Consider the following 71,016-nt stretch of genomic DNA (forward strand, 5'->3'; position numbering starts at 1 on the left):
AGAGCACAAAACTTGTTCGGCATGAGGAGACGCATATGTGTATCAAAGTTTCATTGCCGACGGTCAAACGGTTCATGAGCTGTTCGTGGTCAAAGTTTGCATTTTCAATTTAGTGCAATAGCACCACCCTTTGGCCAATGGTTGTGGGCTTCGCATCCTGCCCGTTTGGCATGGGCAGCATTCTTGAAGACTCATACGCTGAGTTGTCTGTACTCAGATTTGAACCCATGACCTTGTGTCCCGAAGGCGAGAACCCTACCTACTGAACTAGAGCTATCCGGACACAATCAGTTGTTGTATTGTTAACAGCAAAATCATTCAAGAAGGCAATAAGCAAATATACTTTGAGTACCAACACATAAGTACTCAAACAGATCTACATGTGTAACACCGGGGATTCGAACTCGGGCCTCCCGCGTGACAGTCCAAGTCTTAACCAATAAACCAAAGGGATATCCCTCTGGACTGGGGGAGATATAGACTTTTGAGGCCATCAGGCAGAGGCTCTGCTACACTCACCTCCCTTTTGATCTCCTCCCACGGGGAAACCCGATGCGGGTCACGGCACCAATGTAACGCCCGGGATTCGAACTCGGGCCTCCCACGTGAAAGTCCAACATCTTAACCACTAGTCCAAAGGGAGGCTACACATGCTCATAACACGTCACATCACAGATCAGCTTTGTAACCATTTTTGTATTAACAATGAAATCTGCATGAACGATTAGGCTACTAAAGCTATCAAATGCTGTAATTGTAGTGGGGTATAATAAATGAACACCACACCTACCATCAGTTCCCAGGACTTCCAGCAAACTTGCAGCACCAAACCTAGCTAATCGTCATACACTGAGTTGGCAGTGCCCAGATAGGCGGTAGCTCTACCTCTCTCTCTCTCTCTCTCTCTCCACCTGCACTGTGCGCAAGGCAGCCTTATTTTACATAATTACATAAAAACTGAATCTCTCCATTCCAGATGGCAGACATAAAGCAAGAATAACGGGCGAGACAGATGTGCATACGATACGATACAACTTTATTGTCAGCTTGCACTGAAATTTGTTTTGCGTCCATTCAAGATACAGACAAGACATACACAATACATTACAAAAGATACATTACAGGACACAAATCACAGAGGCAGACAGGAACAAGAACAATAGAACATATCCTCTTGGTTTACCGATTTTGGTTTAAAAGCAGAACAGACTGGTGTACAAAAGAGTTCTTTAGCCTGTTTTTCTTATATTTAGGGACTCTAAACCGCCTCATGGAGGGCAACAGTTGATATTCATAATTTAAAACACGTAAGGTAGTCAGAGGAGATACTCTTTGCCAGTCTAAGCATGCTCTTGGTCTGGGCTTGAATGTAACACGACCTCAACAGGCCTACCAACAATTTTAGCGCATATCTTAATTTGGCTATAGAGTTTGTTCTTATATACTATAGAGGCTGTTAAACCAGGCCGTGCTACAGTACAACATCACAGTTTGAACAGCAGACGTATAGAAAAGAGACAAGATCAGACTACTAGCACCAAACGATCTAAGTTGGCGTAAGGAGTACATACGCTGCTGTATCCTCTTACAGATATTCATATTCATATGAGAGGACCATGATAAGGTGGCGTCTATCATCACCCCCAGATATTTGTAAGATGGACTTGTTCGATAGTTGAACAATGGATCGGAGTGCCTGTGTGTAACCCACAGTACATACAGTATACAGTATGGGCTTGCAACTGTCCTTTGGCTTTCCATGTTCATCGGATTCAAATTCAAAGTATTTCCAAACTAGCCTGGTTTCCAGCCTGATTCGCTGCGTTCCGTTAATTAGTTTTGTTGTCACTTCTAGGGAAAAATAAATAAATAAATAATAGTTTACTAGTCGACTAGTTGCTTAATGCCCTAGTCACTTCAAGTTCTAAGTGACAAAACAAATTCACAGAACCAGGCTGGAAACCAGGCTATTTCCATCTGTTACCAAGTGGGATCGTAGATCGGCTGTTTGTCAGTAATAAAACCATAAAAATGACATAGGACATGAGGCAGACGTGCAGGTGAAAGATAAGTTTAATTAAATCCAGGCCTGGACAACATAAGTGAAATAAAGAACTCAAAGAACATAACAACTTAACAGAGAGGTACTGGAGTCAACCTCTCCCCATGGCAGCCCACTCTCTACTGAGCCATTTCCCCTTTATATAGACTCCTGACTCCACCCCTGGCTAAGCAGTCAGCAAATCACAACGCATTTAGTAACACACAAGACGCTCCCCCTAAAGCAATCAATCACAGCTCTTCAGGCAATCAAGGCAGCGTCCCAATTACAGCATCTGCATAGATAAACACAAGTATATTAGATTCACATGTCACAGCAGAGTGTGCACCTTCTGTGGGACTGAGAATCAACTTGTTACAAATACAATACAGAAACAATACAATGAATGTGTATTGTTGAACAACATTACTCTGACAGAGGCTGCTCTGTCACACCATCTATCAGAACGAAGAATAAATAAACTAAGGAATATCTTTGAAACAACACAAATCCTGCCTAAACCCTAAACACACCAAGTCACCAAACACAGTTTAATTGATCAGGGGTGCCGTTAATCCTGTAAAATCACAGTACAGTACAGTACAGTACAGTACAGTACAGTACAGTACAATCTACAGTACAATCTGCGACAGGACATTACGGTACAGTACAGTACAGTACAATCTGCGACAGGACATTACAGTACAGTACAGTACAGTACAGTACAGTACAGTACAGTACAGTACAGTACAGTACAGTACAGTACAGTCTGCGACAGGACATTACAGTACAGTACAGTACAGTATGGAACAATACAGTACAGTACAGTATGGAACAATACAGTACAGCACGGTACAGTATGGTACAGAACACTGGCCACCTGGATGGCGAGGCTCGGCGCTAGAGTGAGACCGGCCGAAGGCCGGTCGAATTCTAGTATGTCTAATGGTGGACATTGACTAGTACTGCACCTGTCACCACACTTACGTGCCATAGTCTTCATATTCGGCCCACTGTTTATGTAGGGTGCAGGCCTGCATCCACCCCACCTCAATGCGGTCCACATCCTGCAAACCGACACCTACGGCAACCTTTGCTGTGACAGTCAACTTCGGCATGTCATAAACAAGTCCCTCCGTTGTTTCGATGGACTTGAACTTCCCAATTTCTGGTAATGTCGCCGTTCAGCAAATTTGCAGGTTGGCTCTGCAAAGAAGATAAAAGAAACAAATGATACAAGATGCTATGAACCGAGAAAATGTTATTATTCATTTAGTATTCATCTTACTCCAGTTATATTCAAATATGACTGTATGCCGTCTTTGTCTTAGCAAGGAAAGTAAATGAGTCTGATCATTTGTCTCATGAGTTTAGTAGACCCCTTGTGTAGTTAAGCAGCTATCCCTTAGCTTAATAATAAAAAATAAAAATAAATCCTTTATTTGTATACAAGCAGCAGGCTCATTTAAGGTTACGTTAATTTACACACACACAGTTAATTTACACACACACACACACACACACACACACACACACACACACACACACACGGCTATGTTGTGGATATGATGATGGGGAATAATCCTTTAAAATAGTGTATTTGTTTTTCCACAGATGGGCAAAGGTCACTTTTTGAAGATGTTGCAAAATGATGCTAAGAACACACACACACCAGACATTAAGAAAATGAAATGAAATCAAGCTACTATACTGCTTAGAATTCAATTAGTTCATAAATGATAACCGTGATTACAGTAAGTAGGTATGTCCTTCAGCCCCACTCTCACACCAAATCTCCACTAGATGGTGTCGTAAAGCAGCCAGTCTATTGAGATTGATAGTAGAACGCTATAGCGGGCTCTAGTGGCGCTCGGAGCAGCTGCTTTCACTTCACTTGGTGACGACTCTTTGGGACTGCAGTGCAAAGTGTCTCTTCTCCTGTCAGCGTTCACTGCGGATCAGCAGACTGGACTCAGCGCTATTCAGTACAGCACTCAGAATGTCTCATTTCAAGGACCTCCAAATTGATATTTATTTGACCAAAGAGCCCCATCTGAAAAGGTTTTGTGCCAGGGATGCCCAGAAGAGAAGATCTATGTAAATACAATGCTAAATTGTTCAAAGGTCGAGGGGTGAAGATTGTGTTTATTTTTGTAATCACATTTTGGGCATATTTGTTTGACAGAAAATGTCATATCATGAACGCAACATGCACCCTCAAAGTGAAAGTGCATGTTTAGGGGCCTCTATACCGGGTTACGTCCAAAAGCGCATTCAATTCTGACATTGGGGGGTGCCATAAAACGTCCTAGGGTACTGATGGCTGCAACCCACGACTCACACAGTCCTGGGTAGGCCACCTGGCCTGGCCGATATATGCGCTCCATGGTGCACCCCTTTCTAATTGAGTTTTTTGTTTTTGTTCATCTTTTTGAACGTGAAGCATCATAATTCGCTCATTGCCTCCCTACCCTCACTTATTAGTTAAATGTTTGCTTTGTTGGGTTTTTGCGTTGCGTATTATTTCCAGCAGTTGTATGTAAAAGTCAACATGGCTCTGAATATGCAGATTGCAGAATAGAGACTTTAAATTAGTTTCAGCACATGTCCTATATAGAACAATGGAATCTCCAAGCAGGATATGAGCGTACATACTTTGGTAGGTTGTTCATCCCTCACTTCTCCATATTATTAAGCCTTGGTTTCCATTTGCGTCGGTCTGTCACACACCGGAAATAGCAGGTCTACAATCTCGCAATGCATTGTGGCACGACGTGCTGTGAGCTTATAGATCGGCTATTTTCTATTGCAGGTAGGACATGTAATAATAATTAATAATAATTAAAAAACAAACAAAATGTATGAAACAAAAAAATAAAGGGACCCATAACAATGTGTCCGCAACCCACAAATCGGACCGTAAACAAGGAACAGTGCTTGGGAACCAGTGGTTTCAATAAGCCCCATTGAACTTTGTAACTGCCTGTGGGACAGCTTTTGGGTCCTATTCTGTTTGGTGCCGGACACGAGTTGCTGTTGCCATCTTCCGAGTTAAATGGTAAATGGTGCATTTATATAGCACCTTTATCCAAGGCGCTTTACATAGATTGTGCATTACATTCACACATTCATACACTGATGGCGGTGGAAACCATGCAAGGCACCAATCTGCACATCGGGAGCAATTAGGGGTTCAAGGACACTTCGACACTAACTCTGGGGGAGCCCGGGTTCGAACTGGGAACCTTGTGGAGCAAATTCATGAAAAGAAAGTCACACCCGTGTGAAGTGAGGGGCACTCTTGTCGTTGTACATCATCCAATAAAAATGAATATACTTCTTCATGAATTAAGTTGTCAACTTATGTTATTATCTTTTAACCATGATACAATGTTTGTTTAAAAAAAACAGTGTATCATTCGCCATGATCATGTAAGATGACGACTGAATTTATGTGATTGATATCACATAAATGTATATAAGTCGGGACTTGATCACCCCGGCTGGGTCACCTGAATGAGGGGTATGATGTTCCAGAGACCCGAAACCCCGATGACCTCATCACTGAGGATATCCATGCGATGTTTTTTAGTTATAGTTATATGTGACAACGAGGTATAGAGCGTCGCAGTCCCGCCCCCTTTCATGACGACGCCAGGCCCAGGAAATAATTCCCAATGCATTTTTCCCATAGACATTTCAAAAAGTATTTATTTAAAGACCTTTTAAGCGTCGTACAAAGAAAAAAGGGTTGTAACCTGCCGTTTTCTTCTTCTTTCTAATTATTTGTTCGGCCCCGAAAAATTGTGTTTGTTGTCATGATTTCTCACAACTCGAGTTGGCTTTGTACGACGCTTAAAAGGTCTTTAAATAAATACTTTTTGAAATGTCTATGAGGAAAATGAACGGGGAATCATTTCCTGGGCCCTGGTAGGGGCGGGACTGCGACGCTCTATAGTCTAGTGACCACCGGAGAGACGGGTGACAGCCAGAATGTAGACGTCACCCGGGTGACTGTGACAATGCATTGTGCTCGAAACTTCACAGTCACCTATTTGTGCAAATAAAAGGCACTTATCACTAGCATCTTTGTATACTACTCACCGTTCGGCACCTGCCCAAGTTTGGGTTGGATGTGCATGTCTTTGTACTTTTTTCAATGTGATTTATGATAATAATGTATGATGAATATGTATGATGATAAGAGCGCCCCTCACTTCACACGAGTGTGATTTCTTTGAGAACCGCTGATCCGAACAACGCCGGGCACCACACTCGGTTGCTTTGTCCCAACACAAACATTTAAATGCCCTTGACAATGAATGGACACATACATTGAAGACGAAAGGGAGGACGCAAATTCTGATTGGCCGGAATGCGATGATGTATGATGATTACTTCACTTCATACGGGTGTGATTTCTATACACTATGGTGGCTATTCCATTGGTTCTGTGCTGTTAAATATATGAGAGCATGTTTTGCATATCGTACAAAGATATGCACTGTATGCATGTTTCTGACATGGAAGTCTAGTCTCATGAATAACGTGTGATGAGATGAACAGCTTTGTTGTATCTTTAGGCCTATAGACTCTCCAAAAACTTCATTTGAAAGCCTCAAAGTACAAAGTAGCCCCAAGGAGATGTGGGTATTTCACTGTGAATCATGGTGCCAGAGACTCTCTCCTCCATAGAGTTCAAAGAGTTCATCAACTGAACTTTGTCTTCTTAATTAGTGTTTTTTGTGCTTTTTGAGTTAAACAAGAACTGGAGAGAAAGAGAAAATGGTAATAAATAATGTGTGTTTTCCCCTGAAACATAATCTTGAATCAGTTCAATCAACCAGACTTTTCATTGTATGATCCACTTACTCGTGTCCATGTATTCACGTTAGAATCCAGAAGGTACAGTAGTGCAATCGTCACAAAAACAAAAGACAAGCAAAAAGGGGGAAATAAAAGGGGTCACACTGCTCCTCCTGCCGCCGTGCGACACGCTTTGAGCTTGTAGATCGGCTATTTTTGCTACTTGTGTGTGACATTTACGAAAGACATAATTTACGAAAGATACGAGATTTCTGTCTGGCAGTATATGTAATGTGGCCCTCACCATTGTCAAAGTTGCCCACCCCTGGTTTAGAGTGTAAGATGCCAGGACCGATACGGAAATGAAAGGGAGAGAATCAACACCTGCCTATCAGAGCTTGAGGCTTCATACGGCTACATGGCACGTTTAGGAGAGGGTCTGTGTGCGTGCGTTAGGGCATTAAACAACTAGTCGACTAGTTTACTAGTTTTTTTTTTTTTTTCCCCGATTTGGTAGGCCTCAAGATCAGGTAGATTATAGTTATAGTCACCATGTACACAGTTTTTCAATGTACAAAAATGTATTTCCCAAAAACAAAAAAAAAAGTTTATTTTTTTTATTTTTTACATAATAGGTAGTTAAACAACTAGTCGACTAGTCGAATAGTAAACTAGGCAACTAGTCAACTAGTAAAAATGACTAGAAGTGAATGCCCTAGCGTGCGTGGACCGATCTGTGCCACATTTCTTGTGCACGGCACATTGACACAAAACTAATGAAGTAAATACTCAAATATTTCCAAAGAACTGTTGAACAGTGAGCCGGTGTAAGTAGGCCTAAGGGATGTGTGCTGTTAAGCAGCGGTGGAAAGTGGGCTACATTTATTGAGTAAAAAAAAAAAAAAAGCCGATATACAAGCTCACAATGCGCCGCGATGCGACACATTGTGAGCTTGTAGATCTGCTATTTTATAAAAGATTTTTATACATTTGAATAACTTGAAATATTCTGCACAATGAGAACCTTTACTTTTGGTACTTTAAGTATACATTTTGATGCCAATACTTTTGTACTTTTACTCCAGTACATTTTTTATTCCGGACGTTTACTTGTAACGGAGTAGTTCTACATTGCAGCATTGATACTTTTGAGTACTTTTTACACAGCTGCTGTTAAGACAGCAACCATGTGTCAGCGGTGGTTTACAAGGGAAAATAGAGCAGAGATGCTTCTCCTACTTGCTTGTCTCCGTCTCCCAACGGCCTCCTGGTCCTCCCTCTGCGCCTCCTCCTCCTCCTCCCTAGGGTTGTCACAATTATTACAAAATCGCAATTAGGCCTATTTGAGATAATCGCAATTATTTTGTCATAAATCATTTCCATGTTGGAAGATGTTCATACTGTACGTCAAAAATCACATCATCCCATTCTGGCCAAATCACAATTTGCGTCGATTTCCGTCATCATGGTTTATTTACTTTACATTCATCGATTAAAACAAATAGACCAAGGACTCAGAGCAAGGACCATATTATTTTGAACGTAATGGCCAATAAAGTTTTCTTTATCCTTAAAGGACCACTTCACCACTTTTTAATCTTATCTTCATATAATAGGTACTCACTCCTCACTAATACTCATGATAAAATGGCACAATTTTTTTCTACTCAGTCTGTGTCTCATAGGAGCTGTGGGCAGTTCAGAAACCCGTCCACCAGTGACATCATCGTTAGGCAGATTTGTTTTTTTAATCAATATATTTTTATTTATATTTTCGCATTGCAACTTTTCACTTTCAGGAATAGAAAGCCTGCAGTTTCTATTAGCTTGGATTCCCCATCATGATGATATCACTGGTGGACGGGTTTGAACTGCCCACAGCCCACCTATGAGACACAGACTGAGTAGGAAAAACATTGTGCCATTTTATCATGATTATTACTGAGGACCTACTATATGAAGATAGGTTGAAAAGTGGTCCTTTAAAGATAAAGCGAACTAAAAAACATTGCTAGGATGCAACTGGGACGAATAAAGAAAGAAAACTTTATTGGCCATTACATTAAAAATAATAAGGTCCTTATAATTGCTCCTTGGTCTATTTGTTTTAATCGTGAATGTAATAAACCACGATTTGTTGATTCTCCCCCATGTGTATTATATGTCTGAAGGCTAAAATCACGCAACTTCAATACTTTGATTTGTTTTTTGTCCCCACTGTGACATGATATCCATGCAGTGCACTCTCCAGTGACTGCCAGTGAGTGTGTCCAGTCCAGTCAGACAGACAGTCAGTCAGTGTATAGTAGGCTAGTGTACACTACAGTATAGTAGCCTAGTCCACGGCTCGGCTCGGCTCGGCTCCACTCCACGCACACACCCATAAAACTCTATTACACACACACACACACACACACACAGCTGTGCGGAAGGAAGGAAGGAGGGAGGGAAGGAAGTGACACAGCAGGCGCGCGCAGCACCGTCACGTCACGCGAGAAGGCACAGCCGAGGGAGAAAAAAAAAAAAAAAAACACACACACACACACACACACACACACACAGACAGCTAGACAGCAACAACAAACTGTTATATCTGTGTAATAAAGGCCCAGGCCAGGACATTCTACCTGCAGACAGACATGTCTACCGCCTCCCCCCCGGTTACCAGACTGACGCGCAGCAGCAGGGCTCGGATCGACGGAGTCGTGAGAAGGTGAGGCTCGAACCGCACACGCAACGCGTCTATTAAAAAAAAACAACAATATATAAAACGTCCACGCAAACATTGCCTAGTAGTAGCCTATACCTATACCCCGCGTCATTAAACACGCACTAAAAATGTGTTTCGTTATTCTGGTATTTAATATTCGGCTATTATTATAGGGGGTTGTTTGTTGGCTGTTCTGTGAGACTTTTTTTTTGGAGTGTTTATGAAAGTATCAGCTGTTTGTCACGGTTTGTTTGTTTCTCTCTCCTGGGGCAGGCAGGCTCGTTGTGTTTTGGTTCGTGGGGATCTCTCTCTCTCTCTCTCTGCGTGGAAGAATGAGGAAGTGAGGGAGCCCTGCGAGCCTTGTTTGGGGGGGGGGGGGGGGGGGGGGGAGAGAACAGCTCTACAAGCAACCAACGCGTCCCCAAGCGACGCGTTGGTACTAGGTAGCTTGTAGATCTTTATCTCTCTCTGTCTCTCTCTCTCTGACCCGAGGGAGAGTACAGCACAAGAAGAGAGCCACACAACACAAGACAACTCTCTCTGGCTGCATAATATCCTCATACTGGGTCTGGGAGTCGGTCACAAAACAAGCCTTCTTTATCAGGAGCGACATGACATCTATTTGGATCAATCACAACTATTGTTTTTCAAGAGACACGCATATAATGTGCCAACACAAGAGATACCATGCAGTCATTTACAGGCATCTCTTATTTACTTGGTTTCTGGTAGCACATGTCTAGCTTTTTAGGCTATCTCAGTGATTGTCAACCCCTTTTTTCTTCTTCTTTACAGTCAAGGAAACCCCAATTTAATATACATTAGTCCATGGACCCCTATCTCTGGGATGACCCAAACATTATTATACTGTTTAATAGACTTGATTTGGTCTGATGTCTGTCGTTGGTCCAGAATTCCTATACTGTCTAGTCTATGTAATCAACAGTGAAACTCTGATCAAAATACTTATAATTAATCATTTTTCAAGATAAACTGTAAGTCGTTTATAGCTGCGGACCCCTTGGAACCCCCTCAAGGACCCCTGGGGGTCCCCCAGAGAGCCAAATGTGGTCTGTCAGTGAATCAATAGGATACAGCATTTATTGTATCTTGTCCCAATGTAGCATGTTATGTCCCCTTTTGGTACGACTTTTGAGGACAGACCACTGTCCTTGGCAAACTATGTTGATTTTGTTTAGTTTACAATGACACTGTTGGGCTATGTTTGTTTTGCATAGGTTTGTCCTATACCTATGTTGTATTTATAGGGGTTTAAATTAATATTCATGTGGGACGTGTTGACCTTGTAACGGTTGCCCTGAAACTCGTACGTCTTATATTAGCGACACACAAATGTTAATTTATTCTATTGACTTGAATTGTTTTTGATTGTAGGATATGAATTCCTGTGAGTATGGGGAAAATCGAGACGGAGCGATGCTCGAAAAAGGCAAGTCTTTCAAATGAGTATTTATCACCTGGTTAAAATATAATTCCTATGGCATGCATTTCTTTCTTTTTGGGCATGGACAGATTCGTGCAAACAGAGTGGTTTTGTAGACGAACAGATAAACTGGCTACTCCTTTGCTCCCCGTTTCAATTAGGGTAGAAGGATAGTATGGAATAATATTAATACAGCATGTAAGAGGTCTGTGTTGTATATTGTAAAAGGGAAATAAACCACTGACTGGTTGTAAAACAATTAAACAATATATATACTGTAATTTAATTGCAATACTTACAATACGTTTACTGTACCTCAGCTTTCTAGCCATGCGAGGGGGCATCCGGCATCTTTATTATGTGAGGATTGAATCACTACATAGTCAGACACCGAGGAGGATGAGAATAAGATGAAAAAAGTGTCATAATAAACATATTATAACATAATTCCATACTGTCAAACTAAGTATAATGTTTAGTATCTTTGTTAGTAACGTAATCAAAGTCTTCGGCATGCTGGCTTGTGGTGGACATTTTTGTCAAAATTCTATTTTTGCCATGGACATACAAAATTAATACACAAAACACATAGGCCCTAAATGACCATTACAGGTCTGTAACTCTGTGAGTGTAGAGTGTCTAGAGTTATTGGGGTCCTTGACAATAAAACATTTGAGAACCGAATACATATCGGCCTCATGTCCACCAAAAGAACCTTGGTTCTAGAACTGGTTCCGTTTCTAGATTCCTCAGGAACCGGTGCTTTCGCGGAACCGGCATCCGGTTGTTGGTTCCAGTTTCGAACCAACTCTCTGAACTGGTTCAACATTAGGTGGGGGGGGGGGGGGGGGACCTGAACTAGCCCATTTAGACCTGACGTCGAAATTTTTAAAATATTTCATGTCAAGGACCCCAAAAACTATATGTAATATGCCTCCGCCCCCCATCTGAAAATATGTTGTTCCAGCGACCTCCCCAGAAGCAAAGATGTGAGTTAAAATGTAATAATATATATTCAAAGATTTGAATTTTCACGATTTTCTTCCAAAAATAGCAGACCTACAAGTTCATAGCGCGGCACTCGGTGCCGCGCTATGAGCTTGTAGATCTGCTATTTTTCAATAGCTAAAGTATAACATAATGCTTTAAATAAAACACCAAAAGGGGTTCCCGCCCAAAATGGGCTAGTTCAACCCCGTTGGAAAAGGGGCCATTGTGTCACAGTGAACTGGAGACTGACATTTAGTAATTGGGTCTCATGATCAAAATGAGGACATTATAATGGTGTATAAAAAAACTATAGCTTTTTGCCACGGACGAGGCCAAGTCTTGCCGTGTGCGTACGTACATACTGTACGTACATGTTGATGACCCCTGCAACACAGTGACGACTCATGCTTTTGTTTTTGTTCTTTACAGAGGAAATACTCATCATCCCAGACATCAAGGAGGAGAAGCCGGTCGTGGAACTCGATGGAGGATCTCCGTGTGTCACAGAGGCTGCTAAACGGACATCTGCGGAGATGGGCTCCGACACTAACCAGTCCACCAGCACCAAGAGAGTCAAAGCCTCAGGCCAGGTACAAACGCCGTGCTCTGTGTCCTAGTAAACTGTTGACATTAAAAGGAGAATTCCATGCTAGAAGGCTTTTTTACCTTTCTCACCTTTCTTTGTAGTCATTACATCCCCACCAAAGAGGTCCAGGTCTTTTTTTGTGCAAAAACTCCTTATTGGCTATTTCCCCTACCATAAGCCTTCAATGAATTGCATTGAATTGAATGGGAATTGAATGGGGCTATGGGGTAGTAGTAAAGTGTGCCGCTTGGGATATTATTTACATTATGAAGAGAGGATATATACAAAAAAAATATAATTAGCACAACACCCCATAGCCCCATTCAATGCTCATTCAATTCAATGCAATTCATTTAGGGCTTATGGTAGGGGAAATAGCCAATAAGGAGCTTTTGCACAAAATAACACCTGGACCTCTTTGGTGGGGACGTAACAACTACAAAGAAAGGTAAGAAAGCATTTTAGTATGGAATTCTCCTTTAAGACCTGGGGCCGATTCTACAAATGTCTTCTAAAAACTAACGGCTGTTCTGAAAAACCTATGTTGCTATATATGGTGGCTGTCGCGCAGAAACCTCTTATCTCCATGGTTTTTTTTTACTTGCTGTGTTTTTTTGTTGCTGTAAATTAGTGCCTTATTTGATCATACTAACCACAGTGTCACACAAAAGCATCAAATGTAGCAGATCCACATGCTCGAAACGTGGCACAAAGATCATAGATCTGCTACTCTTGCTAGTTTTGCATTTGAATTCTGAAGAGTAACAGTTTTGGACATACAGTAGGCCTACAGTTGGGTGCCACCGATATTGTCCCTTATCATTTGACCCATTTAGGCCTGACCTCAAATTTTTAAAAAATCCTTCTAAATCCTCCAGTTTTCTGAAATAAATATTTTCACGATTTTTCAAAAATAGCAGACCTACAAGCTCGTAGCGCGCCACTCGCTATGAGCTATGAGCTTGTAGATCTGCTATTTTTCAATAGCTAAATTATAACATAATGTTTAAAACACCAAAAGGGGTTCCCGCCCAAAATGGGTTAACTGTCCTTTTGCGCAGATCACGCAAACCTCAGCAAAAAGAAAAGGACAATATCGATGGCCTCCAACTGTACAGTAGGCCTATGTGGTTTCCACCCGACAGATATATAGTGTAAAATATACTATGGGCTATATCTTGCGCCACCCCTTAACCCTTATCCCTAAACCGATTTTGCCATTTTTTACTATTTAAAAAAACCTTTTAAAATAGTTCAAATAGCCGATCTACAAGCTCACAATGTCTCGATGTAGATCGGCTAGTTGAACTATTTTAAAATGTTTTTTTAAAATAGTAAAACATGGCAAATTAGTTTAGGGATAAGGGATAAGGGTAGCGCAAGATGGAGCCCTATGTATTACTCGGACCACTTGTACTTCCACTATTCTTTATTTGGTAACAGTTTAGATTAGGTTTACATCACATATATTTAGCCCATTAAAACCGGAGGAAGCATCAGTGTCATTTTAGGTTTTTGAATTGGCTATTCAAAAATTGCACATCTACAAGCTTTGTGCCGCGCTTCGTGCTTGTACCTCTGTTATTTTTTTAAAAATCTTGAAAGTTTGATAACTACTGATTTGGAAGGCATTTTGTAGAATCGGCCTCAGGGTCTTAATGGTTTAAATGGTGTGGCCCTTCTTTGATCAACCACAATGCGTGTGTCATTCCTCCCGTCCAGACCTTCCAGCAGTTGGTCGAGGAGAGCAGCCGGCATGAGCCTTTATGCCTGACCACGGGCGGAGACGTGAAAGACTGCGACCAAGAGAGATCCCGAGCGTCCTACCGAAAGCCTCTGTTCAGCATCTCTCACAGGATCACGGAGAAGAAGGCCACGGCCAGCATGGAGCAGCAGCATGGCGGTCTGGGGACAGGGCAGCGAGTCGCCTCCAGCGGCATCCTCTCGCCCACACTCCTCCACACCGGGGAGAATGGCCTCTTGGAGGCGTTCCCCGCCGCGGGCACTCCGGGCCACGATTCGCCGACGGACTCCTCTGGCCTTTATCCGCTGATCGAGAAGATGTTCTTCATCCTCAACACGCTGAACTCCAGCATGACGCAGCTGCACAGCAAGGTGGACCTGCTGTCCCTCGAGGTCCTGCGGATAAAGAAGCAGATCAAGCCGACGGAGATGGCGACGGAGTTCCAGCCTCCCCCGGAGTACCTGTTGACGAGCGACGAACTCGGCCAGCTGATGGAGCAGACCTCCAACGCCGGGGAGCTGGGCTGCCGCCTGCTGGTGCACCTATTCCCGGAGCTGTTCAAAGCCAAGGAGTGCGCGGACGGCTGCGTGGCCGGCAAGAGAACGCTGGACTCTCTGCATCTACAGCTGATCCGCAACTACGTCGAGGTGTGTTTCCCCTTGGTCAGGAACCACAGCGTCTGGCAGGAGGAATGCCTCCTGCAGATAAATGACTTCTTTAATCGCTTTTGGGCCCAGAGGGACATGGAGGGCGCGCGGCTGTGCAGGAAACAGGCGGCCGCTTGTGTCGCGATAAAGCCCGAGCAAGAGGACCAGCTCTCCGTGGACGGACAGCAGCACAGCCTGGCTGTGCCTGACTTTACCGTCGACGCGCAGGTCACGGAGGACCTGGACGAGTTCTCTTCCCCGGAGGACTTTGTGATTTTCCTCCTGCACCGACTCTTCCCCGAGGTTTTTGAGGAGGGGAAAATGCCAGAGGGCGGTTTTAGTAGTGTAGGGCAGCTGATTTTGGACTCGGACAGGATGGAAGTAATAAGGAAGTATATGGAGGCAAATTTCCCCGACGTGCCAGAGGATAGCTGGCTCCAGGTCTGTATTCAGCGTATGGAAGATGCACTCGAGGGACCCCATAGTAATGGCAACGGGAGCGAACCGGACAATATCAACGATGAGAGCTATGACCTGGCCAGCCATCCTGAAGATGTTTCTATTATCAGGGTCTCCGACCTGTGTGACTATGACAGGCCCAGTCGGAGGTCCAAAAAGTCCCTGCTTGCGCCAGTGGATTTTGACAATCTGGAGATCCCTCCACCAGACTTCAGTGCTCCTCAGCAATATCTGCTGTCCAGGGAACAGCTGAAGAGCAATTATGACTGTAGCTTGTCCATCGGGAACTTTGCCTCTCGCCTGTTGGTGCTGATGTTCCCCGAGCTCTTTACGCAGGAGAACGCGCGGAAGCACTACAACTGTAGCGGCTCCCTGGGGAAGAAGCAGCTGGATCCCGTTCGCGTGAACCTGATCCGTCACTACGTGCAGTTACTGTACCCACGAGCCAACAACGACAGAGTGTGGATGTTGGAGTTTGTGGGCAAGCTCGACGAGCGCTGCAGGAGACGGGACACGGAACAGAGGCGGTCGTATCAGCAGCAGCGCAAAGTCTACAGTCAAGAGTCGGAGCAAGACGCCGGGGACTTTGTCTGCCAGGTGAACCATCTCAATCAGATTCCGGACACTAGCCTGCGAGAGGACCCAGAAATCCCCTCCCTGCCCCCCGAGAAAAGCAGCAAAGACTTTTGCAAAATCCCTCTCGAGGAACTTAAGGTGTCCATGCCCGATTTCCCCGTTCCGTCGGTCTACATGCTCTCGGACGCCGAGGTGCGCGAGATAGTCCAGCAGAGCCTCTCCGTTGGGAATTTCGCGGCGCGCCTGTTGGTGCGGCTGTTCCCCGAGCTCTTCACCCAGGAGAACCTGCGGCTCCAGTACAACCACTCGGGGGCCTGCAACAAGAAGCAGCTGGACCCCGTGCGCCTCCGGCTGATCCGCCACTACGTGGAGGCGGTGTATCCCGTGGATAAGATGGAGGAGGTGTGGCACTACGAATGTGTGCCGAGCATCGACGAGCGCTGCCGGCGCCCCAATCGCAAGAAATGCGACATACTGAAGAAAGCCAAGAGATCAAGCACTGTGTCCTAGTGCAGGGGTCTTCAACAACAGGGGGTCCTCAGAGTCAGTAAAATAAAACAGGGGGTGGGGGGGGGGCAAATCTTTGTGTGAAAAGATTTGTGGGTTTATCTTTTTTACATTAACCACTTTAACCCGAGCATCTCTATTCTGAGGAGAACTTTAGAATAAGAGCGAATCTACAAGCTTACAACACCTCGCAGCTCGAGGCGTCGTGAGGTTGTAGATCTGCTATTTGTGGTTCGTGTAGAGGGAAAAGGAGCCAAGGTCATCAAGTATTGAGGGTTTATGTGGTTAAATGTTAAATTAAATAAACAAACTATTAATTTACGCAACACTGATGACAGTGCTGTCAAACAAGTCTATGAAGCTATCGATGAAATCTATGAAAATTATTAATCTATGAAACTATTTTATACAAATTATGTAGTGGGGGTCCCTGCTTCATCTCTCTCTCAGCTAAGGGGTCCTTGGCCTGAAAAACGTTGAAGACCCCTGTCCTAGTGAAACTACTTTTGCTGTTAATCAACACTTTTTTTTTTCTTATCATGAAAATAAATTGCACAGTACATAAGCTGAAGTTAAAAGTTAGACTTTTACAAACTTGTCCTATGTAGGATGAAGCCAAGCAGTTATGGGTTTTCATCAAGTACTATTTTTTTGGTCATACTTTACATTATGACTACAGCAGTAGATGTTGTAGTTTAGTCTTATTATTGTTGGAAAGAGTTAATAAAAAGCTTTTATTTATATCATGCCAAAACCGTCACTTTTAGCTTATCTAACATACCGTGTTAACTGTTGTAGCCTTAAAGACAATAACAATGTTAGCTAATAACATAGATCACACAGCGAACATATGGATAGAAATTGATCTTTCCATTGCATTAACTGACGTAGCATTGTGCCACCACTGTTTCAATAACAATGTGCTTATGTTATACCTTCTTATAGAAGTTTATATTATATGAAAAACAATTTAACCATGACAATGGCTCATGATAACCTATTTCTAATAAAATCACATTTATAAATTCAAGATATCATGGTGGAAGCTTTTATATCAAAGTGTCTTAAAAGCAGTGGTTCTCAAAGTGGGGTCCTTGGGGGGATTCCAGGGGGTCCCCAGCTAAATTTGTTACGCACTTTGTCCATATTTTATATGTTGGCTATTCAAAAACATCAGATATACAAGCTCAGTCACTTCGTGCCGCACTGTGAGCTTGTACATCTACTATTTTTTAATATATCTGCTGTCCGGAGGAAACCTCATAACTCCAAAATGTTCATTTTTCAGGAAAATGAAAAATATACGTTTTTAAGGAAATTAATAAAACCTTATATTTTTTAAACGATGCAATACTGCCTCATCAAAGTTGGTGTTGTGACTTTAGATATTGTCAATTACTTGCATGAGAAGGAGAGGTGGTGGAGTTAGCAATTTTAGCAGACAGTTTGCGGGTCCAATCGAGTTAAGAGTTTTTGTCCAATGCGTTTTTTACTACTTTCCATTGGTTCAAAATTCTCGAAACAACACACAGACGTGTGAAGGGTGTTCAATAGCACTGATTCATGGAATATATAAAAAAAATGGAGTTATGAAGTTTCCTCCGGACAGCAACGGATATATTTTTTAATCTTCCCCCGTGGCCAAATCCATATTATTTTGGGGGTCCTTGACATGAAAAGGTTTGAGAAAGACTGCCGTAAAAGACCCGTTAGTGTGTACAATCATCACATGGGGGTGACATTCCAGGCATACTCAAACCTTTTAGGTACACCTACTCCTAACGTCACACGTCGTGTGCCTTTAACCATGTAGTCTTGTAGGTAGGGTACTACTAGCCTGGGTAAACCCCTCCCCCCTTGCCAGATTTGCATTCTGCCTGCGGGGAATGAAATGTTGTCCAGCAGGGGGAGTGGGTTTACCCAGGCTAGGGTACTACTGCTATGAAAAAGAGTTTGAATCGCTTCCAGTCATTTGAATGTCTGCCATTGCTTTTAAGTGGTGACACATTTGAAGTCCCCTGTTCATTTAACTCGGTGTACACATGGACCCATAAAGGGTCCATCCACATACAGGTCTGTGTGCACTGCGCAAAAAGCATGGAATACGGATGTGTATATTACAGGAAACTCCCGTTAAACTTTCCAACAAACTCCGGTAAACTCCCGAATTGTACCATCACACCTGTATATTACTGTATATGCCTGCTAAACTTGAGGTTTACCTGATGGAGGGGAAAGGAACTGGTCGGAATAACGTGTTCCTTCCACGCGCTACGTCCGGCCAGGGAAATCCCCCCCCGTCAGGTGAAAAGAAGCAGCTTGGACTCCTCATGCATGGAAGGAGGCATGAGGTCAGTCCGCTGCCCCCCCAGGTTGGCAGAGGAAGTGTAGCGCCCAGGATTACATTAGATAATTGGCACTGGGACATAAATAAATAAATAAAAAAGATTTACGGGCAAATTTAGTGCCCATAATTGCCCGTTAACTCCTCCTTTCACGCAGTGTAAATTAACACTGACTTTACAGTGCACTGTATTCTACTTTGCTTGGAGGAAGGATGGGTCAACCTTTCTAAGGAGGGGGGGGGGGAGGGGGAGTTCAAGCTTTTTATTCTGATAGTCAGTGTTACTTACTACATTTACTCAAGTTATTTTTGAGGTATGTTTGAGTGGCACAGCTGTGTGTGTCTGTCCCTATGTATGTTTGTCCGTTTCAGTACGGATAGCTGCAACACCGTTGGATGACCAAGAAAGAGTGGCCACTTCTACAAGCTCACAATGCATCGCAATGCGATGCATTGTAAGCTTGTAGATCTGCTAATTTCAAAAGATTTTAAATACACATTTGAAAACTTGTGAAATGGGACATTCTGCTCGAGTAAGTAATGAGTACTTGAGTACTCATTACTTACTCGAGTACATTTTGACAGAGAATGTCTAGATTGCAGTATTGATACTTTTACGTGAGTAAAAAGAAAAGTGTACTTTTTCCACCACTGCTGATAGTAATCATTGATTAATTAGTCTGTTCATCAACGGGGCTCTCCAGCTATTTTATTTAATAAACAGAACATACAATTTCAGGTGGGTGGACTATTTCAACCAATCAGAAGAGAGTACCCATTTATCAGCTTACATTTTATAGTGTTCCAGTTCCAATTTTGTCTGCTCATGTCTTTGTGTCATCACTTCCGGTATCCCGACCTGTAAATACATTTCCTGTTTACTGAAGAGCTGGAGAACCAGGGAGAGACCGGTTACTGAACAAACACTTTTTGATTAGTATCACAATACAAAGCTATTTAACACTTAATTTAACCCAAAGAAATCACACCCGTGTGAAGTGAGTGGTGCAACTGCGTGTGGGGGTCCCCGGTTGGGGGGTTCCGGAACATCCAGACCCCGGGGTTCCGGGCCGGTTTCGGCGTGCAGAAATTAGAGAGTTACCGTGTAGGGGTCCCTCTACTGTACCCTCTACTGTACTGTACTGTACTTTCACACCCAAAATCATCATATATATATATATAGTTAATATGTGCGTGTGTGTTTGTGTGTGTTAGGTTGCGCACAGGTGGTGAAAAACAACCATGCTGTTTCCGTGCTCAGACCCAGCCAGCCACACACACAGCTCCGTAAGGGAGTGGTGCAACCACTCAAAAATATATAACATACCTATGGTCACTGTCAGGTGTCCAAAACTGGTAACTTTTCAAGAAATGGAAAAAAAACAAATGGATCCAATGTCGTTATTAAGCCATACACTCATGTTAATGCATGTCATTGGTTCAATATTTATAACCACTTTAAATTAAGACATTTGCAAAAAAAATAGCAGCTCTACAGACTCGCATCGACACATTGTGAGATCCTAGATCGGCTATTGTTGCTACTTTGACACCATAGTACAACAAAGTAGGACATTCATTTATGAAAAAAAAACAACAACCACAACAATAGTGTTGGCTGGGGCTCCCGCTGGCCTGGCAGTCCAGGCCACACACACAGTATAGGCTGACAGCGTGCCGGGGGTTCGAGTCCCGATCCCGACGACCTTTGAGGCGTGTCATTCCCACAATCCCACTCTCCCCGTTTCCTGCCTATCTCCACTGTGTCCTATGGGGATGACCTTTTTCGAGGAGCCTGGGAGTCGATGGTCGCTGAGGGGGCGCTTGTTTTACAGGTTAGGGTTAGGTTTAGGCATAGTTTTACCGAGGTTAGGTTTAGGGTTTAGGCATCGTTTTTGTGAGGTTAGGGTTAGGTTTAGGCATAGTTATAGAACACCGCCCTACTAGTAGTAGCAGGCGCTGTAAAACAAGCGTCCCATCAGCGCCCATCGAAACCGAGGCTCTGCGTAAAAGGTAGTCCCGTGTCCTATAAGTAAAAGGCAGAGAAGCCCCCCCAACATATCTTTTAAAAAAAAAAAGAAGATATATTGTTGGCAGTATCAGTATAGATGGCTGTGGGTAAACAAACACCAAAGGTCAGATGCAAGCGTCAAACTAACACAGAGAGCCCAAGAAGACAGCATTTTGAACTTTTCAACGGCTCAGTGCATGTTTATTGGAGTATCCCTACAATCCCATTCAACATGAAAAGGTAGACATGACATCCAGAGTGAACAGAAGTTTAGTCTTGGCCCACTGCCCAATGTCAAAACTGACATGTTAATGTCAGTTTTGACATTCCCTATTTTGACATGCCATTACAGGTTCATATTTTCAAGAAAATGTCACATTTTCAAATATATATATATATTTTATAGAAAAAATAGCCAATCTACAAGGTCATAATGCATTACACTGCCACACATTGTGAGCTTGTAAATAGTCTATCTTCGCTGGTAGTTCGCTATATACTGTTGGGCCTTACGTGCTTTAAAAACTAATCCGCAAAACAGGTCCATCATAACATAACCATTGCACTATATAATTCCTTCCATATTGGATCCAAGGTGTGTGAAGATGATCCGTCGCCATGCTTTAATTTTGATGGCATCCATTTTCCACTAACATTTTGTCCCTTTCTGTGGCACTGGTATCATAGTTCAATGGCAAAATTCACGACTTGAAGGCGACCGCCTTGGACAGTTCTATGCGTTTCCAGCGCCTCAAAGCAACTTTGTACTTGTCTCCATCGTTGGTTTCACCCAATACCTTCTTGAAGACCACCCGCATTAGAGTAACAGTGTCTTGGTTTTCTGCCAGTACCAGGTCCAAAGTGTCTCCCACTTTCACCTGAATGAAAAACACAAGTTGCCATGAGTAATTTAAAGTGCATGGATTTACATACAACAAATAAATCATAGTATTATGTAGAAAGTAGGCTCCCATACAAATGTAGTTATCAAACAAAACTCACCGATTTACTCTTCTTGGTGAGTTTTTGTCCATTTAGCCTCAGCTTGTTGCTATAGAAGGCATCTTCAATTTTACTGTATCAGACAAAACAAACATGGTTAGTCTCTCTGGGTTGGTGATTCTCAAAGTGTCCCCCCCTCCCCCCAGGGGTCCTTGAGGGGGTTCCAGGGGGGTCCCCATCAAAGATGAAGAACAGCTTAAGCAACTTAAGCCCCACAGCTGCTCGGAAAAAGCCAATATGCAAGCTCACAATGTGTCGTGAGCTTGTAGATCGGCTATTTCAATTAAATCTGATCTTGTCTTGTGAGGGTCCATGGCGCAAAATATTGCTTATCTTATTAAAAGAGTTCAGGTACATAATACATATCGTTTCTGTCGGTTGGAAACCTCATTACTTTTCAGGATTCAAATTCAAAAATAGCAGATCGACAAGCTCAAAACGCGGCGCTTCACACCGTGTGTCGAGCTTGTATATCTGCTACTGTTGATGCTTTTGTGTGACGCTGTAGTATGATCAAGTAGGGCGTTAATTTACGAGAGAAAAAAAACACAAAAAGTAAAGAAAATTAAAAAAAATTAAGATAAGATAAGAAGATAATAGTAAGAGAAATCTATGCAAATCTGGGAATTAAATCGTTACCAAGAAATTTCTTCACTAATGTGTTTCTAAAGGTGTCTAATAACATGTACTAAAAGTTTGAAATTCAACTCCCGTGGGAAATTGAGTTATTAGCATAATATGCATAATATGCCCATAACATCCTATATAAGGCAAAAAAGTCAAAATTTCATCATTCTTTAAGTAACATGTGACATATGAAACTAGGGTGTTTGCATGATTCTGAATCCATTCCAAGCATTAGTTTTGCACAAAAAACACTCCTTGGGAGGAAAACGGCCACACAAACGTGATGAGGTCAGCACATTTGGTCAAGTGGATATGGCCTAATTTAGCCCAAGGAGTGTTTTTTGTGCAAAACTAATGCTTGGAATGGATTCAGAATCATGCAATCACCCTAGTTTCATATGTCACATGCTACTTAAAGAATGATGAAATTTGGACTTTTTTGCCTTATATAGGATGTTATGGGCATATTATGCATATTATGCTAATAACTCAATTTCCCACGGGAGTTGAATTTCAAACTTTTAGTACATGTTATTAGACACCTTTAGAAACACATTGGTGAAGAAATTTCTTGGTAACGATTTAGTTCCCAGATTTGTCAAATACCTGATAAAATGCCCTTACTATAAGATGAATTGATAAGAACTAACATACTGGTGATTATAGGTGGATAACTTTCAAAGCGGGTGTTCGAGAACTAGGTACAATGAAGACAACATACACTGAAAATGTGTGTGTGTGCGTGCATGCACCACTGCCATGCACTCACTCACTTGCGTGCCATGTCCTGGCCTGCCTTCAGGACGAGGTCGAAGCGGAACGAGAGGACATGTTTCTCCAAGTCCTTGTAGTCTTTGGGCAGAGCGGGGTCCTCCTCGGCCTCGTAGTCGCTGTCGCCCGCGTCCCGCTCGTCCTCGCTGTCCTCCGCCTCCCGCGGCGTCGCCTTCGCGTCGCCTTTCTTCTTGTTGCTTTTGAAGCGCAGCTGCTGGACGCACCAGCTCCTCACGCAGTCTCTGCTGCGGACGGCAGGCCTGTGACTGCTATACAGCCATGGGACCATAATGAACATTTCATTTCACCATCGTTGGTAAAATAATTGCAATTAACGGTATTGCTACTATTGCCGCGATACTGCAAATATCGTTGCTGTCGGGCAGAAACCTCTTATCTCCATGTTCTAACTTGTTGTGTAAGTTAATTAATGTCCTACTTGATCATCAGCAAAAGTACAGTAGCAGATCTACCCAATGGCGATTTACTACTTTTTACTGTTTTTGAATTTGAATCCTGACAATTGTCTGTCCTAATGAAGGTCTAATTGACTGAAACGTCGACCTAATAAAGAGCAACATTTTGGCAAGTGTCCGACAGTGTGCGGGACCTTTTCTGTTTTTCAAAGATACCCTTTTTTAAATCCTGATAAGTAACAGTTTTGGAAATATGAGGTTTCCAGTTCCACCCAACAGAGATGATATGCACACATCCGCCTGGGTGACAATGACAGCAGACTGCTAGGCTAGCGCTGGCGCTTTGGTATGGGGAGTCAGATCAACATATGGAATGAATTCTGTACTGGTACATGGTCATGTTTCACCTTTGTTCTCTGGACTGGTTGTTAGACTTCCGAGCTCTGGTAGAGCAACCACACGAGCCTCAACAAGTGGAAACTGTACTGTTCCCAGGTGTAACAACTCATTCGGACAGTCTGCCTTCTCAGTAAAGGGAGCAAACCTAAATTCTTTTCGCTCCTATGCCACCAAAATGTGGAACGCCCTACCAACTGTCATTAAGACATGCGAATCCCTTGACTCCTTCAAAACCGCTCTCAAAGGGCACCTACGGATGGCTGCAATTCGAAACTGGCCCCCGTAAAATCTGAATCCCCCCCCCCCCGCCCCCCCCTTTTTTCCCCTCACTGTATATATTTCTTTTCCCTTTTTACCTCCTTTTTGATGAATTCTTTTTTGATGAATTCCTGTTCTGTCTATAGAAGTGTCTATTTGTACGTCTCTAAATGTTTTGATGATTTGAACATGGTGGACCCTGTTGGAAACAAGTGTAATGCTTAATTGGGTCGTCCACTCACAGTTAACAGCCTTTGTATTGAGTTTGTGCTTGAAATGTACTGTAATTCTGCAAACTGTTAATAAATTCTTCAATCAATCAATCAATCAAACCTATGGAACTCTTTGCCTACGGTTCTAAAATTAGAGACGGATGGTAACGTGTTCTACAGAGGACTCAAACTATGGTTGAAATCAAATCAACTGTGTTCACATGTATAGCTTGAGTTACTAGAGTGATTATGTTTACTTGTGTATTTGATATTATGTAATGGGTACTGTAATTTTGCTGTAAATATTATTAGAATGTATAATGTTTTGTATTTGATTGCGTGTTTTGTTTTTTTTAAACTAAAATTGTATTTTTTAGAAAAGTCTCCTGTGGACAAGTGGTGAAAATTAGCACATGTGCTAACACACTGTAAATGATGCATCTACAATTTGTACAACTGTGCAATGAGCAATGCAATTGTTATGACAATATCAAATAAATAAACATAAACATAAACATATATGAAGCGTGTCTTGAGTGTACAGTGTACCGGCCCTTAATTTTCTGGCCTGTTGAGAACTCTAGTTTTCGCCGGCTGCCGAGCGTGGCTGCATTAATAACTGGGGCAGGCCCGTCTAGAGTTTAAATGGACGGGTATCAGTCAAAAGGGAGACATCGAAGAGGAAGGATGGATGGCGATGGCGATGGATCAACATATGGAATGTCAGAACAGGTTCTGACATGCAGTATATCCATATATGGAGATCTAAGGGTTTGAGGTTTGAAGTCAGATGTAGAGTTGCAGGCCAATATTGATGACATCAGGGATCTCCATATATGGGCTTAATTGCGACAGCAGGTCGTATTTACTATGACATCAGGGATCTCCATACCTGATGATGTCACAAGACCTGGGCACCATGTATGGGGGCTTTCCCATGTATGGGGATTTTGAGTGATACACTGACTCAGACTGACAAAAATGTACGATTTCAGGTCACAATAACACATACAATTCAATATAAATAAAGCTCAGTCGCATCACAAGGTATATGACCAGATAAAGGAGGGGGATATTAAGTAAAACATTTGAGTACTTTTGCCATCAACGCGCGACAGTAACCCGCTAATCGTACCGTCCCGTCGTCCCTCCCTACCTGTGAGCGCTGCCCGACGTGAGGAACGGCGAGGAGCCCCACAGCTGCCGTGTGTGTATGGTCCGGGGACACCACGCGGCGGGCCGCAGCCCCCCGAGGCCGGGCGTGAGCAGGTGGCGGGGGCTCAGTCGTCCCAGTTGCCTCAGTGTCAACGCCTGGACCACAAGGTTCTGCATGCTGGACGAGTTCCACCCAGTGGCTACAAACACACATGATAGACACATAGTCACGTGAATCGTTTATTTATTTTTTTCATTTTTTTTTTATTGATTGATTGAATTAAATACTTTTATTAGCAACTTCAAGCCTGTTAACAGTAACTATTAAATAGCTCGAACCAGTGCTGGTTATTTAGTTAGGACCCGCTACAGTGGTGTTCGATACGAACTTAACCGGGATGTAGAAACCTCTACTTCAATGCTCTACGAGTTGCTTAGCCATTAGCCAGATATTCTGTCTCATCTAGAAGACTCGTGCCAAAAGTAATAGAAGCTATTCAAGGTATCTGGGTTGTAAGGCCAAACACCTTGGTTCGTATGTGTTGACATGTTGGAGATACTGCGTGCGTTGCTTGGTATCTGAGGTTTAGAGGCTGGGATCTGCCTTTTATGATGCGTGCAAGTCTAGTGTCACGATGGTTATCACCACTGTGTATATCCATCTTTGGGGTTTCTACACTAATCTGATGTCAGCGCAGAATATCAACGTTGTCTCCATATATGGGACTATAGGTTATCCCCATATATGGAGCTCTAAGTAAAAGCCTTCGCAACAAAGGTAAATCAGCTTAGTTTGAATTTTAAAATGACTGTACCAGAGTACAGTATCAGTATGCCATTGTCACAGTATATGTAGCCCCTCTCGGAACCCTACGTTAAAGTTTTCTGACATTTGGAGGACTTTACACGTAGGGTCCCTCTCCAGTTCGTAAGCCCACAATAGGACGCATCTGTACATAACCTCCGTTGCGGCCGTGCTGCGCTTTTTTGATTGGGGTTAGATGTTTCAAAAGAAGCATATAGGAGCTATAGGAGACAACGGAAACGTCGGAGAATTTTCCTTTGGCGCAGAAGCCGTTAAGTATTTTGTTTGACCGTTTTGGCAGCTCTGAAATTCTCTCTTCCTTCCTTCCTTGATTTCCTTATTGACATCCCATTGTACCGCCTCCAGCAGGTTGGCTAGCTGCACGTCCCTACGTTCCTGCCTCTGATTGCTCTGTCGCCACTGTAGCCAGTGTCGATGCTGGAGGCAGTACAATGGGATGTCAATAAGTAAGTCAAGGAAGGAAGAGAGAATTTCAGAGCTGCCAAAACGGTCAAACGGCTTCTGCGCCAAAGGAAAATTCTCCGACGTTTCCGTTGTCTCCTATAGCTCCTATATGCTTCTTTTGAAACATCTAACCCCAATCAAAAAAGCGCAGCACGGCCGCAGGTTATGTACAGATGCGTCCAATTGTGGGCTTACGAACTGGAGAGGGACCCTACGTGTAAAGTCCTCCAAATGTCAGAAAACTTTAACGTAGGGTTCCGAGAGGGGCTACAGTATATGTAACTTAACTTTTATTGTGGTCACTGCCACTGAAAGTTAACTGTATAGAAGGAATGGAAGCTAACAGCTTAAGCTATCTATTAACTAGCCCTGAAACATGACTGCCATGATAATCATCATGACAGTCATGACGCAACTGCAGCCTGTTTTACGCGATCGCTACATTTACAGTCCAAACGTGTATATAAACATTCCGTTTTCAAATATAAAGTACTCAAAATTTGTCCCACGGGTGTTAGAGATTTGTTGGTACAGCGATTAGCATTGCTGCATCCCGCGTTGTTTAATAAAAAGCATTTTTATCCGAGCTGTTTTTTTGCCATTGGCTTTCAACTACGCGCCCCTATCGGTCGGGAGGAGTGTGGCAGTCTGAAACACTGGGTGTGTTCGATATATGCACGCTGACAGCACTGCCAATACAGACTAATAGGCGAGTGCGCTCCCGGTGTGCAACTTTGTATTTCCCAAACGAACCCCGTTTGAGAAAAGTAGCCGGGGAGCTCGGATAAAAATGCTTTTTATTAAACAACGCGGGATGCAGCAATGCTAATCGCTGTACCAGCAAATTTCTAACACCCGTGGGACAAATTGTGAGTACTTTATATTTGAAAACGGAATGTTTATATACACGTTTGGACTGTAAATGTAGCGATCGCGTAAAACAGGCTGCAGTTGCGTCATGACTGTCATGATGATTATCATGGCAGTCATGTTTCAGGGCTATCTTAACATGCCTAAAATTACCTCAGTGTTCCTTAACAGGTTATCCATTTCCACACTATTGAGGAATGAAACATTGTGTCGCTTATTAACTCCAAACAGATCATCATTCACACTGTAGTTTCTCCTTGAGTTTATAGGCTACTTACCGATGACCATTAAAGAGTTTTATCTGGAGGCGAAATGCACCTTTGTGAAGCTCCTTTTAGTGCATTCATGTAGTTATAATCCTCTGAATGGTGATGTAATAAATAACCTTGTGCTCCTTGCGTGCTGCTGCCACCTGGGTGCTGCTGTGTTTCTGACACTCGGATGTTATCATGTTGTTGTTGATCTCTTCGTCAGGCGCAGGCGTCGTCAGCTCAATTAGTATGCAGGGCCACGTGTGCTGCCACCTGCCGCACTGGAGTGAGATTACACCAGGATTGCCAAATAATAATAATTAATAAGAGGCAATCTAGACTGTGGAACCGACTTCAACCGAGTCAAACTAAGTGTAATGCCTCAACTCCTACATTCCCAGTGCTTGTCAGCCAATGTCAGAGTGAGTTCCCCAGTTCAAATACTTTGATGATTATGTTGGGAGGTGTTCAAATAGTTCAAATGTGATTATTTTGATAATGGTAGTGGTCATGGTGTGAAAAGGTTGAGAACCATTGTTATAGGCCTATAAGAATTATGCAAAAAAGGAAGAAAAAGAAAGAAAGAAAGAAAGAAAGGGGAAAAAAAACACCTAAGAAAAAGCTTTTTTTTAATCTGTCATAGTTCAGAAAATACAAGGCATATGTTTCTTGCCATCTCGCATCGCATCTGGGGTTGCTTTTTGTCTTTTGTTCCTTTTCTTTTAGTTCTTTTCACTAGCTTTAATTAAGATGTTGTCACCAGAACAATGCACTTTACAGTAATTCACTCGCATGTTGCTCATGTGCATTTTTAAAGCCAAACAAAGACAAGGGGTAACACCCATAGAGTCCATTTTGAAGGAATGCCTATTTGATTATGAGATATCTTGTGTGAAAATGTTGTATTTTGGCCTGAGGGTCACGATAGGACAGGCAGATGGTCAGTCAAATATTTAGGATTCTCCTTCCAGGGAGCATTTATAGCATGCATGGTAATCTGCCAAATCAGTTTAAATTTGGCCTATAACGGTGATGCTACATGTGAGCCAAAATCAGCCAAATCTGCATACAATGTGCATGACATTCCGCCCATTCACACACTGATGTCAGAGGAAACCATGCAAGGCACCATCCTGCTCATCGGAAGCATTTAGAGGTTCCATGTCTTGCTCAAAGACACTTCGACGTGAACCCAGGAGAAGCCATGGATCAGCAGCCATCTTTGGAGACCGCTGTCCCTAACAGGGCTAAGAATAATAATATATATTTATCACATCCAACTTTGTTCTCTGTTTATTTTTTTTATGTCAGTGTATTTCTAGTCACAGTGGATTTGGAACTTGGAAGCATTTCTCATCTGTCCATCCAAGTGAATCTTTCATCCAGATAGTGAAGGAAGTCCTTGTTTGTCCTTGTTTAGGGTCATGTTAGCCTTGATACCCAGGCTTTCATTTCATCGATCTGTGAGTTGGTAGAGTTGGTATAGAGTTTTGGCATAAATAAGAACATAGTTTATTCATAACACGGTTTTAATAAGATATGCAAAAGTTTGTATCAATCATGAGCTGTATGAAGACTGGAAAACAGATTATAAAATCAAGAATAACAGTATAATAATCCTTGTGCAGGAAACGGTTGTGCTTAACGTGCATGCTCTTGCTCTCCTTCACCAGCACCCTGCTTCATATACACTAGTATATTATTTATTTGGACACATTCTCACACACCTCTGCTGTTGGCCGCTGTGCATTTGCTCATAACAATAACACAACCACATTAACAATTACAGTCAGTGTATGTTTTTAAAGGACCATACCAGTGTCACATTTCTGACAAATTGACAAATATTTGGCCACAAATAAATACATCTATTATTCTATTTCTATTTTAGATGTTCTATGTGTCACTGAACTTGAGTCAGTATGGTGCAGTTCAGGGTATAATAACTTTTCTTTTTTAATGTAGCAAGTATATTTTAATATAATAATATTAAACTGGCGCTAGTTCAGCTTGTAGTAGGCTACAGCAATACAGTCATTTTTGTGGAAAACATTTGATTACTTATGCTCAAGTTTCCACACCTGTTGTGAATGCCAATGAATGGTGGGTGAGTAAGGAAGGACCAAATACAAGGAGCATGCTAAAAGGCAAAAAACATTTTAGGCCTACGTTTTTGTGAGGTATATTATGGCCAATGTTTAGGAATTAAAACACAATGACCCATGGTATGGTCCTTTAAGTCGATATGTGCTGTACGTACGGTGCGTCTCAATCTCAGACATTATGCATTGTCCATAGCAGTGTACTGAAATATACTGAAATACATAATTTATATCTTTATAAATGAACATACATTAACATTCAGCATGAATACAATTCATAATGTCTAGTGTCACTTACAGTAAGTGTGCATAATACTGGTATCACTATAGTGTTGAACAGTTTTGTCAGGACAAGATTTAATATGTGTATATTCCCCTTAAATATTACAAAAGTCTGTCTTATTAGTTTGTAATGATGTCAACGTGTGAGTTTAGCCTCCTTAGAAACGGAATTCAAAAAAGCAAGACACAAAACAAAATAAATTGTCAAAATCGAAATTCAATGATATTCAATGTTGTTTTTTTGTGTGGAATGTTGCTGCCTTCTGTACCATTATGCAAAGTTTTGGAAGCCGGAAATAGCTGATCTATAAGCTCACAATGTGTTGCATCGCCATGAGTAGTGAGCATTGCAGATCTGCTGTTGTCACAAATACTGTATCTCAGCACATTCACGTGATCATAACCAATTATATCCCATAGACACATTTCTACAATAATACAATGATATTACTTTGGTGAGTAAAAATTTATTGAGTGTATAATATACACTAAATGTGTATATTCTACTGTACCACATCATAAATGCTGGTGGTTTACATTCAGACATGTTTTCATGGTATTAGACTTAGATTGTTTCATTATGCTATTTTTAAATGCACCTGCTTTTTGTAATATGTGTTTTTAAGATTCTGTTTCTGTTTTCTGGTGTGTTTTTGTATTATATCTTTTTGTACCGTGTGTTTGTCATGTATGTAAAATCATTGCTGTAAATGTTATTTGTTTGTATACAGGGCGCCATTGAAAAAGAGACCTTGGTCTCAATTGGATTCCCCTGAAATAAAGGTTTCAATCAGATAGCAGGAAGAAATTGTTTGTGTGCACAGATTTGAAGTCAACATCCATACATTTTGGTTGTTGGACAGACAGTGCCACCAACTGGGTTGTACCTCAACATGTTGTGTATTACAAATCCCTATCTTTTGGTTCAGGCAAACCCAATGAGATATGTCTTAAAACCAAAACAAGTGCAATTTTGAGACGGACATATAGTCCGACTTGGTCTTGTGTATTCACAATCCTCAGTGGTTATTGCTGAATAGACATTCGTGAGCCATATCATTCCCAACTACAGTATATATACAGTATTAAATACATTTGTGGAAACTCCTACAGTAAATACATTTAGTCGCTGTCGAGTGGAAATGTCAAATGTCCAAATCCAATGTAGTTATAATTTAGTCACAAGCTCTTGTTAGTACTCTTCAATGGTTCAATATTGATTAACACCCCCCCCCCCCCCCCACACACACACACACACACACACACATGACGCACGCACGCACGCACGCACGCACGCACGCACGCACGCACGCACGCACGCACGCACGCACGCACGCACGCACGCACACACACACTTAACCACTTAAACTCACACTTAAACATGTAGGTTAGCAAACGACATTCACTCTCTACTGTCATGTCTAGCCCGTATAGTTACACTTGTCATTTCAACGCAACATTTGTGAATGGACGCACTGTTGGCTGAACATAGCCGTGGGCGTGGCTGTCTTATCGCCTGATTTTATAAAATGGTTGCTGCCGGGCGGAAAACTCTTATATCTCCATATTCTAAGCTTTTGTGTTTTTTTCATAAATTAATGCCCAGTCCTATTTGATCATACTACAGCATCACACAAAAGTATCAAAAGTGGTTTGCGGTTGTTTTGAGCTTGTAGAGCTTTGGCTTACTTTTGAATTTGAATCCTGAAAAGTAACAGTTTTGGACATTTCCACCCGACAGAGACGATAGAGTACTACAGACGAAAAATAGTTTAAGTCCAAATTTTATTCTGACCCCTCCACGAAAAGGCCTCGTTGTCCTGACCCCTTATCCATCATTTATACATTATGGATAATTAGTGTGGACTTAAACTGTTTTGTCTGATTAGCTGATGTACAGTATAAGCTCACAACGGATCACATCTTTGTCACGGCACACGTCGTACAACAGATTCTACAATTAGGCATGAGTGTGTTCACACTTAACACTTAAACGCGACATGCCTGTTCGGATTCGTGATTGGATTTAATGTTCCAATCCTGCGTAATACATAAATGGTAAAAAAAAAAGGCCATTGGTTCTCTTCTTATTTTAATTATTCACTTCGAGACTGAGGAACTCTGTCTTTATTTTACACCTTTTTTTTAATGTGATATTTGATGTTTGTATACCCCTATCCTTATTTCATTTTAAATCTAACCGCAATGCCGGGGTAGCTTGCACTCAAAACAATTTCACCTTCACTTATAAATAAGTGATTAAAAGTGAGTTTTCTTTGTAATGGTGGAATACCATATGTGCCGGTATGGCTGCTGGAACAGAGACAAGTACATACCCACAACCTACAATAGATTATTGCTTTGGTGGTGACTATTGATGGTCTTAGTAGAAAGATTCACTATGCAGCATCACACTAAATAGCACTAAAATAGGTTATTTGGCTCATAATCATAGGGGAACAGAGCCTCTTTTGGTGGTATATTAGCACCTACAGTATCTAAAAGGCGCTACTGTATATAGCCATTACTTACTTACTTTAGAAGCCATTAGATTGCCTAAAGTAAGCTGAAGAACCAGTAAAGAACCACTGAAGAACAATAAGAGGCTTAAGAGGTTCTTTTTACAGCAGCAATGCTATAAAACACCCCCTCAAAGAACCGCTGAAGAAGCACCACTATTGGCTTTCTTGAACACATGTATAGTTAGTTGTATGCAAATCAATGAAACCCACACACACCACCAGTATAATATATACTCCTGTTTTCAGAATTGATTTGTGCTAACGTTTCGTTTTGGCTGGAAACGCTACGCTACCGCCAATAATTCTACAAACGGGAGTATATATACGCTGGTGTTTCATTTATCTTCATTACGTGGTGCACTTTAGATCCAGCACCCAGCCAGGTCTGGGACGTGCGTGTCTTCTGCCCCCTGTTCTCATCCCAGCTAGTCGCGCGATACAGGAAACATTGTTTTTTTTCACGCCATGCATCTGCTTTCCAGTGTCTGTGTCTGTGTGAGATAAATGCATAGTTTAGAGCGGTGGTTCTCAAAGTGGGGTCCACGGAACTCTCAGGGTTCCTTGGGGGGGGGGGGGGGGGGATTCTAAATTGACCCTTACAAGTCTGTAACTCTGACAGTATACAAACACAACCTGACACGTCCATTCGGTGCCATTTGCATATACTGTCACAGTTAACACCGTTGAAATGTTCAAGTTCGAGAACCACCAGGTTCTTAGAGGGAGGTCTCCACACAGGAGCCGTTTCTGTGGAAGGACCGGTGGTTGTGGCAGCCCTCGCTGCAGTGCACTATCAGCACGGGGAAGCACAGGGCGTCCTGGTAGTCCGGCGGGTCCTCGTGCTCCTCCTCCGACGCGGCGGCGGCGGCGGTCGTCAGCCGTGCCGACAGGCAGCGCGTGCTCTCGCCGGGGCTCTCCTCCTCCTCCTCCTGCTGCCGCTCGCCCACCAGGCTGCCGCTCCGCCACAGGCAGCTGCGCTGGGAGCCGTAGCGGCGCGCCAGCGAGAAGCGGCTGCCGCTGAAGGGCATGCGGGAGCCGCCGCTGCCGCCGCTGCCGCCACCTCCTCCTCCCCCCGTGCAGATGCTGAGAGCGCTCCGGGAGAAGACCGACGAGTAGCTGATGGCGCGGCTGCAGCGCTCGCAGTTCTGCCGGAAGCCGGCGAAGTTGGCCGGCTGGCACGGCGCGGCCGCCGCCGCCAGGTCCATGAGCCCGGCCTCCGAGTAGCTGGGCACCAGCTGCTGGTTGGAGCGGATGTGCCACTCCAGCTCCGTGCTGTCGATGGTGTTGACGCGGGGGATGCGGCCGCCGCGGCAGCACGGCTGCTCGTCGCCGCAGGGCGTAGCGGGAACGAAGTCGTGCCCGAAGAGCTTCTCCACCCGGTAGTGGACGAAGGCGGTGCGGTACTCGGCGAGCACCCGCAGCGGCCAGGAGAGGGTGAGGAAAGACGCAAGCCAGAAGACGTAGTGGTTCAGGTACCACGGGTGGCGCTCGGGGTCCGACAGCACCACCACGTACTCCTTCATGGGTAGGGGGGATATATGGAAAAATATAATATCACGATACTTTATCAAGCAGTATCACGATACACGATATTATCACGGTATGTTTTCATGCGTTTTTTAGGGTTATTGTTTAACAAAAACTAAAAGAAAAAGGAGTACCAGAACATTTAGACCAAAATACTGCGAACTGCGAGTCGTTCTACAGAAGTAATGTTAATGAGTGTAGTAAAAATGCAATATTTGCCTCTAACAATGAACTGCAAATCATAGAATGCGCATTCACTGTATCACAATTCTTATACAATATCTCAGAAAATACATTGTATCGCGATGTTTTATCACAATACAATATTTATCAGTGTATCGCCCACACCCCTACCTTCAGGTCGATGTTCTTCAGGTGCATGCCCTCGCGGGCCTCCATGTAGTCGTCCAGGCCCTCGTTGTCGGTGAAGAACCTCGCCCGCTGCGTGAGGTACGCGTTCTCCGACTCCACGTTGGCGAAGCTGAAGCACTTGGTGAAGCGCAGCCTCGTCAGCGGCGACCTGCAGCCGGACGCAGGTCAGTCAGTCCACAACAAAGCTCCATCTGACTGGAACAATCTTCCGCTTTCACTCAGATTAATTATACCTCTCTTGGCCGTTTCAGGACTTCCCTGTATTCACATCTCCAAACAACCTGGTCATGCTTTTAAAACCGCTTGCACACACGTGTATTCTAACTTTGATGGTGTGTATGACAGGTAATAGTACTGTCTTCTCCATTATTTCTTTTTTGTCACTTAAATTTGTATTAATTTTCTGAACAAAAGCAAAAGAAAACAAAAACACATACAGTACAAACAAACATGAAAAAAATCAAAATTAAATAAAGTCGACATTACGTTTCACACTTTGCATGTTAAATCGCATATTCCTAGGCATACTGTTGCTCCTCATTCCCCCATTCCCTTATTCTTTCTGTTCCGTCTTAAATGTTGTCCATTTGGACCATTTGTCCTCCATTTGTTCTTCCTGCAGTCTCAGACGGTGTGTCAGTGTCTCCATAAGATGTATCTCCTGAATCAACTCCTCCCATTGTCCCTGTGTTGGAGGTTCTATCTGTCCCCATTTTCTTGTGATAGATTTCTTTCCTGCCGCCAATAAAATGTTTACCAGATATCTATCCTCTCCTCGTATCTTTCCCCCCATCACTTTTCTCCATTATTTCTACATGTCAATGAGTCGAGGGCCGGGGGTGTGGGTGGGAGAAGGGGAGCAAGCTAACTGTACCTGTATGTGTATGCCTTGTGTATTTGTACTGTAAGTAATGTTGCACGTATGTGTTTTTGTACTGTGTACTTGCACTGTATGTGTTGTAGTTGTGCGTATAGGACAGTGTTGATTCCGTCGACTAAAACTATGAGGATAATGTTCGTCGACTACCTTTTTCACTGACGAAAACTAAATGGAAACGAAATTAAAACTAAGCTATGGTGACTAAAACTAAGACTAAATATATTGAGAATTTCGTCAACAAATAAAAACTAGACTAAAATGTTAGGAAGGGACTAGTGGACAAGAGTCTACAAGCTCGCAACACGTTGCATCGCGGCACGTTGTGAGCTTGTAGATCTGCTATTTTCAGCAAGTGTAAAATCAGTCATTACGATGACATCTAGGCCCGCCAAAATACAAAATCAACTAAAATCTTATGATATTTAGTCGACTAAAACTAGACTGACACTAAAACATTCCAGATGACTAAAATGTGACCAAAACTAAATGAAAACTATTCAAAAGACTGTGACTAAAACCAAAAATCTAAATTTGCTGTCAAAAGCAACACTGGTATATGCCCCCCTCTAAAGATGCTGCATCTCCAGGGGCCATCCTCCCAATAACATTCGGACAAACTCTGACCTCTCCAGCCCGAGCATCCGCTTCGACACGTCCCGCACGCCACAGCGGCCGTGGTCGAACTCCGCCTCCGCCACGTGCGTGTTGACGCGCTCGTGGTACACCTGGGTGCTGGTGTAGGCGTCGCCGTTGCGATAGCGCGTGACCTATGCCGCAGTGGTGGAAAGTGACTGAGTGCCATTTACTGAGCTTAACCCATTTAGACCTGAGGACGATTCCACAAAATGTCTTCTGAATCCTGACAGTTTTCTGAAAAACCCTATGTTTCTGTCAGTGGTGCTCAACCTCAAAGATTTGCACCACATTTTCACGATTTTTTCAAAAATACCAGATCTACAAGCTCATAGCGCGGCACCGAGTGCCGCGCTATGAGCTTGTAGATCTGCTATTTTTCAATAGCTAAAGTATAACATAATGCTTAAAACACTAAAATGGGTTCCCGCCCAAAATGGGTAAGTACAATTGTGTGGTATTTATTTTTCTTCACCTTACTTGAGTATTTCCAATTTCCAGTACTTTACTTTGACTTCTACTCCACTACATCTCTCAGAGGCAAATATTGCACTTTCACTCCACCAAATTTATTTGAAAACTTTAGTTACTTTGTAGATTTTGATCATTATTACAAAACATACATTAATCACTTCTGACCTGTGTAGTGGCCTATAATGATTGTATGAGAGTGTCAAGAAGCTCCAGTGCTAGCCAGATGTTTGTTAGTGTCGGAGTACTTACCTGCTCTGCTGTACTACGTAACCTTACTCTATGTACAGATTCATGTGTAGGGCATCTGAGTCAATAAACGACATCATTGCTGTAATAACGGACCCTACACGCAGTTCACTCAGGTTCTCATCGAGACTGTGGAACCACTGGCGCACATGTCTGTATGTCAGAAACTGAACAGTGTGGGATATGTGCATATTATGTACCTTTTTTATTTATTTTAATTTTTTGTATTTACTGTTATATTGTATTGTTTGTGATCCTCCTCCTCCTCCTGGATCCTCCTGGGTCTGAAATAAAGATTGATTGATTGACCCATCTACATTTTGGCCATTTGAAAATAGCCGATCCACAAGCTTGTAGATCAGCTATTTTCAAAAGATTTGTATACATTAAATGTATACAAATGTTGAAAATTCTGAAAACTTGAAATGCGACATTCTGCACAATGACTACTTTTTGCTTTTGGTACTTCAAGTACATTTTGAATTCCGGATTTTTACTTATAACGGAATATTTCTATATTGCAGTATTGATACTTTTACTTAAAGGGATATTTCGCTTTCATTTTATCGTCTACTCAGGCTTATCATGTGAACACCCCAGACAGTGTTGCATGATTCAGTATATTTGATATTAATTTCAGCTGCCTCGCCCCCTTCCTACACAAACCCACTGTAACTCCATTTTAACCATGTTAGATTCAGAGAATATATATTCTTTCACAGCAAACGTTTTTTAACTCATAACCTTGCTTCTGGGGGGGGTTCCCTGACTCCCTGGAACAAAATATCAGATGGGGATCGAAAAATATATTCAGATGGGGATCGGCAGCCAATTACATACAATGTCTGGGGTCCTTGACATGAAATAGTTTGAGCACCACTGATAATAGAAACATAGGTTGTTCAGAAAACTGTCATGATTTAGAAGACATTTTGCAGAATCTGTTCTCAGTCCTAAATGGGTTAGGTTAAGGTAAAACAAATGTAAGTAGGGATGCACACGCAGCTTAGACACACCAACAGACCGACATGCGGAAACAACGGCCGGACATGTGGTCGAACATGCGCTGCTCTCATGCTTGCGGTTAGGGTCAGGTTAGGGTTTGAGGTAGGTTGTCTGTCTAATACCAACCAGTGTCTAAACCAGTGGTTTTCAACCAGTGGTCCAGAGACCACCAGTGTTCCAGGTGGTCCCCAGCTAAAGGATGAAGAGTTGGTAACCAAATTTAACTCTATGTTACGCTCTCAAGAGTTAAGTTATTGTTAAACATCTGAATTACTTAATTTACAAGAAATCTACACGATTAGAGAATGTAGAAGAAATTAAGAATTGTAATTTTGATCTACGTTTGCCTGTTTTCTCTACTAAATACAGCATGGAATTGTGGACAAAAACAAAAAAATATCTTTAGTTTTGGGTCTGAGAGGCTAAATGTCATCAAATGGTGGTTCCGTGGCTCAAATGCTGAATAAATAGTGGGCCCTGGTATGAACATGGTTGAAAACCACTGGTCTAAACTAAAGCCTGCATACCCATAGTGAGTACATGTTCCACCACTGACGTACCTGCCGCGTCCGACGGACGTAGTGGTAGCTGATGGCCTTCCACCAGATGCACGGCTTGGCCTGCTGCATCCTCTGGACGTGCTCGTAGACGCCCTGCACGTAGGGGTGGGCGATGCGGAAAAAAATACATTATATCACCATATTATTGTATCACAATACACGATATTATCACGATATGTTTTCATGCATTTTTTTTTAACCCATTTAGGCCTGACGTCGAAATAAAAAAAAAGTCTTCTGAAAGAATATACATATATTCAAAGATTTGTGCCGCATTTTCATGATTTTTCAAAAATAGCAGACCTACAAGCTCATAGCGCGCCACTCGGTGGCGCGCTATGAGCTTGTAGATCTGCTATTCAATAGCTAAAGTATAACATAATGCTTAAAACACCAAGAGGGGTTCCCGCCAAGAATGGGTTTTAATGGCTATTGTTCAAGTTACGTAACAGCACAACTTATACAAACACGAAAAGAAAAAGGAGCAACAGACCAGTGGTCCGAGGACCACCAGTGGTCCTTGGTGGGGTTCCAGGTGGTCCCCAGTTCTCAAGAGTTCAATTATTGTTAAACATCTGCATTAGTTAATTTACCAGAATGGACGAATGGAGAATAATTGCTATTTTGATCAAAAGTATTCTTTAGTTTTGGGTATGAGAGGCTAAATCGAATGGTGGTCCGTGGCTCAAATGCAGAATAAATAATGGGCCTTGATATGAAAAGGGTTGAAAACCACGAGACCAAAGACCGAAACCGTCGTTCTACAGAAGCACAAATTCACGTATATAGAACTGCAAATCATAGAATGTGCATTCACTGTATCGCGATATATTTACCAGTGGTTCCCAAAGGGGTCCTTGAGGGAGTTCCAGGGGGTACCCAGCTAAATGATAGTTTGGAACCAAATGGACCCTTATGGGTCTGTAACTCTGAGTGTACAAATGGAACCAAATGGACCCTAACGGGTCCATTTTCCAATATAAATTGGGGGTCCCAGAGATAGAAATGCCATTAAATGGAGGTAGACTAATGCAAAGCCAAACTCGGGGTCCTTGAAATTAAACGGGTTGAGAATCACTGCTAGAGCCGTCAAAATGGCATATATTTTTCAAATGGGGGTCCGCAGGCTCATCAGTGTCAATTTGGGGGTCCTTGACATGAAAAAGTTTGGGAACGACCGATACAGTATATACGATATCTCTGAAAAGGCATATGGTGGAGACTGGAGACATCGCGTGGTCTCTCTCCAACGACATTCATCACGACATCGGCCCACGCGCCCTACCTCCACGTCCACCTTGTGCTGCAGCTCGTTCTTGACGTGGCAGTGCCAGCACTCCACCAGGTAGACCACGTAGAGCATGGCCAGCAGCGCCAGAGGGATGTACACGTAGCCGTCGGCGCACGGGCTGCTGTCCAGGTACGTCAGCGACTTGGCCTTGAAGGCGCCGGCGCCACCGCCGTCAAAGGCCACGCGGGTCACCCGGGTGACGTAGCACCACAGCGCGGCTCCCACGCAGGCGTACATGAGGACGGAGAGGAGCAGGCATTTCCAGAAGCTCTCTCGGCACAGGGACTTGCTCAGGGATTGCTTCAGGGGCCTCTGCTGTTGGTTGAAAGCGTTGTTTTTGACAGCGCACGCACGCACGCACGCACGCACGCACACACGCACACGCACGCACACGCTCACGCACACGCACACAGCACATTAAGTCCATGTCTCATATCGTTGCTGTCAGGTGTCTGCTGTCCTTTTGTTTATTTTTATTTTTTTTAAGTTAAATGCCCTGCTTTGTAATACTAACTACAGTGTCACACAAAAGTAAAAAAAAAGAGAAAAGAATAATGGAATATACTGTATTGAACCATTGAAAAGTATTAACAAGAGCTTGTGAGTAAATAATATCTATCTTTTTCCATGTTCTGAAAAGTAACAGTTCATATACATTTACAAGGTTTCCGCCCAATAACAACACAACAAGAAGCTTTGCCAGCTTTAACATGCAAAGATTAAGACTAAAAGATGTCTAATTCCGAGTGGGAAAAAATGGAGACACTGTGTAGGGCTAAATGTAGGTAGCCTAATCCTTGAACAAATCCAAATGGGTGAAAACAAAGCAAATGGTTTTCCCTAGGTCTGTGATGATCTCATGCTATTATTTAAGCATGCAGTGTTCTCCTGTTTACTTCTCCAAGAGGCTTAACTCGAACCAGTTCAAATTGGGTATTAAGGCTGCACAACACATCTCTTCAAAAAACAGCTGAAAGCCCTGAAGACATGCAGGTAAAGATGACAGGCCCTGATCATGATGTATCAATGTAGAGAGTGCATGAGCTACAGCAATTATAGCAATTACACGATTTACTACCAGAGAACACAAACGTTTCCCTTAAAAACATAACATAACATAACTAAATAACTATAAATCCTCTTGCCATATAGTCTTGATCCAAGGCTAACACACCATGTGCATCGGTATACATACATGCACTGAATAGCTCACGATAGCATGCATATAAAGTATAATTCATTGAAACACTGCAGGGTTACATTCTAATCCCTTCCAGCGTTAAGCAGGCAGGCTACTTAAAGACGACTACAATAGATTCATATATTGTATACCTCCTCTCTGGTTTCCTCCTCCAGCACGGTAGCTGTGCTGCTGCTGCTTTCGATCGGGGTCGTCGCAGCAGCAGCGGCGGACGCTGGTGGAGACATTGTTGTTTGGACTTGGAGCCTCTTGATGAGGAGTCACGGGGCGGGGATGGAAGAGCTGCGCCAATCTCTTCGATCAGCACCACCGTCCCTCAAGCAAGATTACAACAAGTCATGTCTGACTTCCATAATTGGCAACATTCGTACATCATTGTATTAAGGACATGATTCACGCCGCGAGGTTAAAATAATAATAATAATAAGGCAGCATGAAACGTGGTGTACAACAAACCAGATTTGGCGGAAATCTTGAGGTGGGACCGGTGTGAGCTCCGAGCTGTCCGCCGGCGCCGACAGTCCGCGCGTCTTTCCGCCACGTTTTAGTGTTCACTGCCGCAGTAACACGATTGATTATTATGAATATTATATTATCAGACTATTGCCTCTTGGAAATGTATGCCCATCCATTCATTCCTGCCGCCTCCTCCTCCTCCTCACTACAGGCAAGTATAGTTGGCGTCGTCACACGCAGTGCCTGGTAGAATATACAGCAGTGCTTCAAGGACCCTCGTAACTCTTACTTAGAGTTACACTCCTCAAAAAGGAACCCCGATGGTCACTGAACCCCACTCCGAGAACCACTGACAGTAGGCTACACTACTGTGAAAACAACCGTATGGATCTGTCCATGGTGCTGAAACAGTGACACCTGCCCGTAATACACTAAATTGGCTGCAAGTATATATATACATTAGTGTGTGTGTGTGTGTGAGATTTTCCATGTCAAGGACCCCTCAATTTGTATGTCTTTGGCTGCAGACCCCCGGCCATCTCAAAAATATGTTGTGCCTGCAGGGACCTCCCCAGAAGCAAAGATTTGAGTTACAAATGTTTGCTTTAGTTTAAAGTTTTTCAGAAAATAAATGTTCAAGAATTGTCAAATTACAATATCTCCTGTGAATGATAATGATCCACCTGAGAGACGGCATAACTTAAACGAGATACCCAAACCGCTTAAGTTTAGCATAAATAGATAGATGAGGCAGCCTGCGATTTGGCTAGGAATATGGAACTAATGAAGACAGCATTTACAAACTTCAGAACTTTAATCATAGCTTAGCATTAATACTAAACACGTATAGGCTACATACATACAACCACATAAAACAGGGCAAGATAAACTCGGATATTTCATAACAAAGTCTTTAAAAACATTGTAGCTATACAAGTCACAGACCCCCCCCTCCCAAAAATAAATACACACATTTGGCCAAGGACCCCCACAGAATAGTACTTTGTCCTATACGGACTATAGTTGTATTATTAAGTGTGGTAATATCTACATGTTGCATTGGTAAATAAATAGTGGTTAGAGTTAAACTAAAACTATATTTTGCCTCAAGACAGTTCAAGGACCTCGGGGTCGGGGGTCCTTGAACCATAGTTTGAAACCCCCCCCCCCCCCCCCCCCCCCCCCCTAAAATATGGAAAAAGTATACTATAAGTAATAAGTATATTGGACCATATTCACACAGCAGTTCCCAAACCTTTTTGGCCATGCACCCCCTGTTACATCCCGACCTAGCTGACGCACCCCCTCCACATGGAAATATAAGTTGCATAAGCTATATAGAGACATATATTTCCTATTTAACCACATATATACACATATATGAACCTGAATATGGCACATATAACTGCAGCATAGGCAGCATAGGCTATATTCTGCATATACCTGCCATATATTGGCATAATGTGTTATATATTTTAAATAAAACCATAGCACCACCATTAGCCTTTTCATGTTGCACACCCCCTAGAAGGCGCGCGCGCCCCACAAGGGGTGCGCGCCCCACAAGGGGTGCACACGCACCACAAGGGGCGCACGCACCACAAGGGGCGCACGCACCACAGTTTGGGAACCACTGGATCGTGAACAAAGTGTACAAAAGCACAGCTTCAGACATATAATGTCTGATATGTGCCATGCAAGAGACCATCCAGAAAGCATCATAATTGCATGATGTCAAGTAACAATTGTAGCCTAATCTACATACAAAATCCTAGAAAACACAATACAAAACACCACGATTGAAGGGGAATGTGCATGATGAGTTGTCAAGATGGAATACAGGTTTTTTTGTGTTCTGCTTTCATCTCTCAAATGTTACTTTAAGTATAGGCTGCCTTATAGAATGAATTAGTTTTTGGGCAATACAGGATATACTGATGATTTGGCTTTAAAATTCAGCAGGCCTAAAGGTCAGAGAAGCAAATGACCGAAAGGTTCCCGGTTCGATTCCCCTGGGTGGGGAAGTGAACAGCCACAACCTAACCCTCCCCCATCACTGCTGCCCTTGAGCAAGGCACCCCCAACTGCCCCAGTGGCCAACAAACAGTATAAGACTATGGTTGTACTGGGAACACTATGGTTGTACTGGGAAGTTTTAATGTGTGTGTGTGTGTGTGTGTGTGTGTGTGTGTGTGTGTGTGTGTGTGTGTGTGTGTGTGTGTGTGTGTGTGTGTGTGTGTCTGTGTACATATGAAGTAGGGTGTTGAAAAAGCTCAGCCAACCTTCCCAGGGTACAAAAAAAATAATTGACAGAGGATGTACTAGTAATAACATGCAGGATGTTAGGCATGCCCAGCTGCATAAGGTGAACAATTAAACGTAGTCCAAGACATTATGTTTTGGTCAAAATTCTTTGTTGTTAAAACATGAAATCTCTATATTCTGAGTGCTATAGAGAGTGTATGTGCACGTTCAGTAACAGGGTTCTCCCTGTCGTTCCGGCTCTTTAATAAACAGAAAATACATGTTCAGGTGGGTCACCGATTTAATCCAACCAGGAGAGATTACGCATAATTAGCTTACATTTTATAGTGTTCCAATTCCAATTTTCGTCTCCTCATTTCTTTGTCTCATCACTTTCACTAGCTGTATAAACTCTCTCTACTGATTGGACGATTGGTATTCCGTCCTGAAAATGCATTTTCTGTTTGCTAAAGATGAGATAGGGAAGTCACCTGCTAGCAATGATTACTGAATATAGAGCTATTTAACACTTTAACACAAAATAAAATAAAAAATAAAAACATATGGTATGTATGCTGTCCGGGAAGAAACATGCACCTAACTCTATTTCCGTAGTTTTTGATTTGTTTTGTTGTCATGTTGGTTAAAATCAATTATTGAACCAATGGCAAATATTCAAAAGTGATTCGGTGAAAACCTAACTCCATTGGATCCGCAAACTATCTACCAAACCAGCTAACTCCGCCCGTTCATCCATCATTTTTCTTCATAAATCAGTGCTATTGAACACCCTTTACTGTCTGTGTGTTGGTTAAAAAAATATTGAAAAAAAAAAAGAAATACTCCTAACTCCACTGAGATGGATGTTTTTCTTCTTACAGACAGCAGAGATATAGATTGTGGTTAAAGATGATTATGACTTCAAAGGTTTGAATATAAAATCAAAACGTCAATGTGCTCATTATTAGTCCAAATGCTAGAGCTTCTTGCATATTGACAAGTCTTGGGAGACACCATCAAAAACACTAAAGATGTCTCTGATGTTCCCAGCTGTCTCTGATGTTGACAGTTGACACCACCTTGTGGACACACTTGCACCAGCAATCTGTTACTTCAGTCCTTTTCCCACGGTCTCTTCTTCTGATGGTTCTTGTTGCTACGAAGATTAACCTTTGAGAGAGAAGAATTTAAAAAAGTATTGACACAATTATATACTAGCATTTAACTTCTCAGACAAAACAGTAAAAGAAAAAAAACCGCTCAACTGCCATGGCATGTATATAGACTTGGGTGCGGTGTTGGAGCCAAAAGGAAAGCAAATGTACAATACTAGAATTTCGCGGGCCTTCGGCCCGCTCATCCCAGAGTTGCGTTGCCCCGCGTTGCGATACAGAAGTCCACAGATACAGAAGTCCACAGTGACACGCGTTTTATGCAGCTGTTTTGTGTTGCAGCGCGTGTGCGCGCGCGCGTGTAGTGTTGTTGTTGTTATCCATATATGCGCCTCGGTTCGTCCCGTTTGTTCCACGCCAGGTGTCGATGCAGGCGTTTGCGCAATTTGCGTGTTTGCATTATTTTAAGTGTGTAGGCATACCATATTCTGAATGAGCAAAAAGAGGACACATGCGCGCGTGCATGTGGATGTGGACATGCGCGTGCACGTCGTGCATGTGCATGTGTCGTGCGTGGGCGGTTCTGTTAAATTCAGATGTCAAAATAATCTGTAGCCTAACATTAAATGGATCAAATATGCTCTATATTAGTTATGTATTTTTTGAAAGCAGTGGTGTGATCAAGTGATCAAGCAGTGGTGTGATCAAGGTGTGATCCAGGGACCCTCATGGTTCCTTGAGGGGGTTCGAAATGGACCCATTATAGGTCTGTAACTCTGAGAGTGTACAAATGGAACCAAGTGGACCCTACAGGTGTGTAACTCTGAGAGTGTACAAATGGAACCCAATGGACTGTTTTATAACGTTTAACTCTGATACTGTACAAATGGAATCAAATGGGACTCTTATGGGTCCATTTGGTTTTACTGTCAGAGTTATGGGGGTCCTTGAAATTAAAAAGGTTGAGAACCTGTATGCAATGGCGTATGTCTTGTAAAAAGAGAGACCAGCCTATTCTCCAAACCATCATATGTTATGCTTTGCTAGGTTGTACAAAATAATATTGGGTCAGTGTAATTTGCAGGAGTCACCGCGCGCACAGCTGCCTTGTCTGTGTTGACATGACATGGGCTTGCAGGACAGAACTTTTATTTGTGACAGACACATAGTTGCTTTGCAGACAATACAATCTGCTTCTCATTGGTCAGTCACAAAGCTAAGAAAACATTGTGAGAGAAAAGGTAAGGAGTACTAAGGACTGGAAAGCGCTGTCTTTGTCTATCTGTGTTCCTACGTGAAGACGTGTGTGCTCTGTCTCTCTCTCGCTCTCTTCTCTCTCCTCCCTCTCTGGTGTGTGTGTGTGTGTGTGTGGGGGGGGGGGGGGGAGTAGTTGCGCTGCCTTCGACAGTGCTATACTTCTCCAGCAGCGGTGCAGAACCGAGAGAGTGACACATTGTTGTGGATGTAAACGGCGCAACTTGTAGCTGTAAAGAAGTTTGGATTGTGTAGTCGCAGCGGTGCTACAAAGTGAATGTTACAACTCGCACGGTGATATTGTAAGTTGCAAATGCGAGTACGTAGTGGCACTGGCGAGCCGTGTGTAGTGTAGTGCCATTGTCGCGGCATGGCGATCCAAATTCCCCCCCGCGCACGCACGCACGCACGCACACACACACTGACACTGTACGTAGCTGTTTGTTGTTGCAGCGCGCGCGTGTGCGTGTAGTGTTGTTGTTGGTATCCATATATGCGCCTGGGTTTGTCCCGCTTGTACCACGCCAGGTGTCGACGCGGTCGTGTTAGCATTATGGTAAGTCTCCAAGTTAGAAGCAGAGTGTGCGCTGTGTAGTTCTAGTTATTCTTCTTCTACTTGGTTTTGGTATGTGTGTGTGTGGGTCACGTGGTGGGCTGTGAGCAAATGGGAGATGTAGTGTTGCCAGGTCCGCGTATTGTAAGCGAGTGGTAGTGTGTGTAAGTAGCGTGTTGAATGGCATTTTTTCGGTGCTTGTTGTCATAGACGTGGCAACAAATTAGGCGGGGGTGTCGGTGCTTGTGGCGTGTTTGTGTTTATTATTGATATTGATATTGTTTGCGCGTGTGGACGGGAGGCGGCTTTAGTGGCAGTGCAATGACAATGTTTAGGCGGCTGGTGTTGAGTCTGGGCGTGCGGCGCGACATGAGGAGATAGGGAACGAACGACGCGGAGGGTAAGTCTGTGACGTGTTAGTGTGTTTAGTGGGTTGTTGCAGTGTGTGTTGCAGTGTGTCAGTGACGTAGTAGCTGGTGCCTTTTGTTCCTGTCTTGGGGACACCTTTTCAAATGTATAATAGATGCCTCCGCAGACTAAAAAATCACACCCGTGTGAACTGAGTGGTGTAAGGTTTTATATAGCATGTTTTTGTCCGATGTGAGGTATTATATAAGGTAAGGTATTATATAGCCTGATCAGCTCTGATCTGACGTAATGAAATCACACCCGGATGTGATTTCACAACTGGCTTTTTTTGTGCAGAAAAAATGACCACGGTTGCTACGGTCATCCAGTTCACCCGGGTGTGATTTAATTACGTCAGAAATTATTTTGAACATAGCAACCATGCTCATTTTTTTCTGCACACAAAAGCCAGTTGTAGGAGTGGTTTACACCACTCAAAAATAAGAATAATCTGATTTTTTTAAATTATTTTTTTTACATACATAGGAAGCTTTTCGGGACATAGACCTTCTTCAGGCCTTTGACTTCTAAAAGCCACATGCCTCAGGACTTTGACATGACTTTCTTAATGGTGCAAAGAATAGGCTACAAAACAAAATCATATCATTGTTAATCGATGTACAGGTGTAACCAAATGGACCCGTAAATATTGACACTCTTCAGAGTGAATTAGTGTCATTCAGGGACGTGCAGAGCGTGTTGGAGGCAGGAGCTGAAATTCCCTAAGAGGGCACTTTTGGAAGAATATGCGATCTACAAACTTGTAGATCTGCTATTTTTCCGGGCGTGACCCCGCACTCGTTCGCTACTGGAGATGCGGCGATGACATGGATTTCTAAACAAATTCTTTCAACGCAAAATACTGTGTTCAAGTAAAGATCAGGAGAGTTCAGAACAAATCAATTCTCGGATATGGCATGTAAAGGAGAGGAGGCTAATTGCATTCCTTTCACCACAGTAAATGCTGCATCCATGGTCTGGAAAGGGCAGTTGTTTTACAGACGGGTAAAAGGGCAGGGGCTTGAAGCCCCCTTTGAGGTCTATGTGTGCACGTGCCTGGTGTCATTAGTGTTTGTTTTGGCAATGCAGCTTTGTGTGCCCCCGCGCGCCCCCCCCCCCCCCCCCCCCCCCCCCCGGGTGGGCCTCATCGCTTCCCAGTCAGAGGTACTTACAGTATACATGTTGGGCAGGTTCGAGAGGTTGTTGAAGAGCACCTGGCCCGCGCTCACTTTGTTCCGCACGCCTCGTATAGTCCCATTCTTGCTGCAGATATTGACCCGCTTGTTGCTGAAGCGCAGCTCCCTCTTATTGGCACTGGCGTACAACAGCAGGTCGTCGGGCTCACATCCGCTCTCGTCCAACGTGGCGCCCGACACCAGGCCGCGCAGGTGGCTGTTGGTGTCGCTGTCCCGCTCCGCCGCCTCCGGGAGGCTGGAGCAGTCCGAGTCCACGGAGCCGCACACCGAGGAGCCGCACCACGAGGCCGTTTCATCCTTGAACACCTCCGTCAAAACACGGCCGCTGTTCGCAGACGCCACCCGAAACCTCACCGTTCTGCCGCCGTTGGCCTTAATCTCTCTCTCCTGTTTCACTTTTGGCTCCCCCATCGAGGCGCAATTAGGAAAACCGCGGCCGTACATGTTCTTGCCGCGTCCCATTCATTGATGGAGTCTTTCAGTAGTAGTGTCCCGCAATTATCAAACAATAAAGTCCCCATTGACGGGTCAAAATGGAGCGTAACGTGCTCTCGGCCCGCTATACGAAAACCAGACACCAACACGGTTAATAATGAATGAAGGTTAACCATGGCAACAGCTAAAACAGTAAATTGATATCAATGGTCAATAATTGATAAAGGTCACTGTATGGGCAGAAGACAGACAATAGCTTAAGTAGCCTCTCCACTTTCAACCTGACATGTCTATTTTTAGGCCTGCCATTATAGGCAGAATCTGTCAAAGATCGTCACAAAAATGTTCTAACATTTTCTAGGATTGTCACACTTTTGGCCAAAATGTCAATAATAGCAAAAATAAATAAAATAAATAATAAATAAAGCGTTGCATCTCAAGTAATGTTGGAATCGTCTTGATCCTACAATTTATAATTCAGACATTTAGCAGACACTCCTATCCAGAGCGACAATAAGCAAGGTAAATATAAAATTCTGAGACAGTGCAGCATTAGGAAACTAACTATCAAAGGTAAACCTATAACCTATAGCATCGGTCTAAACTCATAACAATCTGTACATTGAAACTATAGGATAACCAATTAACCAAACCACCTGTTTGAATGACATGCTAATCTAAATGACATTGCAGAGATCTGGCAACGCAGCCTGCAGTAGCCTATCATGCTTTTTAGTCATAGTCTTTTGAGTATAATTGTATTCACATTAGTCACCTGAAATGTGTTTGTCTATAGTTTTAGTCGACTACTGTAAATCTACAGTTGATTTTGTCAACTATTAGTTATAGGTCATAAGACCTGGTACTTAAGACACACAAAATAGGGCCCTTAGTGTTAAATCAACACGGAGGACTTTTACAGCTTCATTTGGGGTGCCAGAGATAACGTCTGTGGAATGAACGCGTTTGAGAATCACCCAGCGAGCAGGTTTGTCTTTCTCACCGGCCAGACTTTGCAGCTTCCCAGACGATCACTGAAGATGGTCCTCCAACGGTGCTCCCATCAGTCCCTGCAGCCTCCCTCTAGCTGCCTCTGGAAAGAATGGTGGAGAAGAAGAGGGCATTTTAAATATGGAAAATAAGAGATGTTTTACTAACGACCTAACTCCAAAATGTTCATTATTCAGGAAAATAAAATAAAAAAATCAGGAAATGAAGATAACCTTATATTTTTGAGGGGCGCCTATATTCAGCTATAGATTTCCGTCCTACACAAACATTTTAATTCCCATTGATAATGAATGGAGAATTTTAAGTCATAGTGTCTGAGCAAATTGGCTTATTGTCTACTTTTGTCCTAACTTTTGTCCTACACAAACATTAAATTCCCATTGACAATGAATGGAGAACTTTACATCATAGTGTCAAAATAGGCAATTAAGCTTAGTGTCAATTTTCTGCACGATGATAAGAGCGCCCCTCACTTCACATGGGTGTGATTTAATGTGCTCAGACACATATGACGTAAATTCAGTCAATGGGAATTTAATCGTTGTGTAGGACAAAAATAGCCGATTTGCTTGTCCACATGACGTAAAAGGCTGCACAAGGTCTGAATTAAGTATTAAGTACCACTTTCAACCTGGGGTCCCTAGTTTTGGCATGTTATTATATTAGGCGCACGCCTGGCGTGTGTGTGTGTGTGTGTGTGTGTGCGTGTGTGTGTGTGTGTGTGTGTGTGTGTGTGTATTATGGTATATTATAGTCCATGCATGAATACTAACCAAAAAAATGAAGGTCTCCTCATTCATTAGAAGGACAATATCAGTCACCAACCAGGAACTTCACTTTCATACCAGACTATAGAGGGTATGTATGCGCATGCATAAAGTGTGTGGAAAAGTGAGTTTAATGCAATCAGATATAGGACTTTTCTGTTTGGATGTATGGGCTGTCAAGGCCGGAAAGTACCGAAGTAGTAGGCGTTTCCGCATAACTTCTGGGTACGATGATGCTGTCGCGCGCATACCCTCTATTAGAAAAGGGTACCCAGTGGCTCAATGCTTGACATCCAGCATCAAGGGTTGGTTTGGGGGTAAATGCAAGAATCTCATGCCCAGGGGGTGTACTTGTACATCTAGCTGCCTCATATAAGAAAACACTTTAGATACAGATTGGTTCCCAAGGCTGCTGCAATACTACTCCTACAGGGAATCACCCTTATTATATCTGTCTTTCCAAACATGTTTTGCGTTTGTCTCTACTACAGTAGCTGCCAGGGATGGCAGAGGAGAGCGCAGCACCGCCCAGCCCCACACGGAGGCAGTATAACAACTCCAATCACACAGACAGACATACACAATACATACACAAGCCATCTGCAATCTGGGGGGTGGGAAAGGTGGACGGACAGACACAGGTTGGAACTTGCCACCCTGTCTTTTCAATGCAAAATGCCAACGTGGCCGCCATGGGAATATGGTCTATGACAGCAGCTCCACAGATGACAGTGACTTGGACTGACCAGACAGTCCTCTCCGTCCTGTCCTCTCCCCAAACTACGTTTTTGAGCACCGCCCGCGCTCCTATGCACAGCTTTGTGTGTATGTCCGTTTAAGCACGGAATGTATGTCCCCAACTCCATATTTGGGCCAACATTCACAGTCATATGGTTGATGTCATGATGCCGTTCATAAACTGCACACCTAGTAACTCGCTATCCACATAGCTACAGATCACACAGAACTAGCCAGGTCGTTATTAGACCCCGGCTTGCTTGCCAATTAATGTCAGTGTGTGCACCGCACATTTTAGCCGATTTCAACATCAAGCGTCTAAACTATAATCCCCAATGTGTTGATCTCTGCTTGGGAAACACTGGTATGGAAATTGAACGGTTCGTGTCCAAGACACTAGAGCTTCTACGCGAGGAGAGAGAGGCCGAAATAGAGACGACCAGGCTGTGGCAGGAGAACATCTCTCTTAAGGATCTTCAGAGAAAGGGCGTGTGCCTTCTGAAACTACAGCCGGCCATTCGGTCCACGGGTCTGTACGGTCGATCACTCGTCACTCTAGAATCAAGGAAACATGTCGGCCCGTCACTTCTTCCAAGTAACAGTTTTGGACCTGGGGACATAGTTGGCATATATGACGCAACGAGTGGATGCAGTGCTGCCTCGCAGCTCGGCACAGGGATAGTGACATGGGTCAGCCAAGCATCCATAACGGTTGCATTTGAAGACTCGCTGGACGATCTCAGCGTCGAATCCGACTCCCTCTACAACCTGTTGAAGTTGGCAAATGATGTCACCTACAAGCGAATGAAACAGGCCTTGAATGCTTTGAATGGGTACAAGAGTGGGCCAGCCTCCGGCCTTATAAGTGTTCTCTTTGGCTACTCGGAGCCGAGCTCGCAGTCACAGTCAAATGTCGTATCCTTTTTTAATTTGGACCTGGACGAGTCCCAGAGAAAAGCCGTGTCCTTTGCCATGTCCCAGAGGGAGGTGGCCGTGATTCATGGCCCGCCAGGCACTGGGAAAACGACCACGGCGGTCGAGATCATCCTCCAAGCGATCAAGCAAGGCGAAAAGGTTCTGTGCTGTGCCTCGTCCAACGTGGCCGTGGACAACCTGGTAGAAAGGCTGGTTCGTTGCAAAGCCAAACTCCTGCGACTGGGCCATCCCGCCAGACTACTGGCGTCCATTCAGAAACACTCCCTGGACGCCGTCCTCGCCCGCGGCGACAGTGCAAACATCATCTCCGACATCCGCAGAGACATCGACAAAGCCTTTTTGGGAATGAAGACGACGTGGGACAGAGGCCAGCGCTCCCGCTTCAAACGGGAGATAGGCACGCTGCGAAGAGAGCTGAGAACCAGAGAGGCAAAGGCCATCACCCAGATCCTGAAAGGTGCCGACGTCGTGCTGTGCACCAACGCCAGTGCTTCCGACGACGGCCCTTTGAGGTTCCTGCCGGCGGGCCATTTTGATTGGGTGGTGATAGACGAGTGCGCCCAGGCCCTGGAGAGCAGCTGTTGGATCCCTCTGCTTAAAGCGCGGAAGTGCGTCTTGGCGGGAGACCACAAGCAACTACCGCCCACAATCAGATCGCAAGCGGCCGCATCGAGAGGCTTATCCGTTAGCCTGATGGAGAGGCTCGTTCAGAAATATGGGGACATGGTTGTCCGCATGCTAACGGTGCAGTATCGCATGAACTGTGCCATTATGGAGTGGGCCTCCAAGCAGATGTACCAGGGAGGACTGACCGCCCACAGCACGGTGGAGCGCCACTTGCTAAAAGATATTCCAGGCGTTGCCTGCGTGGAGGAGACCAGTTCCCCGCTTTTTCTCATCGACACCGCTGGTTGTGGGCTGAGCGAGATGGAGAACAGCGACGGGGAATCTAAAGGCAACCAAGGTGAAGCACACATTGTCGAGCTCCACGTAAAGGCCTTGATTGAAACTGGGCTGAAAGCGAAAGACATAGCCGTTATTGCGCCATACAATTTACAGGTTCAGCTTCTGCGTCAGAGGCTTTCTGCAAGACACCCAGAGCTGGAGATCAAGTCCGTGGATGGCTTTCAGGGCAGAGAGAAAGAGGCCGTGATCCTGTCATTAGTTCGCTCGAACAGAAAAGGTCAAATCGGATTTCTTGCCGAGGACCGAAGGATAAACGTGGCGGTTACCCGTGCCAGGCGTCACCTTGCTGTGGTGTGTGACACGCAGACCGTTCAAAACCACACCTTCCTGAGGTCTCTGATCAACCACATGAAGGAGTGTGGAGAGGTCCGAACGGCCTTCGAGTATCTCCATGACATCGCACCGCAAAACTATACCCGGGAACACCAAGGCGCCAAGGCTAACAGTGGTGTTAACAGCTTCTCGTCTACCAAACAGAAGGTCAAATGTCACCCTGTGGGCAAAGAGGAGCCAGGACTGATTAAACCTGCTCATATCAAGAGTAAGGTGCATAACACAGGCTACAGTAAGCACACAAAGTCCTCCAATTTGTCACTCATCAAAGAGCAAGAGAAGATCAAATCCATGGAGATCAGAGAGAAGCTCGAGGCCTTTTTGAATGACCTAAGCCGCACTGAGCTACAGTTCACACCAAGCCTCAACTCCCACGATCGCATGCTGGTCCACCAGATCTCACAAGAGCTGGGACTCGGGCATGAAAGTAGAGGGGAGGGGAAGGACAGATGCATCACCGTCTCTAGATCACAGTCTGGGCTAAACGAGGAGGTTGTCACAGAGGAGCCGACGGGAGTTGCCCAAGTAGAAGAAATTGTCATGGAGCCTGAAGGCAGGCCCTCGTGCCAACCTCCACTAGACTTGAAAATGTTGGATTTGGAGAAAATGAGGAGGGAGCAACAGAAAGAAAATGCCAAACAACAGGGTAACACTAGAATTCAGACGGCTCAATCTTCTAAGACCAAGTCAGCTAAGGGAAAGAACCGCACCAAAGCAGGTCCCTGTGACATTACTGCTGCCGCCACTGCGGACTGTGGCTCCGACGCGCTCATAAATGCAGCGGTGAAGGCTAATAGTGTGTGCGGTTTTGCCAAATGTAAAGCTTCTGTGCTAACACTTGGCCATCTTTGCATGTTTTGCAATAGGCAATATTGTCTAAGTCACGGTCACCACTTACCAGAGGTGCATGGCTGTGGGGACAAAGCCAAGACTCATGCTCGGATGACAATACGCAAGAATGGTGTTCTTTATAGTGGAAAGTCTATGGACTCCAACAAGAAGGCTTATCTGCAAAGAAAACTGGACTCCAAACTGAAAGATATGGCCTCTCATAGGAACAATAAAGACCAAAAAACTTGAATAACTTGAAATGTATATATGTATAGTGTCTTTCAAGGACACTTAATGTATTTTGAGGAATGTCATGTTCATCAGAATTAAAGCAAATGCAAATAACCTGCAACTTAGTGATTATTCCATCATTAGTTTCAATTAATTGAATAATCGAGAAGTGCAGGTACTGTATATATTGTGTATATTTGTTATATCAAGGAATTGACGCGAAAAACATTCAAATTGATTTTTTTTTTTAAATAATCGATTAGCGGCTACGGCCACATTGGACTTCATGGTCCATTAATGTACACAAACAAAATGGTCTTATCTGTATTGTGTGCCTTTACTACCCCGGACAACCCATAACTGCTGCCATATTTGTGGCAGCTACTGCTCCTAATAGTTTGAATGGGTAGGCCTAAATGCAGAGGACATTTTCTCCAGTATGTGGAAATGTACTGTAGCAAATACCCTAACAACAACAACAACAATAAAATGCCCTAGGTGCAAGTGTTTCCCAGACTGGTGTTGTAGTTTGTTTTCCACTTTAGGTGAAAAACTACAGCAAGATATGGCAGGCTGCATAATACTGACCTTATTATATAGTACACAGTGATGCAATTGCAAGGTGCAGCCAATCAAATTAATAATGGATGTGTTCGATTCTAGGTCTCAATACTGTCTATCATGCTTGCACATTGGCATCATGCCTTTGGCTCTGGACACACCCATTATTAATTTGTTTGGTGTGTATTGCTTATATAGTCATATTTTCTTCATTTATTTAACTCGGGACAATGTTCACATGATAAGCCAGCAGATTCATAAATACAGAAAGACACCCAATTTACGAACAACTTTTGGCTCATCAGATTAATTTCAACATATATATATGTTCTTGCTTAATGTAAGTCGCTCTGCAGATTAAGAGCGTCTGCTAAATGCCTAAATTGTAAATTGTATGTTGGCAGATATTCTTTTTTTGTCTAAAATTCATAATGTTAACATTCTTGCATTCAAACAAAACGTGCCTCAAATCGGTTGTCGTTATCGGCTGTAGTTTTTATTCCATGAACCTGAACTGGAAAACAAACCACAAAATCAGCCTATAGGGATTCATGATCCTTTCGTTCAATTGCCTACATTAACAATTGTTTTCTAGACGCTTGCTTCACAAGGTCCAATCGGACATGTTCATTTGCACTAGTTTGGATAACTAGAGCGGTGCCCGTTGGGCACTGGCCTACTTGGAACGATGCAAGTTGTAAATGCATGCTTTCCCCACCCAGATATTATGTGTTGGAGCCTCTACAGCGGTGCCCGTTGGGCACTGGCCTACTTGGAACGATGCGTGCCCTACCCAGATATTATGTCTGTGTCCCTTTTATGCCCATATATGGAGTTCTTTGCCAGGCATGCTCAAATATGGAGTGAATATGGAGTCTATGCAGATGTCAGAATGATGTCAGAAGTCGGTGGGACGAACCCGTATTTAGGCATGGCCTAATATGAAGTCTGGCCCAGGCAGAGGCCTTTTGTGGCGGTTCTGGACAACCGTGGGTCCAACCGAACGCATGCGTTGAATTTGAAGTAGGTGGGACGAACGGTTCTCGAGTTACGTGGATTACAGACGTACAGAGACTTGGTGCATTTACTGTATAGTTAGATGGTTCTATCGAAATTAATAGGGGTATCATGACATGGCATGATAATGCTTATGCAGGTGCTGCTGGCTTGGCCAAGTGGCATAATATGCCGCCAGTGTCACCACAACCTGGCAGTTGCCACTCCTGGTCTATGAGTGTCAATGGCACCAGTGGTTTGGAGGTATAGCCCAAAATAGAATGTTGCACAGAATCATGACTTTCATCCACATCCCTATTTTTTGGGGCATGTCATTATTGTAAAAAATATATATTAAAAAAAAAATACTAGAAGTACAGAATATAGCGTGTGTGTGCGTGCGCACGCACATGTGGCACCGTCTCAGCTTTTGTCAGGGGGTTCCGAGATCAGACCACATGATGCCTCCCAGAGTTAAGCTGTCACTAGGTGCGGTTCCATTAAGCCTTTGCGAAAAAAGGAAGCGTATGTTCATTAAGTCGAAAAAAGAAAAGCGAATTGTCGGTGTTTCCATTAAACTGATAAAATGCGCATATGCAATAAGTTCATGAAATGTGCAGTAGGTTGCACTGTTTTGCCAGTAAAGTGAGGTTCATGTAAAGTAGTCCTAATCGATGTTCACACCATTGATTTGATGCGCTGTATGTATGCTGTATGCTGTATGTATCTCAGTTTAACGGACGGGACCCCATATACTGCGCTGTAATCTGATCCCTGGTCAGCGGCTGACCGACCGTCTGCTGCTTTCACAGTATTGACGACACCTACAGTCAAAGAACGTACAAAGAACGATTTGTTGTGTAATGCTTGTCTTAATATATTCGGGGCACATGTAGCCTATATGTCACGGGACTCGATTGGAGCATACTGGTCGTTTATACTGTAAATTGATTGATTGCAGCTGCAAACAGTTGTGAATAACTTGTTTCATCGGCTATATAGCCTATAGCCTACACGTTTAGGTTGCTTATCTTATGCAATGAATATAAATATTAAATAAATAAGAATAGATGAAGCATATGCATGGATCGAAATCGAATAGCCTGCAGGGAGTAGGGACCCAGGCAGCTAGGTTATATAAAAGTTACACTACTCGTAGTCCACGTGTGTGTGTGTGTGTGTGTGTGCATGTGTGTGTGTGTGTGCATGTGTGTGTGTGTGTGTGTGTGTGTCTTGCATCCATACAGTAGCGATCCAGATATCAAAATGATCGGAGCGCCCCGATCAACTCGGGAGGATTCAGACTTCATATGGGATCTTTGAACACGCTACACAATTATTAATCGGACGGGTCGGGTAGTAGTAAATTGGGACCTTATATGTATCCACAACATCACTCCGACACTCCCTCTCCCTCTCTGTCCACCATCCCATGCACCGTTCACTCCACTGCCTCCCCATCGTTGTTTTATTTTATTTTCCAACTGTTCAAAAGCGATATAATGCGAGTTCAATGCTTTCTAATTAAAAACCTTTTCCGCAAGTGTTTCCATACACTATTTGCGCATTTCCCTTTTTTCGAAAAAGCCTAAATCCGCAACCTCCAAGCGAAAAAGTGTTTTTGCGAAAAATGGAGACTTATTCGCATGTTGATGTGTTTCCATCCAGGAGATTTTGCGCAAGAGCCTTAATGCGCAAAGAAACGGCTTTATGGAAACGCACCTAGTGTCATGCCAATTGCCAGCCAGGGGAGACCTACCTTTGGAGTAGTGCGAGTTTTGTTTCTGCCGGTCAGTCTGCAGAAAGATGAGGCAACAAGAGGAAGAAAAAAAAGGTCTGTCTCTGATTTCAAGGACCCCCAGTTTGATATGCATTTCTGTGGAACCTCCGGGTTAATTTAACTCCCGAGAGTGTACATTTATTTGTACCCTCTGAGTTACAGGACCAACAAGAGTCTGTTTGGTGGTTCCTATCAATCATGACCTATCAGTCATTTAGCTGGGGACCCCCTGCCCAAGGACCACTTGAGGTACAGAGAAGTCACAGTTTTTCTGTTTGTTTGCATGCCACCATTGTACAACGAAGTAGGTTTGAGTGGTTAACCAGCAATTTAGCACATTCTACATTGATACAAGGTGGGAGAAAAGAACAAACGCCTAGCCCTCAGCCCCACCTATCGCAGCCTCCTGGCCTCCCTTTCAGACTCCATGAGTGACAGAACGTCCCCCACTCGGACTGGGCCCTTCACGTTCCTGATGATAGAGCGGCTGCTGTCGTCCATGAACTCCACACGGACCTGCGTACAACCTCCCTGGGAACCAGTTCTTCCTATTATGCTGGTGACTCTTGCGAGCTTGACGGGCTGCACGCGGTTGGCGTCCATGGTTGTCTGCGTGGACGGGGGAAAAGAGGCTCCGGTCTTAACCAGAGGGTCTTAACTAGCCTGTGTATGCCATGTCATGTCATCATGACGCATGTATGTATGACGATAGGACTCCAAATTGGGACAGCCATGGCCTGTCACACAGGTGTTACATCATCATACATTAGCGAATCAAATCAGCTACAAACACACAAGGCTGTGCATAGGAGGGACTACTAGTATCCCTCAAAACAGACTCACTCTGCGGTTTTGTGCCACTGTGTGAATTTACTGAACTAGTCTGTGAATCATATTGAACATGGAAAACAGAACAAAAAGTGTTTTTTGACCGTTTATTTCAGCGGTCCCACTCTCCTGGAAAAGTTGTTGTATTTCCCATTTTCCGGGCCTTGATAAGTCAAAAAGTAAATAATCACACCCGTGTGAACTGAGTGGTGCAGTGACGTCACACACTAACCATAGCAACCATGCTCACATGTACGTGGGGCCACGTACAGGTACACAGGTACACGGGTACAGACACGGGTACAGACAAAGCTGGTTATTGGAGTGGTTTGCACCTGTGCAATCTGTCTATGGACAGCAGGTTACTAGGTGTGAAGTTTTGTGAAAAAAGCAGCAATGATGAGCTTATGTGCTATCTTGAGTTTAGCATGGCTAGGTGAGCAGTGTTCGCTGTGATTGGTCTATGAAACGGGGACAATAGCAAACATTCAGAATTTCTGTGCACCAGAAACCTACAATGATCCACTTGCCATGCTTTACGACGTAAAGTTTACGTCGTTTAATCACTAGTGAAACATTTCAGATCAGATAAAACAACCTACCATGCAAGATTCTCTTTCTGTGTGTGTGTGTGTGTGTGTGTGTGTGTGTGTGTGTGTGTGTGTGTGTGTGTGTGTGTGTGTGAGAGGCATGGCTGACTGACAGAGGCATCAGTATCACAGGTGTGTCGTCATACCCAGCTCAGAGTCTAATTGGCCACCAAAAGTTTTCCCTCCACACCAATCTCCGAAAATAGCAGATCTACAAGCTCTTAGGCCCTCATTTATCAACGCGGTGTACACCCAAATTTGGGTGTACACCGCGTTGATAAATGAGGGCCGTAGTCTCCCTAACTCTTCCATTGAGAAATGTAGACCCTGGTGTCAGGTAGTACTAGCCCTAGTGTCCTTGTAAACTTGTGACTACAACAAGGACTATATACAAGGACTTGTACTACAAGTAAGACGCGCGAACGCGGGAAGCGAACGCAGCTCGTAAATTGCAAAAACAACAATTAGAATAAATTACGTAATTTTTTAAGGTTTTTTTTAAGTTCTCTTTTTTTTGTGTTTTTTATGATTTTTTTAAGTTAAGTTTTTTTTTAAGTTAAGTTTTTTTTAAGTTTTTCCTTTTAAAGTTTTTCCTTTAAGTTTTTTTTTTAAGTTAAGTTTTTTTTTAAGTTAAGTTTTTTTTAAGTTAAGTTTTGTGTGTGTGTGTGTGTGCGTGCGTGTGCATGTGTGTGTGTGTTTTTGTGTGTGATACAGCTGCACCCTCTGGTGGTGGGCGGGTGGTGTTACAGCGTGACAGACAGACACACAGACAGGATCTGCTGGGTCTCATAGTAAATGCTCACTGCGTTCGCAATCACTGCGTTCGCAATAACACACGGATAATGCATCTGGTTTGCCCAACACACACGCTTTAAGGAAGAATAATGGTTATTTTTTAGGGGTGCTAGCCCCTCCTATACTCAGCTATTACTGTAGATTTCCGTCTTACACAATTCCCATTGACAATTAATGGGGAATTTTAAGTCATAGTGTCTGAGCAAACCGGCATAGTGTCTATTTTATGTCATGATGATGTACGATGATAAGAGCTTCCCTCACTTCACACGGGTGTGATTTTTTTATACCCCCCCCCCCCTGGAAATCCTTCCACTGTATATATTGATTTTATTTCTTGGACCTTTCTTAATATTTGTCCCCCTAATAAACTTGTTTTTCTTTGTTGTTGTTTTTTTGGGTAGAAAACGCTCCATATAAATCCGAGATATTACCATTATAATGAGCAATCACACAAACTATATATATCATAACACCTTTAATTCAGACAAAGAACAGAAAGTCATTGAATTAACTCCTAAATAAAGCCCAGCATCTGTGGTGTTTTACTTAATGTCCTCCGCTGTAGCCAGCTGCTCCTCCAGCAGCGCTGTGTTGACTCTGTGCATCATCAGGAAGCGTCCGTCCAAGTGGAACACAGGGATGTCATATTTATACCGCTCATACCACACCTTGTTCTCTGGCAATGTGATGTCTATCTGCTGGAAAATATACTGCATGCACGCACGCACGCACGCACGCACGCACACACGCACACACACACACACACACACACACGGTTAAATACACACAACAGTTCTATAGTGGTAAAAACAGTGAGTCCCCTGTACAATCATACCCTCCCCATGGGCTCATGACAGTTGCAAATATGTCTTTTTGCAACATTGCATTTTGATAGATTTGTTTTTAAATGAAACATTATACATTATGAAGGCTGTCGGATGAAATTCACTTTACATCACGACACTAAGTGAATACGTGACATGAAAATGGCACGCGCGCACACCCTTTATCTAATATGTGGACGACTAAACACATGGACAATGAATCTGGTTTGTCCAATGTAATTGTGTTTGTTTTTTCCTATGGTGAAAAAGAGATTCTTCTCACCCTGTGTTTGTATGGTTCAAGGACTTCCTTGGCGTCGTCACACAGCGGACATGGATCCTATCAGTACATGACATGAGAGAGATGCCGTGATGTTATTCAGTGAATAGGGCTGGCCACATTATTTATTACTAGGGATGTCCCGATACACTTTTTTCGATCCGATCCACAATTTCTGTGTTAGCCGATACCGATACAGAATACCGATACCAGTGTTGTGATCTCGTGTTGAGCAGATGTACCGTAGGCCTACAAGCTTGCAGACTCTATTTTCACCATTATGAAATAATCATCAATTATTGTAACAAAAGTTTGAAATAATTAAATCGGGTCATGTTTGGAATTGTAACAGCAAGGAATAAATAACAAAATCAATATTCGGATATTAACCTGTGGGCCTCATTAAGTGAAGGTGGGGGCCGCCACCTCCCGCCAGTTGCCATTGGCCATTCATTTTTGAGGGGCACTAGGCCCCTCCTATATAGAGCGCCGAAGTCCTGACGTCACTCGCTCATCCCCTCGATTCCCCTGGTTCACGCTAGTAATTTCTCTATGGAGAATAACATGGGGTGATCTTAATATTGTCTACTGTATCTGTATCGTTTGCGACAGTCAGTCACTCATATATGATAGTCTGTTTCTAGCGAAAATGTAACTAATTCAGCAGCAGTAACATTAGCGTTTTCTCTCAGTCAGTTGATTCTTCATATTCATATGAGTGACAACGGTGTAATGATTTGTTTATTTTTCAAACAGTTCTTATATGAGGCAATCTAAAACCCCCCTATGGGGATTACAATGCAAATAGAAAGTGCATGAACCCGTAGATTTGCGCCCTCTACCAATATTGACGTCAGACTTCGGTGCTCTATACAGGTTTAATGTTTGTTTTTAAAATGCCATTGACAATGAAGGGAAAATGTACGTCATATTGTCCCTCATTACGTCATATTGTCCCTCATTACGTCATATTGTCTCTTTATTGTTAATGGCATTTAATGTTTGTGTGGGCAACGTTTGTTTTACATCACCATTACATCGCCTAATCAACATGAGTTCGACTTTAATATATTAGCGCCCCTCACTTCACACGGGTGTGATTATTCCCATAGAGATTTACAAACATACTGTATTATTATTTATATACATTATTTTAAGCCTAGAATCAATCCATCCAGGATCCTGGTGAGTCATGACCATAAAACCTTTTAATTCTTTGAAAACAATGAAAAAGGGTATTTATTTAAATGTAGTATATCACATTATTTTTATTTTCTTCCACAGAATCAAAGGTGTTGTGGTCATCATGATTCACCAGGATCCTAGATAGCTTGATTCTAGGCTTAGAATAATTGATGTGAATATTTTTGCCAATCTCTATGGGAAAAATTAATTGGAAATTTGGAATTAGTTTTCAGTGGGTCCAGAAAACCATGCCGATGCTGCTATGCTCTATAATGCATGGCGATACCTTTGTAAAGAGTGTTAGGATTGGCAGTGTCTTCTGGCAAAAGAGTCGTTGAAGCAGTTGAGCAGGTCTCTGGGTTTGATTGAGGCTCCTCGCCATTAGCCTGTGCATCCTGTGTAGCCTGTGAGAGGAGGTCAAGATCATCGTGATTCCATTTGCTATATGTGTGTATTGTTTTTAAACCCAAAGATATTGACCATATCACAGACAGTGTAGTGTCCTTTCCCATCTTTGCTGCCTCTAAGTCCTCGTCTTTTGGATAAGCTCTACAGCAAATACCAGGCTAGTCATCTCCAAGTTTAGGTGATTGTCACCTTTTAAAATGTCGCCATCAATTTCTTGTCAAAGGTATTTCTCAGGTATTTAAAAATCTGCACCACCTTGAACAGCTTTGACATTAAAGTGATGAACACTGTACATTAATTAATGCATTACTAATTAAAATACAATATGATTGTGAAATTAATCATTATGTTTATAATGTACATTGTGTATTTGCTCTGTGCACAATTTCTTGCGCCCGGTTACTGTCTGTTAGTGTACCATTGTTGGAGATTTGTTGTATACTTTGTATAGGTTTCTTGAGGTATGTGTCATGGATGGATGTATTATTTGGCTGTTGTGTAATTTCATTTGACATGTACATGTAGCATTGAAGTTTAATTTTGTTTCTGCCTCTTGGCCAGTTCCCACTTGCAAAAGAGACTTAGTCTCAATGTGTTTTTACTGGTTAAATAAAGGTTGAAAAAGTGTCTGTCTGTCTGTCTGTCTGTCCTGCCCATTTGTATGCATCAACTTTGTCACCATTGTAACATTTTTGTAATGTAACATGTAACATTTTTGAATGCAGGACTGTATCATACGACAAGTCTGAATAGCTGACCAGGCTACTTCCACCATATAATCATAGAATGGCTGTTATATGTATGGTGGTAATATTATAATATCACAGCATGTTAGGGCTACAACACAATCTCCACTCCACCACTGTTGATAAGGACAAATGCACTCACATGTGAACTGTGTGGTCACAGAACAGACAGCCGCAGTGCCGCACACAAACTGCAGTGAAATTAGCCGGTCAACAAATTCTCATAAAATAAACAATATTTGCTTTCAGATTCAGACGTTTCAACAAAGAAACAAACCTTTTAATATTTCTTCAATTTTGTTTACAGAGTAGTGTCACCACTAACTGTGTCCCCCTGGCAACACCACATTACATGAGCAGTTCCGGTCAGAAACGCTTGAGAACTTTTACACTTCCGTCTGTGGTCATTAGCCTCCCCCTCTAAGGTTTACAATTTCTACAAATTGCTTATTGCTACAATACCTGTATATCCAGTCATTTTGGGGTATAAACAAGACGTTGAAGGATATAATTACTAATAATAAAATAAAAACTAGGAGACGTAACAGGTATGACTGCTCAAGACCTCTATACACTGCACTAGGCTCCACTACACTGCCATCTGCTGACAGTGACCACATGTATAATATAATTCTGTTCTAGTGCAGTAATATCAGTGTTCTGGCTGGACCTTTTTGTGATGATTGTTTATCACTGAACCTATTTTGGTGAGGTACATTATCTTAAGAAGATACCACTCGTTGGATTAGTTATCTCAAGGGTTCTTGTATAATATCACAATAAGACAGCTTCAGTGGTTGTTTACCCTTATATTCTTCCTTTGAGTTGTATTGTAGATATGTAAGAACACTGTGTTATGCAGTTCTCTGACACATTCAATAAGAAATCAACCCATTCTCATGCAGCATTTTACATCTTTCAGTGAAAGATGTGTGTTACACCAGTCCTGTTAATCGTGTTAAAAATGTAGCTTTCGTGAAATGGCTTCTCTCTCTCTTCAGAAACTATATTTATTAAAGTTTCCACAACATGAAATTCAACTTTTCAAACGCAATTTTGAACAATCAGGCTTTCTCATCATATAGGGGCATTTATGAAAATGTATTTCAGGAACAGCAACTGATTTGGTTGTACGCGTTGTGTCATCTGTATCACTACTTTGTATAATTCCTCGCCCTCTTCAGTTCCAAATTTGCATTTCCACTTTGTTTACAATGTCTGCCTTTGCAGATTTTTCCAAGCTGGCATGGAATGGAAATGCCTGGGTTTATCTAGCATGAGTATTATAATGACTCAAAGATAAAATAATTTGCACAGCAGCGCCCACCACCACCTCAGGACATTGTTGTATTGCAGATGAAATTGCTTCAGAGGCCAGAAAGACATCAGTGTGGTGATTTAGGCTCAAGTCTCAATCATTAGAAAGAGGTTTAGGGACATAAACAATATGATATTAAATCGTTTTAAAATGCATGTTGTAAATAAGAACGCTATGCAGTCATTTTAAAAATATGTGTTTTTCCCCAGCACGACAGTAACTTCAGTATGATTGGTCCAGACATAGATGCATTTTCTATAGAAGAATATTAGATGTATAAATGACTAATCAATTCTCTATAGTGTGAAATGATATATAAAAACATTTCCCCTTTGTTCAATAATTTGATAATTACTGCCACTGCACAGAATTTTAGTTTTTTTCTGCTATTGGGGAATCAGCGACATCAGATGGTCGCAAGGTAGGCTATACATATCCTACAAATGGTCTCCTAAGCAGGCAAATCTTACGAACGTCCTGGTTACTGGTGATAGATCCCACGAGAGTGTGCTGGGACAGAGAAAGGTTGATAAATAATAAAGTAGATTTTCTCCTGATTAGTCTCTTTGAAATAACAATTTTAGTATGAAAATCTTGCCATATAAGTTCATGGCAGGGTGGTAACTACTGTACTGTAGGTGCAATTTCACATTGACATGAAAAATAAAAATAAAAACATTTATTGATATAGTGTAATTCTTTATTGATCCCCGGCATAGATAATTCAGGTGTCGTCAGCACCACAGTATGTAACAGCTTTACAAGTAATATTCAAATACAAATAATGTTTGAAAGTGAGAGATCACAAATAAAAAGAAAAACATATGTAGTCTGACCTTAGCAATCGGATTGACTGGGATAACGGTGTATAAACAATTTCAAAATAAAAATATGGGCATAGCACAAGGCACAATGTATCACCAGATTATGAACAGATACTATGTTAGCTATAGGTCAAAGAACAAAAGAATAGCAGATGCTCTTGATTAGAGGCTATGAGATACAGTACATGCAACTTGTTCCAGTCCAATCCTAATACTTCTAGCCTCGTCCCGAGAAAGACCCATGTGGGTCAAAACCGGCTGCCATCCTTATTTTTGTTATTATTTGTTACATTATGCCCAAGACACATTAAACACTTTAACTACTGTATATCCTCGACTCATTGAGTGTATATTTTAAATTAGCCAAAGGGCTTCTCTGTCTTCAAATAACTATGTACAGACTGTAATGTGAGGCTGATATACAGCTCCATCTCAATGAATTAGAATATTGTGTAAAAGTTCATTTTCTTCCGTAATATAATTCAAAAAGTGAAACTTTCATACATTCTCAATTCATTGTGCATAAAGTGAAGTATTTAAAAACTTTTTGTTTTAATCTTGATGATTATGGCGTACAGCTCATGAAAATAAAACAATCCTATCTCAACAAATTAGAATATTTTGCGAGACCACTAAAAATAAATGATATTTTAAACGAGAAATGTCGACCATCTGAAAAGGATATTAATGTATGCAGTCAATACTTGGTCTGGTCTACTTTTGAACAAATTATTTCATCAATGGGTCGTGGCATGGAGGTGATCAGCCTGTGGCACTGGTGGTGTTATGGAAGCCCAGGTTTGTTTGATAACAGCCGTGAATTAATTTGTATTGTTGAGTCTCATGTCTCACACCTTCCTCTTGACAATACAACCTAGAATAGATTCTCTGTGAGCTTCAGGTCAGGCCAGTCAGTTAAGCACAGTAATACCATGGCATGGTTAGTACACCAATTACTAGTAGTTTTGGCTCTGTGGGCAGGTGCCAAGTGCTGCATAAAATGGAAGATCAGCACACAGTGCTGTAACATATCATAATAGATGGTTGTTTTGAGACTCTGGACTTGACAAAACACAGTGATGATTTTGGCCATGTTATCTGCTGGTGTTGATCCACTGACAGTGAAAACTTATGGTTTCAACAGAGCCATCATTTTAGAGTACATTGTGCTTCAGTATGTTGACAAGCTTCATGGAGATGCTAATTTTCCTTTCCAGCTTGATTTGGCACCTGCCCAGTGCCAAAACTACTAGTAACTGGTATACTGACCATGGTATTGCTGTGCTTAACTGACCAGCGATCTGGCCTGACCTGAACCCCACAGAGAATCTAGGTTGTCAAGAGGAAGGTGTGAGACATGACTCAACAATACAAATGCATTTATGGTTATCAAAGCAAACCTGGGCTTCCATAACACCTCAACAGGTGCATAAATTAATATACTTTTCAGATGGTCGACATTTCTCGTTTAAAAAAAGAAAATTTTTCAGTGGTCTCGTAAAAAGAATCTAATTTGTTGAGATAAGATTTTTTTTTATTTTCATGAGCCATACTCAAGATTAAAACAAAAAAATGTTTTAAATACTTCATGTTATGCCCAATGAATTGAGAATATATGAAAGTTTCACTTTTCAAATTATATTAGGGAACAAAAATGAACTTTTATTTTTACACAATATTCTAATTAATTGAGATGGAGCTGTATGTACATGTAAGCCAGCCTACACAGTAGGTACAGTATACAGATCTGAGCAATATCTGTTGCCAGTGAAACATAGCAGTTGACCTACAGCAAGTAGGCAACTTCCATGATAATTTAGTGCAGTGTTCCCAGTATAGCCAGTAGTACTATTACTATTCGTAATAATAATCATCATAAAAAGCATAGTTACTTTCATATTCATCAACTATGGCTTTACAGTCTTTCCTCAGCAATACAGACATGCAGCTGAAACCGGCACGACCATTGGGCATCTGCCCCACAGTTTCCCAGGTGTCCGTCTCTTCACAATAGCGCTCAATGTTCTGGGTGAGTCTACATGAAGAGAGACCAATAGCCATGTGTTAAATATATGCTGTGAACAAGAAGCCACCTTTTCCCAGGCATTCATGGAGGCAATGTCTTACCTGTGGCTCTCATCCCACCCTCCTAGTATGTAGATCTTTCCATCCACCTCAACTGCGCAATGCCCGACGCGTCTCACTTGCATTGGGGCACACACGGTCCATTGATTGGTCTTGGGGTTGTAACATTCCATCGTGTTTTCAATGTTGCGCATGTTGCTCTCGTTCGCAGAATCAGTATGCAGTCCACCTACAGATAAAAAAGAATTAAAAGGATAGTGACTTTTAATGGGCTCAAGTACGATACACTTTACGATACAATGGTCGGAGATACCAACGTGCACGTCTGTTGTATCTCTAAGCCACTGGCTTTATTTTTAGACTTTACGGATGTACTTGATGCTTTTAACCTTCATTTTAACCGTCACTGCACCAGTGCACCCACACATTGGGCATACGCTTGACCTTGTCATTTGTTATGGTTTGCCCATTTCTAATGTTCACGTTTGTGCTCCAGTCAGTTCCGATCATTTCCCTGTTACTTTTGATTTAGCACTGCCCTGTGACACTTTTAATTCATGCGGTCAGTGCCGTGTATTGAAACCTGCTACCGCCACGCTGTTCTCCTCCGCTTTTAATAATGTATCTCAGGCTGATAATGGCCTCTCTGAGGGTCTAGACACTGAGCAACTCACATCTTCCTTTCTTTCCACCTGTGCCGGCATTCGTAACACTGTTGCGCCATTAAAAGCCATGCGTCCCGAACCTAGGTCTGAGCCTTGGCTAAACGACACCACCCGCGCTGCCAGGAGTGTCGGAAGGCTGAGTGCAGATGGAAGAAAGACAGGCTTCATGTGTCACATGACATTCTTAAAGATTGCTTGAAAGAATATAAGAGGCCTGTTAAAGCTGAAAAGGCAAAGCATTTCTCTGATGTTATTTCTAAAAATGTGGATAAACCACGTGTTCTTTTTAAAACCATTGAGCAGCTGTTAAATCCCTCCCAACGCACTTGTCTGGAAGCATTGAGGTCTGAAAATGCCGAAATCGGTTTGTTTCCAAATTAACCACAGTGTGGTTTCTTACGGGGGTGAACGCATTCAGACTTCATACAGGACCAAATATAGATGTTTAACCAAAATTGCCGTTGGCTATTGTTAGCTTGTAGAGCTGTTCTTTTTAAGCATGCGCCACTGCGCAATGTTATGACATAGCTACATGCAGATACACATCTTGTCTGCGAGGCTGTGCAGCTGGGTGCATACTGGGTGGATACAAGCGTTGTTCAGATAACGCGTGGTCTCTCCTCTCCTAGTTTGATGTCAAATAAGCCTAAACAGAGTGTTGTTGTTGTGCTATGCATTACATAACTCTCTCTAGTCATCTGGGTTATTAAGTGAGCTGGGCAGTGCATGTCTGGAGAGAGAGAGAGAGAGATTTCAAATCGCAAACTTTGGGTGTGAAAGTGCCCTTAGTTTATCAACACAAAATGTACATTAAATGATAAATTATGTATTACGGATTAAGTTATCCAGCAGCACAAAGTAATTCAAATCACCTCCCCTGACCCCCACCCCATTTACCAGCTGCAACATTAACATGATGAAAGCATTTAATGCATTACTACTTTCAATTCAATTAAAAGAATCATTCTGCATAATGAGTACATATTTACTTTAACTAGATATATTTTGGTACTTTTACTCAAGTGAAGCCGAGTACTTCTTCCACCATTGACTAAGAACATTTAAGAGCAGAATGATACCTATAACATAGATCTTTCCGTTGAGAGTAAGGACAGCTGGATCGGCACGCGGGTTATGCATAGGAGCGACTTCCGTCCATACAGATGTTTCAGGGTTGTACTTGGCCACCTTGCTGATTGAACGCAAATCTTTTTGTACACCTAGGGCCCAGGAGAGAGAGCGCGAGAGAGAGAGAGAGAGAGAGAGACACACACACACACACACACACAGTGTTATTATAACTCTGGTTTTCATTTAAGGATCAACTAAAGATGTAAGGATCATACTGTGTAGAAAACACCTGGTGTACCAGAGTCGTTAGTCATGATGACCATATCATGACATAATTATAAATAGAATACTGTGACATCATTGGTCAGGTAACATGACTACTACTACTACTACACCGATTTAAAAACTATATATATTATACACGTACAGACACAGACGTAAAAATATAATCCACTGCTATGCGATGGGGTCCAACTTTACAGAAAATAAACAAAACTACTCCGCTAATCACCGAAACAAAGCCCGTTTTGTGTTGGTGAAAGTCAATTTTCCAGGCTGGGAATAGCTACTCTAGAATGTAGTACTCTACTCAGTTCCCCAGCTCCTCTCTAAAATGCACTATTTTTGTCATGAAGTAAAATCAAATGCATCCAAGTGGATCGGCGTAGGCACAACCCAGAAATGCCATAGTAGAAGAAGTTACTCTGTAGCTATGTGGTTTTGTTTATTTTCGGTAAAGTATAACCTCTCGCACGGCAGTGGGATTTCTTGCCTGTGAGCAGCAGAGGTGTTCCCGCCAGGGCGTTAGTGAGAGACTCGCTATAAGCACTGGACCAGGGTTAGTTTTAGCCAGAATAAACTGTGCCACCAGGAAGGAAGATTATAACTCTCGCCCTCACTGGGGTGGGAGAAATCCATTACCACAGTGGGGGGGTACTGTCTGCAGTGGGTACTCTGACACAGCGATCGCCGATTACTCTTGGCAACAAGTACAAAGTATAATTGCATGCATTCCCGACTTGCATCTTTCCAGAGTAGAAACACACACCTTATGAAACCCAGCAGGCTGAGCCTGCAGTTGCATAAATCTGTTCCGTACCAATAAAATAGAGATGTCCTTCTAGTGCAGCCGGAGAGACGGAGGCGATAGAAGCGAGAAACGCTTCCAGATCGACAGGTTCCATGAGCTGCCAGCTGTCAGCGTCAAAGTCGTACCGCTCAATTGAGGGCCACGGACCACCCATGGCATACACGTAGTCATCTAACGTCACCATGCCTATATAGACCATGTGGAGTTGTGTAGAAAAAAGGAAAAAAAACTCATTAGAAGTGATGTCCTTGCCAAATGCACTATACAGTCTCTCCCTTGGGTAACCAAGGCAACAACACTTTAGT

At 42.9% G+C, this 71,016-nt stretch overlaps 7 protein-coding genes across 13 annotated transcripts in view; 2 read left to right on the forward strand and 5 right to left on the reverse strand.

Annotated features, from left to right (window-relative positions):
- Window positions 1-9,397: 9,397 nt before the first annotated feature.
- bend3 (BEN domain containing 3) lies at window positions 9,398-16,528 on the forward strand. Its single transcript, XM_079527308.1, has 4 exons — window positions 9,398-9,560; window positions 10,953-11,007; window positions 12,421-12,581; window positions 14,300-16,528. Exons 2-4 carry the CDS (start codon window positions 10,956-10,958, stop codon window positions 16,511-16,513), a joined length of 2,427 nt encoding a protein of 808 aa, XP_079383434.1. The 5' UTR covers window positions 9,398-9,560; window positions 10,953-10,955; the 3' UTR covers window positions 16,514-16,528.
- On the reverse strand, window positions 11,316-28,262 carry mtres1 (mitochondrial transcription rescue factor 1). 3 transcript variants are annotated; one of them, XR_013792202.1, is made up of 8 exons: window positions 28,124-28,262; window positions 25,707-25,905; window positions 23,268-23,534; window positions 21,868-21,940; window positions 21,663-21,743; window positions 20,182-20,214; window positions 19,646-19,713; window positions 11,316-11,376 (listed from the first exon to the last, which is right to left on the reverse strand). XR_013792202.1 is itself a non-coding variant. In XM_079527312.1 (7 exons), the coding sequence occupies exons 1-6, from the start codon at window positions 28,131-28,133 to the stop codon at window positions 20,194-20,196; spliced, it is 651 nt and encodes a 216-aa protein (XP_079383438.1). In that variant the 5' UTR covers window positions 28,134-28,262; the 3' UTR covers window positions 19,544-19,713; window positions 20,182-20,193. The 3 variants fall into 3 exon arrangements, 2 of the variants coding, with proteins under 2 accessions (XP_079383438.1, XP_079383437.1); XM_079527312.1 differs by lacking the exon at window positions 11,316-11,376 and having other exon boundaries at window positions 19,544-19,713; XM_079527311.1 differs by lacking the exons at window positions 11,316-11,376; window positions 19,646-19,713; window positions 20,182-20,214 and having other exon boundaries at window positions 21,051-21,743.
- A 5,456-nt stretch (window positions 28,263-33,718) lies between these two features.
- Window positions 33,719-41,418, reverse strand: LOC306942158 (transmembrane protein 151B-like; the record flags this gene model as incomplete). Its single annotated transcript, XM_079527903.1, has 6 exons — window positions 33,719-34,519; window positions 34,884-35,049; window positions 36,406-36,548; window positions 38,700-38,792; window positions 39,985-40,305; window positions 41,323-41,418. The coding sequence occupies 6 exons, from the start codon at window positions 41,416-41,418 to the stop codon at window positions 33,719-33,721; spliced, it is 1,620 nt and encodes a 539-aa protein (XP_079384029.1).
- A 10,313-nt stretch (window positions 41,419-51,731) lies between these two features.
- On the forward strand, window positions 51,732-54,680 carry LOC306941906 (DNA-binding protein SMUBP-2-like; the record flags this gene model as incomplete). Its single annotated transcript, XM_079527545.1, has 1 exon — window positions 51,732-54,680. One exon carries the CDS (start codon window positions 51,732-51,734, stop codon window positions 54,678-54,680), a length of 2,949 nt encoding a protein of 982 aa, XP_079383671.1.
- Window positions 54,681-58,392: 3,712 nt separating this feature from the next.
- Window positions 58,393-58,602, reverse strand: LOC306942898 (small ribosomal subunit protein eS28-like; the record flags this gene model as incomplete). The annotated part of the gene is made up of 1 exon (XM_079529067.1): window positions 58,393-58,602. The coding sequence occupies one exon, from the start codon at window positions 58,600-58,602 to the stop codon at window positions 58,393-58,395; it is 210 nt and encodes a 69-aa protein (XP_079385193.1).
- A 2,097-nt stretch (window positions 58,603-60,699) lies between these two features.
- cUnh5orf63 (chromosome Un C5orf63 homolog) lies at window positions 60,700-63,983 on the reverse strand. 3 transcript variants are annotated; one of them, XM_079527907.1, is made up of 4 exons: window positions 63,936-63,983; window positions 62,791-62,908; window positions 61,323-61,379; window positions 60,700-60,925 (listed from the first exon to the last, which is right to left on the reverse strand). In XM_079527907.1, exons 2-4 carry the CDS (start codon window positions 62,896-62,898, stop codon window positions 60,758-60,760), a joined length of 333 nt encoding a protein of 110 aa, XP_079384033.1. In that variant the 5' UTR covers window positions 62,899-62,908; window positions 63,936-63,983; the 3' UTR covers window positions 60,700-60,757. The 3 variants fall into 3 exon arrangements, with proteins under 3 accessions (XP_079384033.1, XP_079384032.1, XP_079384031.1); XM_079527906.1 differs by having other exon boundaries at window positions 62,791-62,899; window positions 63,801-63,981; XM_079527905.1 differs by having other exon boundaries at window positions 63,801-63,981.
- A 1,681-nt stretch (window positions 63,984-65,664) lies between these two features.
- The window catches only part of LOC306942065 (kelch-like protein 23), a 16,332-nt gene continuing 10,980 nt past the window's right edge, over window positions 65,665-71,016 (reverse strand). For all 3 annotated transcript variants that reach the window (XM_079527768.1, XM_079527767.1, XM_079527766.1), the window contains exons 10-13: window positions 70,721-70,897; window positions 69,630-69,770; window positions 67,928-68,114; window positions 65,665-67,835 (exon numbers count right to left, since the gene is read on the reverse strand). In XM_079527768.1, coding sequence (XP_079383894.1) covers window positions 67,655-67,835; window positions 67,928-68,114; window positions 69,630-69,770; window positions 70,721-70,897 — 686 coding nt within the window. In that variant the 3' untranslated portion in view covers window positions 65,665-67,654. The remainder of the gene's footprint in view (window positions 67,836-67,927; window positions 68,115-69,629; window positions 69,771-70,720; window positions 70,898-71,016) is intronic.

Source organism: Electrona antarctica (assembly GCF_951216825.1).
Source record: "Electrona antarctica genome assembly, chromosome: 18".
Taxonomy (NCBI): domain Eukaryota; kingdom Metazoa; phylum Chordata; class Actinopteri; order Myctophiformes; family Myctophidae; genus Electrona; species Electrona antarctica.

Bases quoted from the DNA above. Each gene is read 5' to 3' on its own strand.
- cUnh5orf63 (XM_079527905.1), bottom strand. The intron at 61,380-62,790 runs GTATCGCCATGC...ATGTACTGATAG, and splicing joins TCCTAACACTCTTTACAAAG to GATCCATGTCCGCTGTGTGA. The intron at 60,926-61,322 runs GTGAGAAGAATC...GCGTGCATGCAG, and splicing joins TTGAACCATACAAACACAGG to TATATTTTCCAGCAGATAGA.
- bend3 (XM_079527308.1), top strand. From the start codon at position 10,956: ATGAATTCCTGTGAGTATGGGGAAAATCGAGACGGAGCGATGCTCGAA. The intron at 11,008-12,420 runs GCAAGTCTTTCA...TGTTCTTTACAG, and splicing joins CGGAGCGATGCTCGAAAAAG to AGGAAATACTCATCATCCCA. The intron at 12,582-14,299 runs GTACAAACGCCG...CCTCCCGTCCAG, and splicing joins GAGTCAAAGCCTCAGGCCAG to ACCTTCCAGCAGTTGGTCGA.
- mtres1 (XM_079527311.1), bottom strand. The intron at 23,535-25,706 runs GTAGGGAGGGAC...ATGGCTGTATAG, and splicing joins ACGTCGGGCAGCGCTCACAG to CAGTCACAGGCCTGCCGTCC. The intron at 21,941-23,267 runs GTGAGTGAGTGC...TGTCTGATACAG, and splicing joins GGCCAGGACATGGCACGCAA to TAAAATTGAAGATGCCTTCT.